Source organism: Quercus suber, unplaced genomic scaffold (genome assembly GCF_002906115.3).
Source record: "Quercus suber isolate HL8 unplaced genomic scaffold, Cork oak 2.0 scaffold_480, whole genome shotgun sequence".
Lineage (NCBI taxonomy): Eukaryota > Viridiplantae > Streptophyta > Magnoliopsida > Fagales > Fagaceae > Quercus > Quercus suber.
This window is the reverse complement of record NW_027069931.1, coordinates 324717-396805: the sequence shown is the minus strand read 5'-3', so window position 1 is coordinate 396805 and position 72089 is coordinate 324717. Positions and strand designations below refer to the sequence as shown.

The following is a 72089-nucleotide window of genomic DNA, read 5'->3' as shown; positions in this document are numbered from 1 at the left end:
TAAGATATGAATCCCACCATCCACGAAGAGTACCAGAAAAACCAGTAGCAAGCAAATCAACAATTTCAGGTTGATCAAGATCATGATTATTTTGATAAGCAATACCAACCATGGACATATGTCCCATTTTGCTAATAATTTCTTGTTCAGAAAAACCATCAATATTCCATTCATAAATTTTATCAGCAGAAACAGAAAATTGAGTTTGAAAAGGTCTTTCTTCAAACTGAATATCAGGAGGAGTAGGTTTTGAATACCAATTTTTTGTAAGAAACATAGGTTTGGAAGAACTTCCAACAAATCTTTTAATTTCTGGGAAATTATTGTCAAAAACCTTTTTGGCAGAAACAGAAGAAATAGTATCAGAATCTGTATTTTCATCAGAAACAATTTCTTTGTCATTTTTTGAAATAGTGCAAGCAGCATGAGTATTTGTAGAAGTACCCTCAGTTTTAACTTTTAAATCAGCAAGCATTTTTTCAACAGTGTCCAGAGTTTTGGATTGAGAAGTTTTAAACTTGAATTTGTTATCAAAAGTAGGTAAGTTAATCTTCTCAGTTTTAATAGAAATAGGTTTTTCAACAGAAGCAGACTTTTCAACAGTTTTTTCAACAATTTTTTCTTCAATACGGTCAAGCTGTTGGCCAATAACATGCAAAGATTCATTAGTAAAATTGTTTTGTTCAATAAGACTAACAATAGGAGTTTTATCATCAGCAATTTTGAAAGGAGTAGCTTTAACATCAGTTTTATCAGTAGTTATCAAAATAGTCTCAAGAGGTGGATGACTAGACCTGACAATGGTTTTGTCACCTTTAACAAAATTTGATTTCTTTATCACATTCAAATAATTTTTTGGAACTTCATCTTTTGAAACATAATAATTTTCAAGGAAATCAAAAAACAAAATATGTTTTTTCAATTGATGCATCTTTTCTAACCATTTTCTTTTAACACGGTCTTTTTCAGACTGAGCAAAATTATTTTGAAAATATTTTCTTTTACTTCTATTTTTAACAAGCATAAATTCATCATATAAGGGAACCAAATCAACATCAAAATTATCATTCAAAGCAATTAAAACTCTTAATTGATTAGCATTATCTTCAACAGTGTGATCTTCCTTATCTTCAACAGTGCGTCCCCTGTAAGGCCCGTTTGAGCCAAGAGAGGGCGTGTAGGACATGTGTGTGGTATAGGGTTGCTTAGGGTATGTGTTACGAAATGCAACGGTTGTGAGAAAAACATGATAACTGAGTGTTAAAACTAGGATAGTATGGATAAGTTGTGGAGATCCAACTCTTCTATCAGCTCGAGGACTGGTTGTCCTCCTGATATTGTAGATAAGGAAGATCACACTGTTGAAGATAATGCTAATCAATTAAGAGTTTTAATTGCTTTGAATGATAATTTTGATGTTGATTTGGTTCCCTTATATGATGAATTTATGCTTGTTAAAAATAGAAGTAAAAGAAAATATTTTCAAAATAATTTTGCTCAGTCTGAAAAAGACCGTGTTAAAAGAAAATGGTTAGAAAAGATGCATCAATTGAAAAAACATATTTTGTTTTTTGATTTCCTTGAAAATTATTATGTTTCAAAAGATTAAGTTTCAAAAAATCATTTGAATGTGATAAAGAAATCAAATTTTGTTAAAGGTGACAAAACCATTGTTAGGTCTAGTCATCCACCTCTTGAGACTATTTTGGTAACTGCTGACAAAACTGATGTTAAAGCTACTCTTTTCAAAATTGCTGATGATAAAACTCCTACTGTTAGTCTTATTGAACAAAACAGTTTTACTAATGAATCTTTGCATGTTATTGACCAACAGCTTGACCGTATTGAAGAAAAAATTGTTGAAAAAACTGTTGAAAAGTTTGCTTCTGTTGAAAAACCTATTTTTATTAAAACTGAGAAGTCTTTGATTAATTTACCCACTTTTGATAACAAATTCAAGTTTAAAACTTCTTTCAAAGGTAAGAAGGAGACACAACAACGGAGCACCAAAGGTTCGGACAAGCACAGACAAGATACAAAGACACAACAACACTACCACCAGCCAGAAAAAAATGGCTCTGATACCATAAAGGGGGAAGGGGATGCACAGCTGAAGGAAAGAGACGGAGGCGGAAGCACAGTAATATATATGTTGAAAGTAATGTAAGCAAAATAAGAGAAAGTAATAATAAGGCGGTAGAACCAGCCAAGCAATATATAACAAGATAATTCAAAGTAAATGAAAGCAATTTAGAACCGTCCGGTATGGCGGTAATTCGTCCAAGGTGACGGTAGCAACAAGTAGTATAATGAACATAAAAATAACTGAAAATACTTCTTTATTGAAAGTAGAGTTAAACACTTACAGTAGTAGTAGTAGTAGTGAATACAAGATCTCAGAACAGATTAACAGTTACAAAACTTGAACTAGTCCTAGTTACAAGGTTTGTGGGAACAAGGTAGTAGTAGGAACAAAGTAATAAACAAGGTAGTAGTAGAAACAAGGAATTTTCTCAAAGAAAGCTTTTAAGGAGGAAAACTCTCTCTAGAAGGGAATTTCTCTCAAGAAAATTCTGATCTTTACTTAAGGGACAGCCCCCCTTATATAGGCAAAATTCGGAGTGAACAGTGTCATGAACAGTAAAAGTGAACAGTAATCTTGTGAACAGTAATTCATGAACAGTAATCTGTGAACAATAATTTTTTCCACTTTATGTCTTGAAATCTTCAGCAAATTTGGCATAGTCAATAAAAGAGCTTTTGACTTGGAGATGACAAAAAGCAAAAAGAACCAATAGTGGTGCATGTAGGAGTAGGAGCTATTAGAATATTAGTACATACATGTTGTCCTTTTGTCCAACCAAAGTGGGAGTCATCAAAATAAAGAACACCAATTTTGTCAGACGCATGACCATGTACAGAAATATCATAGTAGGAGCGTGGGCTTGTCAGGCATTTTTCGAAAACTGTAGTATTTTTAGCCTTTGTGCAGGCTAGACAAATAAAGAAATCAATCATCTTGTGAAGAATCCTCAACATGTTCATGCTCATGGTAGATAATGATGTTATCAATATCAACTCTGCGTTATATGATTGTAGTAATAATGGCAGTAACAAGGATGTTGAAGAGCATATATTATGTTGATGAACCTACTCAATGGGCCTCTTTATAAAAGTTTGAGAATATAGCCACCTCGGCCTCAAAGAGTTGGGTTGACCAACTATTTGGATTAGCATGATACAAGGGCTTTGTTACTAGGTGAAAAATGAAAAAAAAAACTTTTTCTGTTTTTGGGTGAGATAGTAACACAAAAAAGTCTATGATAGCAAACATCTCGTGTATCATCAGCTAATAATTAGCATACAACATTATGATGATAGCCCCCTTTAGCTATGCTATTTCTTTGTCAAAAATCAAAATGTTCAGAGGGTGGCCCCTTTATGATTATGATGATGACTGATGAGCCATACTCAAGTTGGGAAGCTTCGGTATGTTATACAAAACAGTAGGATGACAAACTGAAATATACATTCCATCTTACGGATTGAGATTAGGATCAATGCCAAGGGTATTGCACCTAATGTAATTTCTTTTAATGGTTGAGATTAATAGTTGTAAAAAATAACTTTTAACATCAACTATTAATTAAAAAAAAAGTATAAAAAAAACTTTATGAGAAATAAAAAGTAAAAGTTAAAAAAATAAAAAGTGAAAATTGGATACTAATCCTCATCTCACACGCTACCTCGTCCTTTCCTTTTCCTTCTTTTTTGTTTTTTGTTTTTTTTTTTGGGGGGCCTAGAATTGTGGGTGCATTGGACTTTTCATTTTTTCTTTTTTCTTTTTGGACTCAGCATTGGACCATAGGTGAATGGATTAGGTGATTTCTATCTATATTCTATTGTATGCTTTTTTATTTTTCTTCACAGTGTGAAAGGTTTTACTACTTTAATAACATGGTCTGTCCCATATCGTTCGTGATTAGTGGCATTAAAATGGACCCGAATAATGGGTCATCCACCCTATCAATGTGTAGTTAGTAGGGAATTGAGTGTTTGGGTAAATGACATATTCCACTAGTGGACGTGTCGCATCAAATAGTACAATAATTTTTTATTATTTAAACAATAGTACAATGACTTCTAAAGTATGCCTTTAGGGTCAACTTTTAATATATTCCTAGTTTTCACACTACTTTCCAATAATTAAAAAAATAAATAAATAAATAAAAACAAAAGATTCACAAACTTTTTTTTTATTTTATTTTTTTGATAGGAAGATTCACAATACTTTATAGTCAGGGATCGTCCAATGCGGATCTGAATCCGGGTCTAGTGCAATTACCACTCAATGTGAAATATAAAAGTTGATTGAGTAAATTGTTTTTTTAATCTATTTATTTATTTATTTTTACCTCACCAACTTCTACAACTCACATTAGAGTGGTAGGGGCATGTTCCATAGTACCATGCGAGATCTTTATGTGTGTGTGTGTGGAAATTGATTCACTTATATGGTTTCTACTTTCCGCAACCATACTAAAAATACATCCAATAATTGTTTTCAACAACATAGGTTCCTTGGAAAAGGAAAAAGCAAAAGAAAATAAGATACAGGCCTTTACAATTTTGGATTTAGTTTAAGTCTAGTGCATTTAGTGTATTGGACTTAGTCAGATGGTGACATGTATCTACAAGTGGACACGTGTCACTATCTCAACAGGTCCAGTGTGACTAGACATTTGATCTAAGTCTGACCTTACCATTTTTACTCTCTTGCCTAAATATAAACAATGACATCTTTTTAAATCTTATAATTCTTTCATATATATATATATATATGTCATCTTTAGTTGTTTAATTGAAAAAGAAAAGAAAAAGAAAGAAGAAACGATCACATCGTTTTGCATTCCGACCAGGGAATGTAAAAGTCCTACAAAGGAAAAATAGAATACATTATTCACAAAAATGAACAAAACACTAGAGATGAAAAATTAAACCTGCCCTTGTGGATTCCCGCATCACCCACCCTTAATGGATGAGTTTTACCTGCCCCATGTAGTAAATGAGATAGAGATGAGAGTTAACATTTTCCCTAATACCAGTCCCGTTTATATTTAAACTATTTAAAAATATTTTTTATAGGTTTTTTTTATAAGGTATATATATGTGTGTGTGCGCGCGCGCACTTTTAGCCTTCACGCTTTAAATTTATGATGTTTTTTATATATTGTATTATTAAATTTATATTTTTATGTTTTAAGATTTGAATTGTTTATTTGTTGTCTCATTGTGTTTGTACTGTTTTTGTGTTTTTTAATACTTGAATTGTTGTATTGTTAATTTGTTATGCTTTGAGAAGATTTTGTAATGTTATAATTTTTTTTAATAATGTTTTATGAGTTTTTATTTAATGAATTCAAAATAAACTTTTAATAAATTATATATATAAGAAATTTGAGTGTGGTGGGATGTGCTAGAATGGAGAGGGAAAAACCTCGCAGAGAATAGGAAACTAACTCCATTCTACGTTCGGTTAGCCAAAATGCTAAAAAGACAATGAAACTGTGCTTTCAAATGACCTTACCTAATCGTAACAACAAAAAACGTGGAACACGCAGATGTATTGAGGACAAGTAGCCACCAAGTGCTCAGCCCAACTGCCCAAGCACCCGCTGAGTCAAGCGACTTTGAACTAGAGACTAGAGAAAGAGACAAAAAAGGCTTTAGTGGGCATTGCGCATTGGACCCAAGTTAATACAATAATTAATTGCACAAGGAAAGTTAAGTAAGAAGCACAAAGGTTCTATTTTCCAATAAGCCATCATTTCAACAAAACAATGGAAAATTGAAACTTGCTACACAACCTCATAACTTTGTTGGTATTTGTAATTTGGGTAAAACTTAGATACAGTACATAGATACTATTTTTTTGGTTTCCTTTTTACAATTCAGTCATGCGGTTTTCTTCCTTATGAAGTGAAAGTGTATTTTTAGTTAAGTGTAACCATATGGCTGAATTTTAAGAGAAAAATTTTAAAAACAACATTTAAATACTGTACCTAAATTTTGTGCTTGTAATTTTCTATTGTGGGTAAACTCTCTCAAAATTTGAGAATATTTTCATTAATAAACATTGGAATATCAACAATATAATAAAAGTTAGACAATAACAATTATGACTATGCTATGTGGTTATTTTCTATTTGCAAAAAGTGATTGTAATTTTCTTGCACTAACCTGCTACACATTGCGCATTGGACCCAAGTTAATTATGAAGTGAAAATGTATTTTTAGTTAAGTATAACCATATGGCTGAATTTTAAGAGGAAAATTTAAAAAGAACATCTAAATACTATACCTAAATTTTGTACTTGTAATTTTCTGTTGCGGGTAAAACTCTCTCAAAATTTGGGAATATTTTCATTAATAAACATTGGAATATCAACAATACAATAAAAGTTAGGCAATAACAATTATGACTATGCTATGTGGTTATTTTCTATTTGCAAAAAGTGATTGTAATTTTCTTGCACTAACCTGCTACACATTGCGCATTGGTCCCAAGTTAATACAATAATTAATTGCACAAGGAAAGTTAAGTAAGAAGCACAAATGTTCCATTTTCCAATAAGCCATCATTTCAACAAAACAATGGAAAATTGAAACTTGCTACACAATTACTTAACTTTGTTGGTGTAGGAATGATAGACCAAGAAGTGTATGATGGGCCGTGGGCCCTGTAACACCTCATAATTTTGATACCAATTTAATTATTATGCGTAAATTATAAAGGAGGCCTACAATTAAATAAATTAAATTGATTTAGGCCTAAGATATTAAAAATAAGATAAATACTATGGGATATGAAGCCCAAATGGGGCGGCATAAGTAAATATATAGGCCTTGATAACCCTAACCTTTTATCTTTTAAGTTACACGTGTATGTACATAAGAAGTTCCTTTTTGATTTCAACTGCAACACACGAGTGACCTGTTTCTGTTCTTCTCTATGGCTATGCACAAGTATTTCAGGTATGGTTGTCTTGTTGAAATTTTGAAAAGTTGAAAGATTTAGAGAGTGGGAATTATTCTATGGCTAATAATTGTCCCCACATGGGTCCGTGCATTTGTTCTTTTGGTACCAAGTAAAACAATTGGCTTTGGGTTCATAAAATCTAAACCTATCACTATATTGATAGGAAGTCCACCTATGATTTACTACAATATTAAAATAGGAATTGTTTATATATATAGCCGTATGGTCCTCCATAGGCTTTAAAATGGATTTGACATAACTTTAATATGTAGTTTCTACTTTTGATTTATAGATACATATATATATATATATATATTAGGTTGATCAGATAGGTTTATATATCATGTGGCTTAAAGGAAAAAATGTAGGCAATCGGATTGATAAATTAAGAATACTATCACGTGGCTTACCATGTTAGATTGAATATATATATATATATATATATATAAATATTAGAGTCAATAAATATCCAGCAGCATCAAGTGGGAATGCTAAGCAACTAGATTGATAAATTAAGGCTATACGTGGCTTCCAATATTAAATTGGATAGATGTAATGTTAGAGTGAATGGATATGAATAAATAATATGGCTGTTACATTTAGGTTGGTCAGATATTTATTATTCGGCCCTATTGAAGTTTCATGAATACCTATGATTACATTAATGGAAAAATCTGATTAGGCAACAATATTTTTTTAAGTCCAAAAATCTTATCAAAGCTGAAAGTGAATTGGATAGTTAAGTGAATAAATGGAGGATTTTGGATATATCAATATTGTCTAAGATAAAACCGTTGAAGTGTGAAAATAGATTTTTAAGTGGGAAATTGTGTATTGATGAACCTATTTTTGGTGTTGCTAGGTTCTAATTCTACCGAATTGTTGTGATTCAAGGGAGGTTGATTTCCTTTATTTTTGCAAATAAGAGGTAAGTGATGTTTACTAATTTTTGGGGTTTTCCCAAAACAATGTCGATTATTAAACTATTTTATATCAAAGAAATATGTTGATATTATATATATAAATTGATATTTTATAAATGGTCGATGTGCACATTTACTATTCGTTTTATGAGAAACTGGTGGGACAACCTAAATTTAGTTAAACTTGTATGTGTGCATATATCTTTATATTTTTGAGAATTATGAATGGATTATTTTTGTGAGCATATTGAATATGTTTTGAAAACCTATGGCAAGTCGTGATTAAAATCTCAGTATTGTATTTAGTCCTTAGCAAGGGACAATCATATTGTAGTTAGTTCTTAGCAAGGGATGGTCCTAGAATAGGGGACAGTGCACATTTGATAGCTCCTTAGCAAGGGAGTATACTATTGAGGATCCAAAAAGGAAGCTCCTTTCAAGGGAGTGCACCCTTAGGTTCCAAAGGAGCCATCCTTAAGAAAATGGATGAAAAGGAGGTTCTAGTCCTTAAAGGGGACAATACAACCCTGTCAACGAGGCGTAAACGTTGACCACGAGAAAAGCCTAGGAAATTATTTATATGATGGTATTGGTATATGTATTTTGATGGCTCACAATATAAAGATATTTTTTTTATATGAAATATTTGATGATAAAATAATGATAAGTTACAAGTTATGAATTTGTTGTAAGAATTATTGAAAGGTTTGTTCCCATTCCCCAATGTTAGTGAATTCCACTTATTGAGTTATCTCACCCCCCTTTATTTCCCCTTATAGATACTTTAGATGAATTATTGGAGTAAAAACTCTTGGAAGACAACAGTTGCAAATTATTTTGTGGAACTGAGGACTTTATTATGATTTTTTTATGGTATTAAACATTGTACTGGAGAATTGTTTTGATGATGTTTTGTCTTTGGTTGATTAGAGCTCTAACATTTATGATTAGATTTTGGATTGCTGGTTTTGTTTATTCAATATTTTTTTTATGGATTATTCAGATTAAATAGACTTTTATTGCTTACGATGTTTTGGGCATTACAGGCCCTGTTCGAGAACACTTGGTAGTCCGAGGACAAGTAAACATTGATGTAGAAGTGCGGGCTAGTGAATGGAGGAAGGTGACTGGTCATGAGAGTTCAGGAAGGTGGTCCGAGGACAAATGCCTCCTCGGCTTTGATGGTGTAGAGGTCAAAAGGGTTGACCTGCCATCAAGAGCAACATTCCGAGCAGTTCCACTGTTAAGGATAAGTATCAGGAAGGAATGAGACCAGGGGAAGGTAAGAAATATCTAAGGAAAATCTGCAACCACCGCATTAAATGTTCTGTAACTAACTTTCTGTCCACATTAATGTGGAAGTGATACCTGAACAGTGATGTTCAACCTTACAGCTACCTCTAAAAGTTTCAGGAAGGTGCTGATGGGACAAGAACAAGAGCCAGCCATTTGATCTTCGCGTGGAGGGTTGAGATAGAGCAAAGGGGTGGTTATAAAGGAGAAAAATCCCATTACAGGAGGATCATCTGATAATTGCAACAAGAAAAAACACTGTAGTACTAAGAACATTGTAACCAGGTCTAAGAGAAATATATATCCAAGAACTACTCTCCTCGGACACTACCGAGGAAGAATTTCTTTGCACAAACTTGTTTTTTCATTGTTTTTCCCTACTTTCTCACCATCTTTAGTCCATTGTGAGCGTTGTTCAATTCATTGAAGCCTAATTTTTAGCCCACACTCTACAAATTCATTGTATTGGGCTCTTTGGGCCTTAATCCATCTACATTTTCGATTTAGGATCCAAAACCCACCCCTACAATTTGCGCCATCTACGGGAAGACTAGAGTTTTAGTGAGTTCAACATCCAATTATGGTCGGTTCAGGGCAGAACTGGGAGGAGTCTGCTGGTACCGAATGACAAGATCAGTTCCTTAACCTTGAGTGAAGGGGGGACCGGGAGGTTAGTGTGCATACTACGCATACTAGTAGGAGTCAGTGTTATGAATAGAATACTAGAAGCAAGCAGCTGGAAATTGACCGCTTGCGAAGAAGGTTGCGCTGCGAGCAACGGAGAAGGACTCCCTTAAATTTTGACCCTTCTTCTAATGATAATGAAGATGATAGCTACAGACCCAAGTCTAGGACTCCTCCTAGTGAGTCTTTTTCGCACAGTGAGGATCGTCATTATAAGCGGAGGAGTAAGAGTCCATCTTGCAAAGGTCTGGGCAATGATGTTATGAGCAGGGCTCTTAACCAGTTTTCTAAATCACTGTTTACGTGTAGAATTGAAGGAGGAAAACTTCCTCAGCAGTTCACTGAGCCAACATTTACCATGTATAACAGTAGAACGGACCTTGTAGAGCATGTTAGCCACTTCAACCAAAGAGTGGCTATTCACTCCAAGAATGAGGCTTTGATGTGCAAAGTGTTCCTATCCAGTTTGGGGTTTGTGGCAATGTGATGGTTCGACGGTCTGAGAGAAGGTTCTATTAGCTCCTTTAAGGAGCTCACTAGGGCATTTCGGGCCCGTTTTGTGACTTGTAGTAGGGTTCCTCAGCCCTTGGATTCTTTGCTGTCTATGACCATGCGAGAAGGGGAGATCCTAAAAACATTTTTTGATAGATATTGGGAGATGTTTAATGAGATAGATGGGAACTTTGATGATGCGGCTATAAGGACTTTCAAGGTCGGTTTGCCTGCCAAGCATGATCTAAGAAAGTCTTTGACCAGGAAACCAGTTAGGAGTGTGCATTAGCTCATGGACTGTATTGACGAGTATAAGCGCAAGTCGAGGAGGACCAATAATAGGGAAAAGGGCAAGCTAAAGTGGTCCCTCATGATAAAAGAGATTTCAGGTCGGATAGGTACAATAACAATCGACCTCGAAGAGATTTTACTAGGCACTCTGGATCTACTAATGCTCAAGTAGTCAATACTATGTTTTGAGAACCAATACACCAAATCCTGGAAAAAGTTAAGAATGAGTCATACTTTAAATGGCCAAACAAGATGGGAGGAGACCCTGCGAAGCGTAACCAAAGCCTTCATTGCCAATGCTACCAAGAGCAAGGGCACACTACATAAGATTGTAGGACATTGTGGAGTCATTTGGAGCAATTGGTTAAGATTGGGAAGTTGAACCAATTCCTGTATCAGCCCAATGGACAGGGTAGTCAGGCAAGGTCGGTAGCTCAGAGGGATACTCCTACAAGACCACCTTTATGTACGATTAATGTCATTTTTGCTGCTCCAAGGAGGATTGGTTCTCGATCATCTAGGGTGATGTCTGTAGCTCGGCCATTTACAAAATACTTGCCCCTTAATTTGAAGAGGAGTAGAATGGAGGTCCGACTTGCTTTGCACTCTTCTGATGAGGAAAAAATTGGAATCTCATCGCCACATGATGATGCCCTAGTAGTTACTCTTAAGATAGAAGGGTATGATGTGAAGAGGGTGCTGGTAGATTAGGGCAGTGGTGCAAAGATCATGTACCCTGACCTATTTAGGAGGTTGAAGCTATGGTCCAAGAACCTAATCTACTATAACTCTCCTTTGATAGGGTTTAATGGGAAGATTGTCTTTCCGAATGGCCAAATTAGACTGCCTGTGTAGGCAGAGTCAGAAGTTGTGAAAGTGAACTTCATCGTGGTAGATGTTTATTCCCCATATACTGCCATTGTGGTAAGACCTTGACTTCACGCTATGGGAGCTATGTCTTCCACCTTGCACTTGAAGGTGAAATATCCATCAGTGGATCAAGTCGAGGAGCTTGTTAGGAGCCAGTCTATGACTAGGTAGTGCTTAGTGGCCGCAATTAGACATCAGGTTGGAGGTGAGTCCTCGGCTTCTACCGAGTAGGGCTTATAGCAATCAAGGATGCCAGTGCGGTCTACGGGCGTGGTGGTAGAAGAAGCAAGGTGTGAGAAGTTAGAAAATGTTATTATCAATGATGATGAGGGTAAGTTCTTCCAGGTTGGAGTTCAGTTGCCCACTCAAGAGAAGGAAGTGCTAATTGGATTTCTTAGAAGAAACATTGATGTGTTTGTCTGGAGTGCTTATAAGGCTCCTAGGATGGACCCAAATTTCGTTTATCATCATCTAAACGTCAATCTATTTACTGTCCCTAAAATGCAACCACTTCTGTGCTCATTTAAGGAGCATTCTGATATTGTCAAGAAAGAGGTGGTCAGGCTTAAGCAGGTTAGGGACATTAAAGAGGTGTTTTATCCTAAGTGGTTGGCCAATACAGTGGTCGTGAAGAAGAAGAGTAGAAAGTGGCGAGTATGTGTGGAGTTCATAGATTTGAATAAGGCTTGTCCAAAAGACCCTTACCAATGCCTCAGATAGATCAATTAGTGGATGCAACTCTAGGCCATCCTCGAATGAGCTTTTTAGATGCCTTTCAAGGGTATCATCAGATAACATTAGCTCTGGACGATCAAGAGAAGATTGCTTTTGTTACACCCACTGGGAATTACCACTACAAAGTGATGCCTTTGGATTAAAAAATACATGGGCTACTTATCAGAGGATGATGACCAGGATGTTTGAATCTCAATTGGAAAAAAATATTGAGATCTACATAGACGATATGGTGGTGAAGAGCAAAGTAGAGTCTGAACACGTGAATGACCTCGGGAATATTTTTGAAGTACTGAGGAAACACAAATTGTGCCTTAATGCTTCTAAGTGCACTTTAGACGTTGGCTCGAGTAATTTTTTGGGTTATATGGTCACTAATCACGGAATTGAGATTGACCCTAATCAAATTAGAGCAATTAACAATCTACAGCCTCCTCGGAATCCCAAAGAAATTTAGAAGTTGACAGGAATGACTGCTGCTTTGAATCAATTCATTTCTCGGTCAACAGACATGTGTAGGCCCTTCTTCCAGTTATTGCACAAGTGGAAGGGATTTAAATGGACCGAGAAATGTGCCTCAACCTTCCAGCAATTAAAGGAATATCTTTCTCGTCCATCTATTATGTCCCGACCAGAGGAGGACAAGGTGCTATTTGCTTACATCGTTGTAGTTCCTCATGCGGTGAGCTTGGTATTGATACAGGATGATAGGGTACAAAAACCAGTTTACTATGTAAGCAAATCATTACACGAGGCAGAGGTGCGTTATCTACCATTGTAGAAGGCCATCTTGGCCATGGTACATGCTACCTAAAAGCTCCCTCATTACTTTCAAGCTCACACCATCGTGGTCCCAACCTAACTACCACTTCAATCGTTGCTTCGGAAAAGTGATTATACAGGGAGGATTGCAAAATGGAGAATGATCCTAGGAGCCTTTGATATTAAGTATATGTCTTGCACGTCCATTAAGGATCAAATTCTTGCAGATTTGGTGGCTGAGTTCCCAATGGAAGAGGATAAGGAAAAGCAGTGCATGGATGGGAAATCAGTTGGTGTGGTCTTCCTGCAAGAGCCTTTACCCTGGAAGGTATACGTTGATGGTGCAACAAATCAAAGAGGATTTGGAGCGAGGTTGGTTATAGTGTCTTCTGAAAAGATCATTATTGAGAAATCCCTCAAGTTGGGTTTCTCGGCCACAAACAACAAGGTTGAATATGAGGCTTTATTAGTAGGGATGGCTCTAGTTTAGAGAATGGGAGGAAAAACGGTGGAGGTATTTTCAGATTTGAGGCTGGTTGTAGGCCAGGTAGTAGGGGTATTGGAGGCTTGGGATTTGAGAATGCAAGAGTACCTGAACTAGGCTAGGCACTTGCAATCAGGATTTGATTTTTTTTCCTTACAACAAATCCCTATAAGCAGAAATATGCATGTTGATTCCCTTGCCACTCTTGCAACTTCCCTGACACAGAGTTTACCTTGGTTTATCCTGGTCGAAGATCTATGTAAGCCCATCGAGATGAAAAGGGAGAAGGTTTAGACTCATCAAATTAGGGTAGGACCTACTTGGACGGATCCTATTGTTCAATTCCTTAAAGATGACATCTTGCCCGAGGAGAATGGGGAGGTTGACAAAGTGTGAAGAAAGGCTCCTCGATTTTGGCTGTCTGAGGACCAAAAGTTATATAAATGCTCTTTTTCTGGACCATATTTGCTATGCATCCACCTTGAAGTAGTGGAGCTACTCTTAGGAGAACAACCCGAAGGGATTTGTGGAAGCCATACAGAAGGCAGATCCTTGTCTCACGGGGCCCTTACTTTGGGATATTGGTGGCCCAATATGCTGTGACTAATGTCAGAGATTTGCTCCAAATATTCATAAGCTAGGGGCATTCTTAATCCTCTGTCTAGCCCCTGGCCTTTTGCTTAGTGGAGCTTGGACATTGTAGGACATTTCCCCAATGTAGTAGGAAATATAAGACGACTTCTGGTCGGCACTGATTACTTTACCAAGTGGGTTGAAGCTAAGCCACTGGCAAACATTAGGGACGTGGATGCTAAGAGGTTTATGTGGAAGAACATTGTCACTCGGTTCGAGATTCCTCATACCCTCATCTCAAATAACGGACTTTAATTTGATAGCAAGGCTTTCAGAAGATACAATTGTGAATTGGGTAACAAGAATAGGTACTTCACTTCGGCTTTTCCACGAGGGAATGGACAAACCGAGGCTGTTAATAAAGTTATAGTGAATGGACTCAAGAAGAGGTTGGATGATGCAAAGGCAAATGGGTGGAAGAGCTTCCACATGTTCTCTGGACATATCGGACTACCCCTTGTAGGTCAACTGGGGAGACGCCCTTTTTAATGACTTATGGAGTCGATGTTGTGATTCCATTGGAAACTAGATTCCCAACACTAAGGACAAGCTTGTTTACTCCAAACAGTAAAGACAACTTACTACGAAGAAACTTGGATTTGTTGAAGAGCGGAGAGAAAATTCCATGGTTCAGCTAACCTACTATCAGCAGAAGCTTAAACAGGGATATGACTCAAGCGTAAGGCTAAGACCCTTAGCCCCTGGGGACTTGGTATTAAGAAAATTTGTAAGTACTGCAAAAAATCCAGCATAGGGAAAGTTAGGGCCTAATTGGGAAGGGCTGTACCGTATTACCTCGGTGGCTGGCATAGGTGCATATTTCCTAGAAGATCTAGATGAGAATGTTATATCATGCCCCTGGAATGTAAATAACCTGGGAAGGTACTATTATTAATGAAAAGCAATTATGCCATGTTTTTACTTGTGACATTATGTGTTATGTCGATTATTTGTTTAAGTAGTAAACAGAACCTTGGTCATGCTGGCTCTTCGAACCACATACCTTAGGTAAATTAATATTTTCTAAGCAAGCATTTATGTGTTAAACGGAACCTAGGTCAACTTTGGTACCTCGGACCATATGTCTTGGGTAAGTTAGCACTATTTTGCGCCTCTTTAGGTGTTGAACTGAACCTTAGTCATATTTGGTTCCTCAGTCCACCTACTATGGGTAAAATAACACCTATCTTTGTTTTGGTGTGCTGTCAAGTGGATGATCAGATAAAGTTGTAAGTAAATACATGGTTCACCATTATTTAATGTTAAAAGGAAGAGCCTAAAGCATGCCTGGTAATGTAAGCAGCTTGTTTCAAGCATGTCTGGTATGTTTTTAAAGTTGAAATTACTTTTTATGATAGATTATAGACCTAGAAGATTTAGTTTGTCCTGTTATTGATGGTGCAAAGTGTAGTAACTTTACCACCACTTGTACGGATAATTGTTGAAATCAAGGGTGTGGCTATATCTCAAGTTGAATGAAGCCATGTCTTATTTCTATATCAATTAAATGCAAGGTAAAGCAAATGTTATATCAGAATTTACACGAGTACAAGGAATATAAAATAAAGCTCATAATTGTCATTAAGTTGAGCCTCAGAAAAGGCAAAATGAATACAACTTTGAAAATTTAAACAGTCATTACCAAAAAAAAAAAAAAAAACAACAACAACAACAAAAATGTGTCTAAGCACTACTTGATCTTTAATGGGGGTTCTCCTTCCTTGTGGCCTTGGTGGAATTGGCAGTTTCAGTAGTAGTAGAGGTTGGACCTTTACCCTTAAGGTCCTCCTTGGCAGGCATAGGAAGGGTAACAAGAACAATATCTAGGTGCTGAGGAATTTCTCTGCTCTTAGAGGTCCTTAGGCGCAGCTGGAGGCTTGGTGGTATCAGGAACCACTCCCTTGGATGTGTCTTTTTCTTTTTAAGTGGCCTTGACTCGTTCTGCTTCCTTAGGAGGACTGGTGGAGGAAGGAGGGATCTTAGTCGGGCTACTCTTGTCTTCATCTGCCTTTTTGGAGATAGTGGCGGCCTAGGGCTTGAAGAGCTTGCAGGGCCAGATGCATGAATTGCTGGGGGATGGTAGACATTCTTGCTCTCCTAAAGGTAGATGAGACCTCAACCATAGCCTAGTTGAGGGCATCATTCCACACTTGGAGGCAGTATGTCCTACACACCCCGAGACCTCAGCCCTGAGAGCCTCTTCGGTTTTTACTACCCCCACATTGTAGCCATCCTGCTCGGCTTGGTCCTTGGTCTTCTTGGCCTCTTCAAGCTTCTTCTTCAGGCTTGCGATCTGCTCTTTGGCTGCAGATAGTTGGTCCTCAGCTTGGCAGAGTTGCTTACGTTGGCTCTTTACTGCCTCTCAGCTCAGCTCCTTGTAGAGCAGCCTCGGCGTTTTTCTTGTCCATGTTAGCCTTATTTAGCTTTGTGGTCAGCTCTTGGATCTTTTTCTCTACCACGTTGAAAGCATCCACAATTGTGATGCGCGTCCTTTCCTCTTCTTCATCTGCCTATGGGAGAAGTTTACCATCTCCTCGGCCTTGTCTATGGCTTGAATAGCCTGCCAAGGAAAGAAGTGTAATAGTAAAAAAAAAAAAAAAAGGAAGGAAGGAGAAAAAAGGTTGTAATTTTAAACGTAAGAAAACTGGTTGAAGGACTTACTATGGCAAGTCCCTTTTCAAGCTGAGGAACACTTCGTGCTTCCTTATTGACCTAAGGTCAGCCATATCAGTAGGCAACAGTAGAGCTTGCTCCACGACTTTGGCCACGTATCCAGCCTTGCCTACTGGAAGTCCCTGATAGAGGCATTACTAGGAAGAAGAGCTCCGTTTAGCACTATGGAGGTGGTCTAGGCTGGGACTTCAGTTTAGTGGTCACCCCTCCTATCTGTGATAGCACTCTCACTGGAAGACCTTGTTTGCATGACCCTGGCATGTTTGCCCCCTCTCTAGGGCTCGGCTTTCTTGGATGGAATGTTTCTTCTCTCCTCTACCACCTCCTTTCCTTTTTGGTCTTGTTTTCTCTTTTGTCAGTAGGGCCAGGCTGGGAAACTTGAGTAGGAGGAAGAGTAGGGAGTTTGGCTTGGACTACCTTCTCGGGCACATTGCCTCTAGCATAGGACTCCAGTAGGTCAAGAAGGCTTTTTCTCGTCTTGCGTTGCAACACCATGGCTTCTGGAATAGAAAGAGCCTCCTATGTGTGGCTTGCTTTGGCTGGAGAAGATCACCGAAGTCACCGATAGGAGCCGCTGGGGATTGAAGAAACTTTAACCGCTTCTTCTTTTTCTTCTTCTTCTTTAATGGTTAGCTGGGAAGGAGTTGCCTTGTCCCCGGCCATGTACGGGAGGAGTGGCTCCACTTGTTGCACACCCTTTGGAGTAGGGTTTGGGTTAAGAAAACCAAACACAGCTACGTTGATTAAGTGCAGGCGGGATCTTTTGCCTTGATCACGTACTTAGGCTCCTGGAAGCTAGAGAACAGGGGGTCGTAGCCGAGGACGAGATGAGCCACCCTCAGTTGCCCATCTTTGTGGATGAATATTTCAGCCTTGGGTATTTTCGTGAGGCCTGGTTCATTGACTAGGTTGAAGTTTGGAATGGCAAAGTGCTTATCTGTGAAGCTATCGGACACAAAATTATTGTCGGAAGTTAGCACAACAAAATTACGAGTACCATTAGAAAGATTGAGTGAAGGGAATGTTAACAAAAAAATAATATATATATATATATTATAATAATAATAATAATAATAATAAAAGCAAAAACTATTTTTAGAATCATAGACTTAGACCTAAAGTACCGCACCTAGTGTCCCTTCTTTGATCAGATAGTGGAGCCCATCATGCCACTCCCCTGAGACGATTAGAAAGTCCTTATTCATGCCTTTGTTAGACTCAAGGAGACACGATATGAGCCTAACTGCAGGGACTCTGGTTTTCAGGTGATACCCCTACCCCGTTAGTTTATGATGGTTGTAGACCCAATTAACGTCATGATGGGTAAGGTTCACACCCATCTTTTCGTTAAGTGAGTCTACTCTACTTAAAATCCTAAACATATTGAGAGCACACTGTGTGGGAGTGAGTCTATGAGCAATCAAATAGTCCCTAGTTACTCTACCCATGGGGATTCTCATCCCTTTCTCTATAAAGACGATTATAGGGATCACAACTTCTCCCTCCTACCTCAGGGCATGCCACTTTCCTTGTTTACAATACCTAATTGAAACTTTGATATTGAGCTTTGAAGCTCTCTATACTCTCCAGAGTATATACTAAGTATGTGAATCTACCCATTTAAAAGAAATGATGAAAGGAGTAAGAGGACAAGATGGGGGTTAGAAAGGCCGAGGAAGGAAGGACTAGATAAAAAGAGACAGAAGAGAAAAAGAGAAGATATAAAGAAGAGAACGCTAAATATGACTTATGGAAATGAAGAAGGGCTCCTTGGACTAGCTCTTGATATTTGAGAGTGCAAAAAGTGAAGTCGTCAAGTCTTCAAGCAATATATATATATATATATATATATGAAAAGGAAAAGCAAGTGTGAAAACTCCCGCTCTAGTTCCCGAAAAATCTCCAATCGTTGGATCTGCATTGCATTGTAGAACATGGGGGACATAGGGCCGTAGAAATTAAATAAAGGCGTGTCTTGGATGCTGAGGTGTCAAGAGCATGCGTTGGGCAGTTGAAAAGATACCTATTTAGACAGAGGTGACGTGTAATGGGCGTAGGGTAATTGTGGTAAATATCAAAATCTTCCTTTTTTTCGAGGAGAAAAAGAGGAGAATTTCGAGGGGCTATTATAGGGATGACAAGTTTAGAAGTATATGTTGGGCCGTGGGTCTTGTCTGAGAACACTTGGTAGTCTTAGGACAAGTAAACATTGATGTAGAAGTGCGGGCTAGTGAATGGAGAAAGGTGACTGGTCATGAGAGTTCAAGCAATATATATATATATATATATGAAAAGGAAAAGCAAGCGTGAAAACTCCCACTCTAGTTCCCGTAAAATCTCCAACCGTTGGATCTGCATTGCATTGTAGAACGTGGGGGACATAGGGTCGTAGAAATTAAATAAAGGTGCGTCTTGGATGCCGAGGTGTCAAGAGCATGCATTGGGCAGTTGAAAAGATACTTGTTTAGACAGACGTGATGTGTAGTGGGAGTAGGGTAATTGTGGTAAATATCGAAATCTTCCTTTTTTTCGAGGAGCAAAAGAGGAGAATTTCGAGGGGCTATTATAGGGATGATAGGTTTAGAAGTGTATGTTGGGCCGTGAGCCTTGTCCAAGAACACTTGGTAGTATGAGGACAAGTAAACATTGATGTAGAAGTGCGAGCTAGTGAATGGAGAAAGGTGACTGGTCATGAGAGTTCAGGAAGGTGGTTTGAGGATAAATGCCTCCTCAGCTTTGACGGTGCAAAGGTTAGAAGGGTTGACCTACCATCAAGAGCAACGTTTCGGGCAGTTCCACTGTTAAGGATAAGCATTAGGAAGGAATGAGATCAGGGGAAGGTAAGAAATATCTAAGGGAAAGTTGCTACTACTGCATTAAATGCTCTGTAGCTAACTCTCTAGCTGCATTAATGTGGAAGTGATACCCGAACAATGATGTTTGGCCTTACAACTACCCCTAAAAGCTTTAGAAAGGTGTCGATGGGACAAGGACAAGAGCCAGCCATTTGATCTACACGTGGAGGGCTGAGATAGAGTAAAGTGGGGTAATATAAAGGAGAAGAATCCCATTACAGGGGAATCATCTGATAATTGCAACAACAAAAAAAATACTATAGCACTAAGAATTGTAATTGTAACCAAGTCTAAGAGAAATATATATCTAAGAACTACTCTCCTCGGACACTGCCAATAAAGAATTTCTTTACACAAACTTCTTTTTCCATTATTTTTCCTTGCTTTCTCACCATCTTTAGTCTATTGTGAGCGTTGTCCAATTCATTGATGTCTAGTTTTTAGCCCACTCTCTAAAATTCATTGTATTGGGCTCTTTGAGCTTTAATCCATCTACCTTTTGGGTGTAGGATCCAAAACCCGCCCCTATAGTCTGTATTTTGTAATTTGGGTAAAACTTAGGTACAGTACATAGGTACTATTCTTTTGGTTCCTTTCTTAAAATTCAGTCATGCGGCTTTTTGTCCTCATGAAGTGAAAGTATATTTTTAGTTAAGTATAACCATATGACTGAATTCTAAGAGGAAAATTTAAAGAAGAACATCTAAATACTGTACCTAAATTTTATACTTGTATTTTTCTGTTGTGGGTAACACTCTCTCAAAATTTGGGAATATTTGCATTAATAAACATTGGAATATCAACAATATAATAAAAAGTTAGGCAATAACAATTATGACTGTGCTATGTGGTTATTTTCTATTTGCAAAAAGTGATTGTAATTTTCTTGCACTAACCTGCTACACATTATTAAAACCATGATGATTATTATCATTATTATTATGTTTAATCGTTGGGGGCATACAGGTCATGTTTACAATGTAGGGCTCAACTTAAGTATTAAACATTGTGCTTTGATCACTTGAGGGGGTATAAGTCCTTAAAATTTCTAACATCCTTCACAATTTTTTTTAAGAAACAAATAAACACACACACAAGAGAGAGGGAAAGGGATTCTAACTTCTTTCACTATAGATAAAAGCAAAACTCCCTTACCAAAGTTTCAAATAATTTATAATACTAATTCAATTGAAGTTTTTTTTTTTTTTTTTAGAAATTTAATAGGAGTTTCATTCTTTATTTTTATATAGTAACAGATTATAATTAACTTTTGATTGTACGATGTACTTTTGGCCAAGTAAGTAGAATTTAAGGGGAGGTTTCAATTAGACCCTAAAGTTAAAAAGTTTCAATTAAAACCATAGATTTTTTCAAATTGTTAGGTCATACACGTTATGCTTACTCGGTATGATTCAATGTTAGTATTGCATATTGTAACTTGCTTTCGATCATTACTTGAAGCACTATAAGTTCTAACATATTTTGCCCTTAGTAAAACTCTATTACCAAAGTTTCAAAAATTTAGAATCCTACTCCAATTAAAACAAAATACCAAAATTTTAAAGAAATTTCAAGGGAATTTCATTTTTTAATAATAATAACATATCGTAACTTTTGGTTTTAATAAAAAAAATGGTCTTATTCGATTTGATTTTAGTGCCTGTTAATTTCAGCTTTTACAAGTTGAAACGTGCTTTTTGAAACCAAAAAAAAATAAAACATGCATTTGGTAAGTTTTTAAAAGTTGCTTTTTCTAAAAAGCTGCATTTTCATTTGTGAAGGAAAAGCCTAGAATGCGAAAGCAGCAAGGAGGTCCATTGCAAAAAAGCGCTAAAGCGCATTTCATGTTACCGTTGGAAGTTGTGCAAATTTCCCAAATTTCCCACTAGTTTTTCTTAAAAAATCAATTTAATCCATTTGTTTATAACACAATTTTACAAAGGAACCCAATAAGGAAATCAGAACCAAAAAAGAAAAAAAAGGGGATTGGACCCATTTCTACCGCATGTCGTTGGCAGTGGGGAAGAGATCAAGCGGCAGTGGGAAGAGATCAAGCAGCAGTGGGGAGGAAGACAGGCAGCGCTGAAGGCAGAGCAGATCAGCAGACAACAGAGGCGATTTTCCTCCCTTGGCGATATCCCCCCCTCTCTATCTTCGTTTGATGAGAATCAAATGGTGTGGTTGTGTGTGACCTTTAAGTTTGTGTGTTTTGATGGGATACAGGGAAAGAAACTTGCAGACGAAGTGCTAAGAGAGAAGGGAGAAAGAAAGAAAGAAAATAAAAAAAGAAAAAGGAAGAAAGAGAGCTCTCAAGAATATTCTAGAGTTTGAAGGAAGTGGTAGGGAAAAAAGAGGAAAGAAGGAAAAAAGAAAAGAGTAAGGGTACATGTGTGGAGGAGAAAAAAAGAGGAGGAAAAAGAAGAAGGAAATATGGTACGTGTGGAGGGGAAAAAAAGAGGGAAAAAAAAGAAGGAAAAAAGAAGAAGGAAATGTTATCACAATACTTTCATAATAAATTTTAAGTTGTAGGTTATTATTAGTTAATATTGGTGAAAAAAGATAATTTTTTTAGAAAGATAAAAAAATAATTTTAGTAGTACGTTCAAGTTAAAATCAGTATCAATTTATCACAAATGATTTTTTGTGAAAGTATTGTAAAAATATTATGAATGTAGTTTTTAGAAATGAATGAAGAAAAATTGATTTAAGTATTATGAAGTAGTTGGTTTAAGTATGAAATAAACTCATTTATATATACTTTGTCATTTTTGGTAATTTACTACTCAAACCACCACTTTATAAGTACTAGCAAAACATTCAACTTTTTCAAAAAGTACTTTTTAAAACTTCTACTTTTTCAAAAAGCCCAGTTTCATACTGCACTTTTTAAAACCCCTACTTTTTCAAAATGCACAATATCAAAAAGTTAAACCAAACTCGCCCTTATTCATATTACTTGAAGTAATTTTTGTACTTTTTTCTTTATTATCTAATTTTTTTTCATCTTCAGTTGTATTATTAAAATTTAGAAATGACTACGAGTGGAGCAGAGTTAGATCATAGGTGTCTTCATTCTTGTCCCTTTCCTTTTTCAAGAGGAAAAACTGGTGCATGATGGGGTAGCTTAAGGCGAAAACAGTTGCCATCTATAATGAGATAGCGTTGATGATGATAGGAATAAGAGAGAGAAAAGGGGAGTGGTGATAAGAGTATTGAGAGAGAAATAAATAAGTGTTCTAACTTCCAAGGCAAGAAAATCTTGTACAAGACCATATGGATGGGTCAAGTTGGGGTGGCGCAGAGGTAATTTTACAAACCCTAAATGTTTTCTTAGTTTACTTCAGATTTTATTACTAATTTGTGCATGCATTGCAATAACATAAGACTAATATTTAATACATTTCAGTTATATATTTGTTTTATGAAAATAAGAACAGGATATGAAATAATCTAAGAATTTTGTCAAAATGATTCAAAATATGATGTATAGCAAAACATCAATGCCATGCTAACATTAATCCGTTGCGTATGTTAGAGAATTTTCTTGTTCCTCTCTAATATAGAATACGGGTTAATATAAATAATTATCTTTTATCAACTTTTTTTTTTCTTTAAAGGAAATCCAACTTTAATAAAGCTCAAATCTACTTTTTTTAAACCCTTTCTCCCCCGGATATTGCAAGAAATAGTTTTTTAGTTAACTTGGAAAGTGAATATGCTATAGGTTAAAAGATTTTGAATGCAAGGGACTTGAAGGAAGAAGTCAATTTGTTTGGGGCTCTAGACTTGGATACAGTTTGGATGTTGAGGAACCAGCCATTGACGAAGGATTCATTCCAACACCGTAGGATCTATCAAAATCTTTACGCAAGTTGGCTCATAAGCGGCTCAAACCAAATGTAAACTGCTGTGAAGAAAATTGTGAGAGATCATACTTAAGGAGACTCCAAGATTGAATATATATATATATATATCTATTTATTGGTTTATTTATATTATGTTAATCACCCACTCTTGTTATTATTATTTATCGTGAAATTTCACTCATGCTACATGGTCCAATATCCAATCTAAGATGGACGGACACTTCATTTAGAGTGTCGCACTAGGTCATACCGACGATTTGATGTTATAATTTTTTTAAAATTGCTTGCATTACTATGTCTTACCTGTATTCGTGTCCGTGTCAATGTGTGTGCTTCTTAGCATCCAACAGTAGCTTTTATCTGGGTTTCTACTTTCTAGTGAAGCTTCTCACGTGCTGGCGGGATGGCTTTTGAGTCAGCCTCTTGATTTTTTATGATGTAATGTGTGCTGAGTCTGCTGACCCCCCCTGTTTAGGGATGGTGATCGATATCGTGGATGCTGATTTGTAATCTTCCTTTCGGTTTTATTAATAAAGTGATATCATAGTTCATAGAATCAAAGTGGGAAATGGAAACTGTAATGTAGTTCAACTTCTGCTGCATAGGACAGACAAGGTTAACATCAACAAACAAAATGTGAAAAGATAAAGGTTTCTTTCTTTTCTTTTCTTCTTTCTTTCTTTTTTTATATTATTATTATTATTATTATTTATTTATTTTTATTTTTTTTTGGGTGGCTGAAAGTATAAAGGTGAAGGTTGAGATGATAGATAAAATAGACAAACAGTTGCTTGAGTATGAGAAAAATATCAACAAAGTAGGATGATTTAAAAAAAGGGAGAATCCCTGAACTCCCATACTCAAATTTTTTTTTTTTTGCTGAATTCCCATACTCAAATTTAATTTAATAAATAATTAAAAATGAATACTTATTCACATCCTTAAGTTATGTCAATGTTTATTTGATATATTAAACTTACGAAAATGAACTCTCACAGTCCGGCTAAATCCAAATCGTTTTCTCAAAAAAAAAAAAAAAAAAAAAAAAAACCCAAAGCGGAAAGGGTTTTGGTCTTGTCATTGGGAACTCCTTGCTTAATTATAAAGGTTCTCAAGAGACAGGTACACCATGTTTTGTCTGATAGGTCATACCGTAGGACAAGAAATAAATTAAAGTAGGTTCTCAAGAGACAGGTACACCATGATTTGTCTGATAGGTCATGGTAGGACAAGAAATAAATTAAAGTAAGCGGTTTATTGAACAATGCAGTCACATAATTGAAAGAAGTCACGTAATTGAATTCATTTGTCTGATAGGTCATGGTAGGACAAGAAATAAATTAAAGTAAGCGTTTATTGAACAATGCAGTCACATAATTGAATGAAGTCACGTAATTGAATTCATTAGATAGAGCATTCACATCAGCATGTCTATTTTACACATCTATTTTATACTAAAAACTACTTTTTCTATTTTACACATTCACTTTTACAAAATACCCACATCAATTCATTTATTTTACAAAATATTTTAATAAAATATTAATTATACTCTATTTTTTTATTATTTCTTTCTAACCAACCCCACTTAAATACGCGCTCCCACTCTATTTCCTCTCATTTCTGATTCTTGCTCTCTCTCTCTCTACCCATCTCTCTGCCTTCCTCTTCCAAATCACAAAGCCCATTCACTGAAACCGATCGATCCAGCTCTACCCATCTCTCTGCTCTCTGTCGATCCAGCTCGCCGCGAGTCCTCCACCGATTCGGCCTCCCTCTGGCGATCCAGCTCGCCATCGATCAGCTCGCCGCCGAGTCCTCCACCATTCAGCCTCCCTCTGGAGATCCAGCTCTCCGTCCCTCTTTCCTTCGCCCCTCCTCTCTTCCTCCACCACCGATCCTTCGCCTCCCACCCCCAACCTTCGCCTCCCACCCCAACCGACGACAGCAATGGAAGATCTGGCGGATCGGGCGGCAGCACTGGTAGCAAATCCGGCTCCGGTGGGGTTGTACTGTTTTTGGGTTGGGTTTACCGGTGAGTTTTGTTTAATTTTCTGTTATTTTTGGTTTAATTTTCTGTTGATTTTGGTCTAATTCTCTGTGCGGTGGTTGGTGGTGGGCTGGGTTTGGTGGTTGGTGGTTATTCTGGCGCGCTGGGAAGTTGATTCGGCTATTATTTTAACGGATACACGAGCTACAGTACCCGTGTAAATATAACGGGTACTGTAGCTTGTGAAATATATACACAGATTTGCATATTTTTACACCCACTGATGTGGGTGTTTTTTTGCTCAAAATATGTAAATTTTGTATGTACATCTATTTTAGAAGATTATAACTGAGCTGGTGCGAATGCTCTTAAGGAATCTAAGGTACAAGTCTTGTTTTTTGCCTCATCCAAAAAAAAAAAAAAAAGTCTTGTTTTTTGCGAGTCAAAAAAGAAGGGCCAAAATAGGAAATTAAACATAATTTTTAAATAATATAATTAGTAAACAATATTTTCAAACAATATTTTTTATTAGCATCTTAAGTTTAAAGGACTCAATTTAGAGCCAATAAATCGAGTTTTTAAGGGTTGGTTTTCATATTTTGATCGGGTCTGCGTTGACATTTTTTCACGTGGCATCTACACGAAAGTCGAGTATCTAAAACTTGATTTACAAAGCAAAAAAAAAAAAAAAAAAATTTAAGTCTCAAAGCCATTTCCAAAAATACCAAAAAATAAATAAATAAATAAATAAACGCAACAATCTCAGCACAAGATCAGATTAGAGAGGGAAAGATCTAGAAACTCAGCACAAGATCAGATCAGAGAGGGAAAGATCTAGAAACCCAGATCAGAGGCCGCACGACCTGGCCTAGGCTACGCGACCTGGGTCGCGCGCGCGCGTGGCCTGGGTCGGCTGGCCTGGATCGGCGCGTCGCGGCCTGGGTCAGCGTGACAGCTCCATTTCTTCTTCTTCTCCCTCTCTCTCTCTCTCTCTCTCTCTCTCTCTCTCTCTCTGCGTTTTTTGCTTTTTCTGCGTGTGGTAAAATTATAAATGGGTTATAAATCGAGTCTTAGATACTCGATTTCTATGTAAACACCACGTGAAAAAAGTGTCAATTCAAACCCAATCAAAACATGAAAATCGACTCACAAAAACTCGATTTATAGACCCTAAATCAAGTCCCTTAAACTCGAGATGCTAGTAAAAAATATAGTTTGAAAATATTGTTTGAAAATTGTGTTTAATTTCCTATTTTAGCCAAAAAGAAGTCTTGTTTTTTGAAATGGCTCAAATTTGTATCAATCTCGAACTATTTCGAGTATTAGGAGCAGTTTAGAAACAACTTATTTGTTGAAATTAATTTTTTAAAAAAAAGATATTGTAGATAAAACTAAAAGATAACTAAAATAGTACAGTAAGACCCATAAATAGTACAAAAAAATACAATAAAATCTATAAATAGTAACAAAAATAAGCTAAATAGTTTTTAAAAAAAAAAAAAAACTACATTTTTAGTGCCTGATTTGTTGCACTTTCCAGAGACAAAAGTGCTTTTTGAAACCAAATAAATAAATCATGTGTTTGGTGAGACTATTAAAAACTATTTTTTTGTAAAACGCAACTTTTACAAATGTGAAAAAATTGACCTTTAACACAACACACTGAAGCGGAGCTTTTGCAAATGCCATTCCACATTCATAAATATTACCGTTGAGAGTTTGTCTTCAATTACCAAATTGCCGAAACATTTTATTACAAAGGAACCCAATAATGAAATCAGAACAAAACAAAAAAAAACAAAAATCGATCTGACTCATTTCTATCGCATGTCATTGGTAGTGGGGAAGAGATCAAGCAGCAGTGGGGAGGAAGATAGGTGGTGGCGAAGGCAGAGATCAAGCACCGATCTAACCCACTCCTCCCTCAGCGATTTCCCCCTTTATCTTTGTTTGATGAGAATCAAATGGTGTGGTATGTGTGACCTTTAAGTTTGTGTGTTTTGATGGGATAGAGGGAAAGAAACTTGCAGACGAAGTGATAAGAGAAAAGAGAGAAAGGAACAAGAAAAATAAAAAAAATAAAGAGAGCTTTGTGGAATTGGAATGTTCTATGGTAGGGAAAAAAGGGGAAAGAAGGAAAAAAGAAAAGAAAAGAGAAGGGTACGTGTGTGGAGGAGAAAAAAAGAGGGGGGAAAAGAAGAAGAAGAAGGAAATATGGATAAAAAAAAAGTAAATAAATAAGGAAAAAATAAAATAAAGAATGAGAAATTAAAATTGAGAAATGCTATCACAATATTTTCACAATAAATCTTAAGTGGTAGGTTATTATTAGTTAATATTCGTAAAAAAAAATTTAGAAACTTTGAAAGTACTTTTTAGAATAATTTTTTAAAAAGTATTTTTATAATACTTTATGTATACATGAGAAATGATATGTCTACAACATTTTTACAACAAATCCTAAATGACAGGTTGTTACTGGTTGTTATTGTTGGGGCAAACAAGTAATCTTAGTGTTAGTTTTAAATTTGAACCAATAACAACTAACTACTTGTGATTTGTTGTAAAAATATTGTAAAATTGTTGTAGATGTAACATCTCTCTATATACATTGTCCTTTTTGATAATTTACCACTCAAACTGCCACTTTTATAAGTGCTAACCAAATACTCAGCTTTTTCAAAAAACACTTTTTAACAGTTTTTACCAAACACTCAGCTTTTTTAAAAAACACTTTTTTATACCGTACTTTTTGGAAACCCCATTTTTTCAAAAAACACAGTTTTAAAAAGCTAAACTAAACTCACCCTTAAGCTTTTCCTGAACACAACCTTAGTGGCTAAGGCCATGTTGGGATTTTTTTTTTATCACTCCTCACTCAATTTTTATTACTCATCACTCATCACTCATCACTTAAAATACTAAGGTTGTTTGGCACCATCACTCAATATTTTTCATACTATTTGTGGGCCCCATACCTGTCACCTGGTGCATCTTTTTTTTTTTTTTTTCTTTTTTCAGTACCCAGAAACCCAAACCAGAAAGGAAAAAAAAAAAAAAGAAAAAGAAAAAAGAAACCCAGATCTATTAACTTTTTTGCATGGGGAAAATATATATAGATTGAATGAAAGAAAGAATATTAATTTTTATAGTAAATAAAAATGGGAAAAGAATAGTCAAAATTAAAGGAAAATGAAGGGATGAAGAAATTGTAAAGTTAATGTATAAAATAATGGATAAATAAAAAAGTAAAAGTTAGAAAAAGTGTAATTTTAAGGTGATAAATTAATAAAGAGAAAAATAGTTAAAAAGATGGGCGAAAGTATTAGAAATATGTGGATGATGTGGCTGCTGATGTGACTTAATAAAAGCGTAGTAATAATAAATACGTAGTAATAATAAATACTACTCTTTAATATATATATATATATATATAGGGTTAAGGTCAAGTTACACCTGGTGTAACTCTAAGGAATATTACATTATCCAATAACTTGTTATAGAATTCATATTTTGAAAATCTTATCGTTGAATTACATCTTCTATATATTTTTAAAACCCATGCCAGTTTTCATATCAATTGGATATTATTTACCATTCAATCTATAAACTTATCTTTTATGCATTACTTTAAATTACAAATTTTTGAATTTAAATAATTGATTGATAACATGGCTATTAATCTTTGATCACCTTGAAATTTTCCAAGTATAAAGAATATATAAATATAATGTAATCTAACGGTGAATTTGTCAAAATACACATCGAATATATATAGGGTAGCATAGCAATAATAAATACTACTCTTTAATATATATATATATATATAGGGTTAGGTTCAAGTTACACTTGGTATAACTCTAAACAATATTACATTATCCAATAACTTGTTATAAAATTCATATTTTGAAAATCTCACCGTTAAATTATATCTTCTATATATTTTTAAAACTTATGCTAGTTTTCATGTCAATTGAATGTTATTTACCATTCGATCTATAAATTTATCTTTTATGCATTATTTTAAATTACAAAATTTTGAATTTAAATAATTAATTGATGACATGGCTATTAATCTTTGATCACCTTGAAATTTTGAAAGTATGAAGAATATATGAATATAATGTAATCTGACGGTAAATTTATCAAAATTCGTATCGAATTAAAAAATATTAAGTGGTGTAATATTACTTAAAGTTACACCAAGTGTAACTTGAACCTAACTCATATATGTGTGTGTGTATATATATATATATTCATTTTTTTTTCTTAGGCAATGAAACTATGAAAGGAAATTCATTAGGGGGTGTTTGAATTTATGATTTCCATAACTTAATTCTCTGTTTCTATAACTCATAACTCAAAAATGGTGGGACTCATAGCAAAAAGATTGTTTGGCAAACGATAACTCTGTTTCCATCACTCAATTCTCTGATTTTTGAGTTATGAGTTATGGAAACTGAAAACACATTTTGGCTATTTTCAGTTTTCATAACTCATAACTCAATAACTCAATGGCATTTTTGTAATTAAACACACATGAAGGACCCACTATCATAACTCAGCCACCTTTTTGACCAATCTACCTTTTTTTTTTCTTTTCTTTTCTTTCTTCTCCGTTCGGTCTCAGGTGTCTTCCTTCTTCTTCTTCTTCTTTTTTTCCTTTCTTCTTCTGGGTTCGGTCTGGGGCGTTCTTCCTTTTTTTTTCCCCCCTTTCTTCTTTCACTGGGTTCGGGTNGAGAGAGAGAGAGAGAGAGAGAGAGAGTATTCACTTTTTTGCATGGGGAAAATATATATAGATTGAATGAAAGAAAGAATATTAAATTTTTATAGTAAATAAAAATGGGAAAAGAATAGTCAAAATTAAAGGAAAATGAAGGGATGAAGAAATTGTAAAGTTAATGTATAAAATAATGGATAAATAAAAAAGTAAAAGTTAGAAAAAGTGTAATTTTAAGGTGATAAATTAATAAAGAGAAAAATAGTTAAAAAGATGGGCGAAAGTATTAGAAATATGTGGATGATGTGGCTGCTGATGTGACTTAATAAAAGCGTAGTAATAATAAATACGTAGTAATAATAAATACTACTCTTTAATATATATATATATATATATAGGGTTAAGGTCAAGTTACACCTGGTGTAACTCTAAGGAATATTACATTATCCAATAACTTGTTATAGAATTCATATTTTGAAAATCTTATCGTTGAATTACATCTTCTATATATTTTTAAAACCCATGCCAGTTTTCATATCAATTGGATATTATTTACCATTCAATCTATAAACTTATCTTTTATGCATTACTTTAAATTACAAATTTTTGAATTTAAATAATTGATTGATAACATGGCTATTAATCTTTGATCACCTTGAAATTTTCCAAGTATAAAGAATATATAAATATAATGTAATCTAACGGTGAATTTGTCAAAATACACATCGAATATATATAGGGTAGCATAGCAATAATAAATACTACTCTTTATATATATATATATATATATAGGGTTAGGTTCAAGTTACACTTGGTATAACTCTAAACAATATTACATTATCCAATAACTTGTTATAAAATTCATATTTTGAAAATCTCACCGTTAAATTATATCTTCTATATATTTTTAAAACTTATGCTAGTTTTCATGTCAATTGAATGTTATTTACCATTCGATCTATAAATTTATCTTTTATGCATTATTTTAAATTACAAAATTTTGAATTTAAATAATTAATTGATGACATGGCTATTAATCTTTGATCACCTTGAAATTTTGAAAGTATGAAGAATATATGAATATAATGTAATCTGACGGTAAATTTATCAAAATTCGTATCGAATTAAAAAATATTAAGTGGTGTAATATTACTTAAAGTTACACCAAGTGTAACTTGAACCTAACTCATATATGTGTGTGTGTATATATATATTCATTTTTTTTTCTTAGGCAATGAAACTATGAAAGAAATTCATTAGGGGGTGTTTGAATTTATGATTTCCATAACTTAATTCTCTGTTTCTATAACTCATAACTCAAAAATGGTGGGACTCATAGCAAAAAGATTGTTTGGCAAACGATAACTCTGTTTCCATCACTCAATTCTCTGATTTTTGAGTTATGAGTTATCTCTCTCTCTCTCTCTCTCTCTCTCTCTCTCTCTCTCTCTATGTGTGTGTGTTTATATATATATATATATATATATCCTTTATCTTTTATTTCTTTTGATGGATTTATAATTCTTTATTGCATCTTTACTTTAGGTTAATGAATTTTGTGTTAAACTCTACTTTGGTTTGATGTGATTTGGTTGTATTTTAATTTTTTATCTTTTTCTTTTCTTTTCTTTGATTGATAGATGTTATCCTATGATGTTATATAATCATGATTTAATTTGTTATTTTTTTTTCTTTTATTTCATTATATATTAATATATAATGATATTGTAGGGTCACAATTTGTAGCCCAAGTCCAAAAGATATGGGATGTGAGCCCAATAAATCCAATACAATAAATTTGTAGAGAATTTGTGAAAGAGCCAGGTTGTTTGTAAATTAAACAACGGTTAGTAAGGATTTAAAAAATGAACAAGCACAAAAATACATGTAAAACTCGATGAAATTAGTGTCTGAGGAGATAAACTATCGCTTGAACCACTATTCCTGAAAGCTAATATAAACCTCAATGCTACAGTAATTCTTTTTCTCTCATCTTTTTCTCTCTTTTCCAATCCCCCCCTATGGGAAGTCTTTTAAATTATATATTTTCCTTTCAGATCATCTTGATCGTACACTTGTTAATCATCTAAGTCTTCACTCGAGTATATGTTCCATCAGACATCTTCTTTGACTCTCTGTGAATGGTGGTAGTTGAGACTGCACTGTTTAGGGGTCTTCTCCACATAAATGCGGCTAGAAAAGTTGCTGCAGTGTATTTAATGCGGTAGTAGCAAGTTTTCTTTTAGAATTTTCTGTATTCTTATCACCTTTGTACGTGCCTAAAATTCATCCTTATCGTTGGAACTTCTTGGAAGGTCACCTAAATTACCCAAGTACTTGCCTGATTGATATTCATCGTATCCGAGAAGGGAATACTCCTCGGACTATATGCTTCCATTCTTTTCTTCCGTGATTCTCAACTTTGAGGCATCATCTGATCATTTGCTCCTCCTTGGATATATCCACATCCTTGAATAAGGCCCAAGGCCCAATACCCAAATTTGGGCTCTCATCCCCACATATATAATGTTATTTTATACGTAGTATGACTTGGATAATTTGGTGTTTACAACTATACATTTTCTTTTGAGTATTATCCTTTTCATTTTATTTTATATAAATTTACTATTTCTCTCATGTTCTCTCCCAAAAAAGGTGACTACTCTCTCTCTCTCTCTCTCTCTCTCTCTCAATTTTTTATTCTTTCTTGCAATTTAAATTTTGATCGATGAATTTTTGTTTTTTTTTTTAAACTCTAGTTTGGGTTTATATATTTTGGTGGTTTGTTTTTAAGTTCCCCATCACATGTACTCTTTTCACCTCTTATAGTTTTCGTTTGAGTTAATTTTTAGATATTTTAAAAGTAAGAATTTGAATTTATATCAAAATACAATCTACATGACTATTTATTTAAATGTACCTATAAATTATTTGAGTAATATTAATTGTAAATTTGTGATGAGTTTGATTATCATGATAATTTACTTAAGAGAATGAGAAATTTAAATCATTAATTTGAAACTTAAAATAGTATTGTTGTATCAAAAAAGAAGAAGAAGAAGAAGAAGAAGAAGAAGAAAAGCATAACAAACTATAACAAAAGTTTGAAGAATATAAACCACTTCAAAAAAGAATAATCTCAATCAAACATACTCAATTGTTTAAAAAAAAAACATCTAAAATAATAGAATAATATATTTGTAATAATATTCTTATACCACGCTACAAAAAAAATTATATATATTCTCACACAACTAAAAATAAATAAAAGCAGAGCAGCAGCAATAAGCCAGATATAAATTTCTCCATTTCCTTTCATTTAAAAAAACCGGATATTATCTCTCGGACTTCCATTACTATTTTTTTTTTTTAAAAAAAAAAATGAAAAAAGAACTTCCATTAAAAGTGGTAGTTCAGATTTGACAAGATCATATATTGTCAAACAGGTGATTAGAAATAAGGCGTGTGGAGTGGAGAACAATATCTTTCCCAATGATGATGATTGATACAGCATATCGTTTGAATAAAATGGTGGGGGACAACCCTTTTAATTTCCGGGTCAGCAAGGGAAATGAATTATTTATTTATTTATTTTTGATAACAGGGAAATGAATTATTGTTTCCTCACCATTAAGAATGATATCTCGGTCAAAAAAAATAAAAGATAGTCATTACCACGTCATCAAGAATGATGTCACAAGACGCCATTATAGCCCAATGCACAAACTGTTGGGTTGTAAATTGACGTTAGTTTAATTAACCGGTTACCCAAATTGATCTAAATAATAAAGGTACACCGCAACAGATTGATTGCAATATATAACTTTACATTAAACACCGATAAGATCTTTAATAATTGGTGTTAGCGATTTAAGAGACTTGCTTGGTACAAAATCACTGGTGCACAAAAATCACAACAATATATTATTCTTCTCTTTTCTGTACTCTAGTCTTTGGTGTAGTGGTCACTCCACATATATAAATGCTTATGAAGTGTGAGGGCAAAAACTGAGGTTTAAGTTTCTAGGAGGAAACTTTGCACACATATATAATTAAATTAGAAAAGAATAGTAATTTTATCTTGTAAAAAAAAAATGGTTCAATAGGTGGAGGCTGAGTTTTCACCCTGAAAGCCTTTCAGTCTCTACAATCTTTGAATACGTAGTGCATAATGGGTCTTTAAATAAACTCTCTATTAGGGTTACAAAAGACCACAATTAAAGCTGAATTAAATTAAAACGTTTCAGCCAATCCCGAATTAAGCTAGATCGATTGCCTAGTGTCAAACTGGTGTCAAGATTTATTAAGTCTCAATTGATTGGTTGGAGTCGAGCCTACAGTCGAGGCAATAGATTCGGTACTTCTTGAGTAGTCTTTGGGTTTGTTCAGATTATGACTTCAATTGATGTCACTTGAACATTTTCTAGAAACACTAGGCTAAGACTTGAAATACAATTAAACAAAGTTTTGGATATGGATTGCCAATAATTAATAATTTTGTAACTAACGCAACCAGCAAGAATACAAAACCAGACACAACAAGAAAATATAACTATCTAGACTTTAGAGTCATGGTTTAGTGGATTTAAATATATACATATCAGCACCACGTTAGGAAAACTTAGCACTTGATCTCAAAAGCTTAAGTTATCAAGTAACAGTGAATTTAATTATTATTTTAATACCTCTCCTCACGTGTTGGTTCATACTCCTCTTAATAAGTGAGGTCTAAAGAATTTTTAAGTTTTTTTTTTTTAAAATAAAATTTTAATTTTAAATAAGAGGAAGAGTAGAGACAAAGTTCAAACTCAAAATACTAGCTCTATACCTTATTAAATTACTATTTGATCTATTACTTGTTGTTTAGGCTGACTTTACTGGCCTACCTTAATAATATTCAGTGACTTTTTTCTCAAAAAAAAAAAAAAACTAACTCTATACCTTATTAAATTACTACTTGACCCCAAAGTCTAAACTATTAAAAAATTTAAGTATTTAATCATTATTCTAACGTGTTAAATTTATGAAGACTTTGAGGTTGCTTTCAAACAAAATAAAAAATAAAAAGATCTGGACACCGGTCTCCATCAATAGGCAGCTGACCATAACGCAGGTAAGAAAGATTTAAAATCCTCCAAGGAGTTAGTTGTCCATTTCTGCAAATATACAATCCCAACATTAAGGCCAAATTTGCAAAATGTCATAATTTTAGCAAAATTTTTGGGGTAAGGCATTTTGACAAGTTATTTAGTTATACAACACATCTTTAGAGCTGAGTTATTTTTGGAACTCGAGTTTGATATCCTTAAGTTCCATGTAGCTCACATCGCATACTAAACAGTGGAGACCATACTTCTTAAAACTCAGAATTCCAAAAATTTGTTGCATAGTTAAATAATTTTGTCAAGGTTCTTTTTTCCTAAAATTTTGCTAAAATTATGGTCTTTGGAAAATTTGGCCCAACATCTAATAGTTTACATTATATTCCCAAGCAACTTGGGATCAATAAATATCTGGGAAATTGCTAGTTAAATTAAAAAAGTAGTGTCTTTTCTGTTCTTGGGTTATTAGAAATACCAGAAGTTGTCTACAATACTCATAATAGACAACCTCACCGAAGGGTGAAGGCCAAGAAAAAAAACAAATATATCAGTTCAAAAAATGGAGCTAACAACAATTGGAAAAAGCACCCAATCATCATTTCAACACCATGCTGCAACTCTCGATGCTAGTGGAGATTCTATCATAGAGGAAGATGAGGAGCTTGAGCTGCAATGGGCAGCAATTGAGAGACTACCAACATTCAAACGGCTCAGAACCTCAGTATTTGATATTGATCATGACAATGGAAGTGGAAAAGAATTTAAAGGTAAGAGAGTGACTGATGTTACCAAGCTTGGAGCAGTTGAAAGACATCTGTTTATTGAGAAGCTCATAAAGCACATTGAGAATGATAATCTCCGGTTGCTGCAGAAACTAAGAGATAGGATAGACAGGTATCTCAAATTTTAGTTCATATATAGTGAAATGCTTATGAGCTTATCTCGTTCCAAATACTTCGTTTACATATATTTTCTTACAAGTCAGAATAGCACTCCAAAGGCATCTAAATTACAGATGACTGAAGCTATGTTTTTTTTTCTATTCTGACCTCTAACTTCAGCCTGTCACAGCACAGAATTTTCTGCAACTTATAAGTGATCAGAGTAACAATACATATAGCTGAACTTGACTAGTTTGTTGAGAATCTATAGCTGAGCCTAAAAGTTTGGGAGCAAGGCTTAGTTGTTGTTATTATAAGTGATCAGAGCGGTAAAGTTTTTTTGGATCTTATATTAGTTAAGTACTTCGTGGTCAAAGTAAACTGGTTTTATAAAAAAAATTCCTTTGATGATACATCCAATCCACAAAATCAAACTACCATACATATCCTTGGTTGTCCTGCCCTTAGGCTTTGACAGAATTGAAAAAAGAAGCCTTTTAATTAGTTGTAGGAATTGTTAGGTGGATAAAATCTGTGCTCAAGGGTTAGATATTTTCTTAATTTATTTAAAACTTTCTTTGATTTGTCATTAATTTTATTGTGGTGCAGGTAGAAAATGCTGGATCCTTTTTTTTTCTGCCTCTATCTATCTTTGTTTATCTTTTTTGTCATATGAGTTTTATGCATGTGTATATCAATGTATATGGAACTCTTCCTGACTGACACTAGTCAGATATGTATCATTTTGATGAATTAAAAAGTGAATTTTCCTGTTAGAGTGAACGTAAAGTTACCTACTGTGGAGGTGAGATATAAGAATCTCTTTGTGGATGCAAAGTGCGAGGTAGTTCAAGGAAAGCCTCTTCCAACACTATGGAATTCCATCATGAATCCCTTATCAGTAAGTAGGCATTTCTACCTTCATTAACATCTTTATAGGTCCGATTGAAGGACAAGATGGAGATTTAGGACTGTCGAAGAAATAATACATAAAAAAAAAAAAAAAAAAAAAAAAATCCACTGTCGTCAACAGCAAAAAGAGCTACAACTTTCGATTGACAATTCTACTGAATTTATCTCTTGGACAGGTTTTTACAAAGGTAATCCAGTGCAATTCTCAAGAAGCCAAGATGAACATTTTAAAAGATGTCAGTGGCATCATCAAACCATCAAGGTAAGCCATATATATGTTCGTTGCATAGCAACAAAGCATAAAATTTATATGGTTAGAAATTTACATTAAATCAATGTTAACAGAACCAACTCGCCAAGTCAGCCAAGTTATGTAAGTAGAACAGTATGCTAAGATTTGGGAAGGGGGCCAAAATTGTTCACTTGTGGAATTTCTCTATGAATGCAGGCTTACACTTCTTCTTGGTCCGCCAGGCTGTGGGAAAACGACCTTATTATTGGCTCTTGCAGGAAAGCTCGATCAATCTCTCGATGTTAGTATTTCAAAAAACTATAGTAGACAAGCTTAAAAGCAATACAATGCTAGGAAATAAATTTTCATTCTTAAAAAAATTCAAGATTCTATATACTTTAATTTAAAATCACAAAGATATTACACCCAAACATGGGTAGTTTCAAAAAACATGATCAGCCATCGCATTTATGCCTTTTCATGCACATAAGGATTTCAATTACTATGAACTTATAGGAAACTTAGTTCATATACATGTTTACAAACTAATCATATCTGGATGTCACAATCTTTACAATAATCTTCAGCTTTTCCTTATTACAGATGGCAGGGGAAATCTCTTATAATGGCTACAGGCTGGATGAGTTTATTCCACAGAAAACATCAGCTTACATAAGCCAACATGACCTGCACCTAGCTGAGATGACTGTGAGGGAAACAGTCGACTTTGCAGCACGCTGCCAGGGTGTTGGAAGCAGAGCAGGTAAGGTTCCTTGTTTCCTTCATGTAGTTATTAGCAGGGTAGTTGTGCACTCATAACAATTTATTTAATTTGAAGTTATTTCTTGTTGAAGATATCTGTTTATGAAATTTTAGTGAAAAAAAAAAAAAAAGAGAATCAACATAAAGATCTACATGATTCAGCAGTGTGCCTATATCCACAGGAGCGAGTGGCTAATCGTTCCTCTATATGAATAACTAGGTTTACATGTTTATACTGCCAGTCTGCCCCTATTAAAAAACCCTAACTCAGTACATTGAATTTCCTAACATACCTTACTGTACCTTGAGACATTTAAACTAGATACCTGTGTTACTTTCTCATTCAGAATATGAGCCACTACCAATAACTTTTTTTTTTTTTTTCACTCTGAAGATATCATGATGGAAATAAGCAGAAGAGAGAAGGAAGAAGGGATTGTCCCTGACCCTGACATTGACACCTATATGAAGGTATTCATAAGTTGGCAAATTTTTTTTTAAATAATTACTAAAAGTCTTTTGAGAGTATATTAGGCGGTAACAAAATACCTGCAGGCAATATCAGTAGAAGGACAAAAAAGAAATCTCCAAACAGACTATGTTTTAAAGGTAGCTTTTCTTTAAGCAGAGCTTGATTAAAGTAGGCAATGGAGTATTTCAAACAAGAAGTTTTTATCAAATTTGATGTGTAAAGTACAATATTTTGGCCTTTTAGGTCCTTGGACTTGATATTTGCAGTGACACAATGGTTGGAGATGCATTGAAAAGAGGCATTTCCGGTGGCCAGAAGAAAAGGTTAACCACAGGTTGTTAAAAACGATAAACATGCTGTTAATTTCGTTTTGCTAATGATTCTGCCACTACTAACACATCTCTATTTATAAATTCTACAAGAGGTTCCCTTGAACAAGAAAAAAAATCAATACAAGCTTGATATCTTTCTAAAACCTTTTGTTGGACAAACTTTTTTCTGCTTCCTCCCACTTTCTATTGTGGGGCAATTAAAATGGTTAGAATAATAGTAAAATGATAAAGTTCATAATTTCTTAACAGCTTAATCCTTAGGGACAAGTGATAATTTATCATGGTATTAGAGCATGTAGTCCTGAATTTGAACCTTGTGTCCACTCTAACTACCATTCAAAAAGTTAAAAATCTCACATGAAGTGGTAGATTATAAAAAATGGTCTTACATTTGTAAAACCTGTTCCCTAGTGTTGTGAGAAAAGGAAAGAAAATATTTTCCATGCAGGAATATTTTTCTCAACTCAGGATTTTCATGGCTACTTTGCCTGGCAGGGGAGATGATTGTTGGTCCCACAAAAGCTCTTTTTATGGATGAAATATCGACTGGACTAGACAGTTCCACAACCTTTCAGATAGTTACCTGTCTTCAGCAATTGGTGCACATCACAGATACAACTGCATTAGTTTCACTTCTTCAGCCAGCTCCTGAAACATTTGATCTATTTGATGAAGTGATATTAATGGCAGAAGGGAAAATAGTATACCATGGTCCTCGAACTCATGTACTTCAATTTTTTGAGGATTGTGGTTTCAAGTGCCCAGAAAGAAAAGGTGCTGCAGACTTCCTTCAGGAGGTGAGAGAACATGATTCCTGTTTACAGTTGACGTTAATCCTAATTGTCTCATATGCTCAAATTTCAAACATTTGCAGGTTATCTCCAGGAAGGATCAAGAACAATACTGGTACCATGCTGACCTTCCATACAATTATGTTTCAGTGGATCAGTTCTCTCAAAGGTTCAAAGCTAGTTCTTTAGGACAGAAGTTAAATGATGAGCTCTCAAAACCATATGATAAATCTAAGAGCCACAAAAGTGCCTTGTCATTTGATATTTACTCTTTGGGCAAATGGGAGATGTTAAAAGCTTGCATGGCCAGAGAGCTACTTCTCATGAAACGGAATTCATTTGTCTATATTTTCAAAACGATGCAGGTGATAATTTACTTATATGACTACTTAGGCTGGTGCATCTACAATAGCATTCCCAATCACATTAAATTAACACATTTCCCCTTCCTTTATCCTGCAGCTCATCATCACTGCATTTATTACTATGACAGTATTTATGCGCACTCAGACAACTGTGGACTTGATCGGTGCCAATTATTTTTTGGGCTGTCTATTTTATACAATTGTAAGACTCATGACTAATGGAGTTGCAGAGTTGTCCTTGACAATCACTAGACTTCCGGTGGTTTACAAGCAAAGATCATTCTATCTGTATCCGGCATGGGCATATTCTATTCCAGCATCTCTCCTAAAGATTCCACTTTCTTTGGTTGATTCAATACTTTGGACAGTAATGACTTACTATATTATTGGGTATAGCCCTGAGGTAGAAAGGTAAGTACTTTCAAAATCCAATTGAACAAAAATATTAGAAGGATAATCTCTCTCTCTCTCTCTCTCTCTCTCTCTTTAAGCTTTAATGTACATTTTCTACATATGGCTTAGGTTCTTCTTCCAGTTCCTTTTGCTGTTTGCTCTACATCTGGAATCAACGTCCATGTGTCGTTTCATTGCCTCAGTTTTCCGGACTATGGTTACTGCATCAACTTGTGGTGCTTTGATCTTAGTATTAATCTTCTTGTTTGGAGGCTTCATTATTCCTCGACGTGAGTATAAATTATGCTTTGATTCTCAGGGATAACAACTAGACTACTTACAGCGTTTCTTCTTTGTAGCCTCTTTACCACCTTGGTTGAGATGGGGTTTCTGGCTTTCTCCCATGAGTTATGCGGAAATAGGTATAGCACTGAATGAATTTCTTGCTCCGCGATGGCAAAAGGTACTTTGAAGAAGACCTAATATTTTTTTGCCATGCTAATTTACAAGAGCAACTAAATAGCTTTAGTTCATTCTCATTTTGTAGGTTTCGAAAGGAAACATGACCTTAGGAATGGAGGTTCTAACTACTCATGGTTTGAACTTTGATGGCTATTTCTATTGGATATCATTGGGAGCTTTGTTCGGGTTCACAATACTTTTCGATATTGGATTTATCTTAGCCTTAACTTACATAAAACGTAAGTTCATTTCAATTAATAAACAAGCATAAAGATTGAATTTTTAAATTCCATCCATTCACCTGTAAGCCTATCATGAATACAGCTCCAAAGATTTCTCGAGCGATTATTTCGAAAAAAAATTTCTCTCAGCTACGAGAAACAGATGATTGTAATGGAATCGCAGAGCTGGATAACCAATCAACTCTAGCTACTTCTCTGCAAACTACTGCAGATACAAGAAATTTTGGTAAGATAAAACTGTTAACCAATAAGTTAGTTAACAAAAAAATTAATTCTCAATACAGTAAATAAATTTTTGGTTCTAAGATGATACAAGAGAATGTGGTTGGTTGTACAGGGAGGCTGGTCCTGCCATTTGAGCCCTTGACAATATCATTTAAAGATGTGCAATACTTTGTTGATACCCCTCCGGTAATCAAGTGCAAATGATGATTCACATATGATTATTTTGAATATGTATACAAGGTAGAACTTACTTGTTACTACATTCCTTCTGCACAGGAAATGAGAGAGATGGGTTTCAGTCAGAAAAAGCTTCAGTTGCTTCGTGATATTACAGGAGCATTTAGGCCTGGAATTCTTACAGCACTTATGGGCGTAAGTGGAGCTGGAAAAACAACTCTCATGGACGTCCTCTCTGGGAGGAAAACTGGAGGTACTGTTGCAGGAGATATAAGAATAGGAGGGTATCCCAAGGTCCAGAAGACATTTGCAAGAATATCGGGTTACTGTGAGCAGAATGATATACATTCTCCACGGATTACTGTAAAAGAATCAGTGACATACTCAGCTTGGTTGCGATTGCCACCTGAGATTGATTCAGAAACAAAAGCTGTATGATACCCTCCAGTTCCTCTCCATACTTATCAATAGTACTATCGTATAGAATTTCAAACAATTTCTGAAGGGACTCAAAATTGAAAGATTGTCTGCCTTACTAAATTAAGCGTTATACCAACTATATGGACCGGCTACAAGAGTCTTTAGCAATCTAAGTAAAATTCAATACTTATTGTAAAGATAAACAAATAGATAAGGCATTGGTGGGTCTAATGGAGTGAATATTCGAGTTTTTGATTTGTCATGGGGATTGTGACTGTTTTTCCCACACATTTTAAGCAAATTACAGTGGTTGTTTGAGTGTTAAAAATGTTACACATTAGTGGACACCAGTCTCAAGTCATTAACTTTATGTCATGCCAATATTTTTTTGGGACAATGTCATGGGGATTGTGACTGTTGACTTTTGATTAAGATCAATACATGACATTATCCCAAAAAAATATTGGCATGACATAAAGTTAATGACTTGAGACTGGTGTCCACTAATGTGTAACATTTTTAACACTCAAACAACCACTGTAATTTGCTTAAAATGTGTGGGAAAAACAAGAGAATGATAAGGAAATTTCAAATCATGTTTAGATAAATGCATAAAACCCTGAATATTGGTGCAAATGGCACAAACAAACAATAACTGATATTAGTACGTAAAATTTCTATTGGAGTAAGTATACTGCTATAGATACTCTATGAATTACATGGTCTAAAACATTATAATGCATTCATAACAGTCTCTACAATATGTCATGCAGAGATTTGTAGAAGAAGTCATTGAAACAATTGAACTTGATGGTATCAAAGATTCGTTAGTTGGAATTCCAGGCCAAAGTGGCCTATCTACTGAACAACGTAAAAGGCTGACAATTGCAGTGGAGCTTGTTTCAAATCCATCAATAATATTTATGGATGAACCTACATCGGGTTTAGATGCGAGAGCAGCTGCAATTGTCATGCGTGCAGTGAAGAATGTAGTATCCACAGGAAGGACAACGGTTTGCACCATCCACCAACCAAGCATTGACATATTCGAGGCTTTCGATGAGGTAGAAGAAATAATGCCTTATTTTAGAAAATTACGACATACTCCAGCTTTTAATATTGAGATTATAAGATTTATCTACTAACAAATTTGGCTAAATTATCCTGGCCATAAAATTAGAAGTCATCTCATTCTTTTTGGGCTAATTATACTACAGGGTCTTTGTAGGGAGCATGTTGTTGGTATCTTGTCATCTGAGGAACATTGACCTGTCAAATGATTACAGTAGATGTGCTTTTCCAGTGCTAAAATCTACCTAAAAATCATATTTCTATCTTCTGGGTAGCTTTTATAGGCTTTAGTCTATGGATACAACTCAATTCAACTCAAAGGTCCTTAATCTGAACTAAATGTGGGTCGTAATATGGATTGTTATGTTATCCTATCCACAGCCATATAATTAGTTACCTGAAAAGTTTATGATATTTTTTTACCTGAATCCGCATCATTTTTGGTATTGCTTTTGCTTTCTTATCTAGAACAGTTAGAACTTGAGCCTAGTATTACAAATAACTCAAGAATGTACAAAAATACTAAGTTTTTTTTATGAGAAAGCAGATTTGAGCCTATTGCTTGTTCCAAGAGTGCTCTTGAAGAGTTGAACCCATTCTTGTGCTTCTAAGCAACTTAGCCTTTAATTTTGTTAGACTTATGGTTAAGTGATTAAATTCACCATTTCCTAACAACTTAAGCTTTTGGGACAATCAGTAATTTAACAAATTTCATTTCAAATCCTACCTGCCTATTGTTTTGTATGCACCAGTCATTCCAAAGCAACATGCTCTGCAAATTTTCCTTCCTCATAGTTGTGGATGAGCAAACTATACTAACATTATCCACCACTCTTTAGCATCTTTCTGACTATGATTTTGATGTTCTGTTATCACAATGCATAGTACAAAATTAAAATATATCACAATTTTGAGCATTTCATCAAAGTTTTATCTTTACTTAGATTTATATGGTATCTCAAACCATGTGGACAAATTGCTAAATTTATTAAGATAACATGAGGCACATATGGTCGACTGTAAAAGATTTTCTGTAATCTTCTTAGTATTGCTATTAAATGATATTTTGTACAACTCAGTAATCTTTTTGTTGCAGTTGATTCTAATGAAAACTGGAGGACAGATCATTTATTCTGGAATTCTAGGTCATCATTCAAGTAAACTTATTGAATATTTTGAGGTATGCCAGACTGCCAGCAATGTATGTTGTAACAAGCAAGCAAATTTCTAGTCATAACGTTGAACATTCTTTTATAGCATGTTGTTTCCTTGTGTGGATAGACAACTGACGGATACTAAAACCATCTGTATATGTAATAAATAGACGCATGAGAAGGATAAATTTTTGGCTGAATAACATACATAACTTTACTTGCATACGACATGGCAATTAACATTGAATCATACAAGTTAAAGAGAGAATCTCTAGTGCATGTAAAAGTTGAGTTCCACCAAAAGCTTAACCAAAAATTGGGTCTTGAATCCCAAGAAAATTCTAGTTAAAGTTTCCAAAGTGTTCTGAAATCATTACATAGGTTTCTAAATGTGCTATTATCTTCTGCATATTGATTAATCCAAGAATGTACATATCAATTTCCAGAGTGCTTGAACTATGTCTACATACGCTAGTAACCTCCTCCACCTGTCCAGTCCCTGCAGGAAGTGTTAACGTCTTACCTTATTTTGGTGGAATTAGTGATTATTATTTGCCCATAAAACATCACAATCATTAAAGGGAATATATAATACTCCTAACAAAAAACTTGAAAAGTTAAAAATGCTCACCATTGACTGTCTTTCACTTCTTTAAATTTGACAATATTAAATAAATCCAAGCATGTAGGTTGCTATAAATCACTGATTTCAATTTATTTTTCTATTCAACAGGGTATTGCTGGTGTTCCAAAGATCAAAAATAATTATAATCCAGCAACATGGATGTTAGAAGTTACTTCTGCTTCAGTAGAAGTAGATCTTGATATAGATTTTTCCAGAATTTATAAGGATTCACCTCTGCATCGGTTAGTATATATTTACTAACATTGATAGGAAAGCTTTGTTGCAAATTGTGTCGGATTAATTTCCTAAAAAGGCATGCATCACTCTATCTAGCAAATTTAAACTTTTCCCAATCATTTACACATGGTTATGACTTATGATAATTCTATTTGGTTTCTAATTAATTATAATCTTTTTATTGTTCTTGTATTCTAGTGACACCATCGAGTTGGTTAGACAGTTGAGTGAGCCACAGCCAGGTTCAAGAGACTTGCACTTTCCCACTCCTTATGCACAAAGTGGTTGGGTGCAGTTTATGGCATGCCTATGGAAACAACACTTATCTTATTGGAGAAGTCCTGAATACAACTTGGCACGTTTCCTATTTATAATTGCTGCAGCACTGTTGTTTGGGGCAGTCTTTTGGCAGAAAGGAAAGGAGATGTAAGCATCTAGATATACATGCATACATTTAGATAACAATTTTTTTAGAAAATTTTAAAATACATGCATCTAGACATACATATGCATTGAGATAACGAGATCTCTGAAAAAAAAACTTTGGGATATATTTTTCTATTTCATTGTTCTTTTAACTCTTATTTTAAAATTGTTCTTTTAACTCTGAAAGAGGGGGGGGGGGGGGGAAGGTTGTATCCAGTGCACAAAGCTTAAAAACTTTGGGATATATTTTTCTATTTCATTGTTCTTTTAACTCTTATTTTAAAATTGTTCTTTTAACTCTGAAAGAGGGGGGGGGGGGGTGAAGGTTGTATCCAGTGCACAAAGCTCCCACTTATGGGGGGTTTGGCAAATGTCATGATTGGTAGTCTTACCCCAATATATTGAAAAGATTGATTTCCGGACTTAAATCCGCTACTTGTTGCTTTTGGTGGAAGACATTTGCCATCACACATAGGCCCAACCTCTTAGTTTGGAGGAAAATAGAATAGAAAATTTTTTGTGTTTATTCTTAATAATAAATTTTTTTCAAAAGACAAAACATTGAAAACCACTATGATGCAGTCTTTTTCATTTCCTTCATTACTTTAATAAAAAAATTAAAAAAAAAAAGAAACATGTCAAACACTCTGTCATTACCATCCTTATAAATCCATGGTAATAAACAAAAATTGCAAGCTTGATTGAACTTTTGTTTATTAATTGTGGATATTATAAAGCTTCCTGCAGCTAATATTTGTAGTAGACTGGCATGTGAAGGTTTTAAATTCCTTCTTTTTCTTCTTTCTTTCCAAAGAAACACTGAGCAGGATTTGTTCAACATCCTTGGATCAATGTTTATGGCTGTAATATTCTTGGGCTTAAACAACTGTTCAACAGTTCTTCCATATGTGGCAACTGAGCGCACTGTTCTGTACCGGGAAAAATTTGCAGGAATGTACTCCCCAAATGCCTACTCATTTGCACAGGTTTGATAGTGCTTTTATCAAAGAACAACAATTTTTTTCTTTTACAAAATCAATTGTATTGTCTTGATATTTGATGGATAACAAGGGTAATAACTTCATTTTTTTTTTTTTTTTATAATGTTGAAGGTGATCATGGAAATACCTTATGTAATTTTGCAAACAATTTTGTATGTAGCCATTACATATCCGGCAATAGGATTCTACTGGTCAGCTTACAAGGTCTTTTGGTACTTCTATGCCACATTCTGTACTCTTCTCTACTTTGTATATTTAGGGATGCTGCTAGTTTCAGTGAGCAAAAGTATCGATGTAGCTTCCATACTGGCAGCTGCAATCTACACCATATTGAACATTTTCTCAGGCTTCCTTATGCCAGGACCGGTAAACCCTTTCAACTCTGCTATAAGTAGTCACTTAGAATGCTGGTTTAATCTTATAAACAGGAAAAATATGTTAAATGGATAGAAGCATTTATAAACACACAAGGGATATCTTCCTCTGTACCAAGAACATTCTCATTCTTAGAATATTCATTACCTTGTCTATCTGATGTTTAAAATGATGAAAATGAGAATGCAAAAATAATGTAGTGAGTTACCACTTCTTACTGAAGTTTCCCAGAAAGGTGGAAGAGCATTAGAGAAAAATTTTCTGCATGTGCCCCCAAAACTTTTTGCTATTTCCATAGAGTGATGTTATATATGGCTACTGCATAAGCCTTACAAACTGCATGTCAACTTCTAAAGACCAAAAAAAAAAAAAAGAAGAAGAAGAAGGAGAACAAAGAAGTAATTCAGAAATTTATTTATTATGTTGTTGATGTAGCACCAATCACATTGATTTTCACCTCAGTTTTTGGTAGTATCTTTAGCATTTTCCTTTCACAGAAGATAGTAACGCCACTTTCAGTTTCTTTCCTTACACGTCTGCATGGGTACTAGGGATTTGCAAATAGTCTCTAAAATGTTATCATACCTGAATGGATCATAAAGAAAGTTGTTCCATGGTGTAGTACTTCTTATACCATTAAGCATTGGGTACAGTCAAGCTAAACATAATAACTGTGTTACTTAATATGCAGAAAATTCCTAAATGGTGGGTCTGGTGCTATTGGATCTGCCCTACATCTTGGTCCCTAAATGGCCTGCTGACTTCACAATATGGAGATATAAAGAAGGAGATACTAATCTTTGGGGAGCTCAAGACAGTTGATTCCTTTCTTGAAGATTATTATGGCTTTCAACATGATCAATTGGGCCTTGTGGCCTTTGTGCTCATTGCTTATCCAATTATTTACGCTTCCCTGTTTGCCTATTGCATAGGGAAACTAAATTTCCAACGGAGGTAGAAATGAGCTAAAAATTGCTTGAAATACACTCCACGCAATTGTATGGCATAATATTATGTATAGATATTTACAGCTCTATTGCATGACAAGAAAATTAGTTTTTGGCAGTATATAAATTCTGTGACATGCCAAATAGAACCAGAGATTGTAGAATCAATATCTTCCCCTCCATCAGAAAGACAATGTGATGAAGGGTGGTATTTGACAACTCAATTGTATGCCAAGAAAATATATTTCTTGTAGCATGGATTCTTTTGGTTTGCTTGTAAATCACAGAAGGCCCAAGTGGTGTGACAGAAAATGCTAAAGCTACTAATATTTTACTACAAAATGCTTACAAACTAATATACCCTCTATATAAGGGCTTTGTGAAATCCCATCCTTCTTGAGTTTACCAATCCAAAAATGAAAATCTCCTTCATTCACATGCTCCCCTGACTCTTTCCTTATTTTTATAACACTAACAAAGCTGTATTGTTACATAATATGGGTGAATCTGTTGATTGATAATATCTGATGTGTTAAAAACCCTAAATTCGGCCCAAAATTGGCATAAGTAGGTCTAGTTGCAAGTGAAGGCTACCTTATAAGAGATGATGTTGGTTGAAGTGATAGTCGATTTCAATATGCTTAGTGTGCTAATGAAAGACATAATTGTGGAAAATGTGAGTACCTTGCCATTTTGTAATCTAATCTCTGATCTTAGATAAATTATTCTAGACTACGCTTTTTTGATGTAATTTTTACATTTTTAGAATGTAACTTAGAACCAAGACCATGTAATTTTTTAGAGTCTAAGGCCTTGTAATTTCTATCTTTCATTTCATTATGTAATCTGACACGAATGTTGACATTACTACTGGCCTGGCACATGGTGAAAGCGTGGAGTGGTCGATCTAGGTGGTGTGTGGGGTGCGTTGGACTTGGACGACATGTAGAGAGCTTTGGTGGCGCATTGAGGCATCTGGGTGCTCGAAATAGAGTCCAGTGTTTGGATTGATTAACCAATCCACTGACGAGGGGACTGATTCATGGAATCAGTTTTGTGAAAAGTGGATCAGTGACAATGAGATAAGGATAGATAGAGCTTGATCTCTGAGCATGGTGGGCTTCAAGTTCTGAGAGAAACACCAAAGAGTGCTCAAGTGTGGAGACTCAACACAACGGTAGACACAGAGAACATGACTCTGGTACCATGTTGAAATATATAAACAAGAGAAACTATGTTGCCACAACTTGATAAAGTGGTTGACTGTGACTGATAAAAGAAAATGGTGGATTCTTGTGAGAGTTATTGTCCACTGCTTGCAATCGACCATTTCCATGAGTTATAAAAAAAAGTTGTAACAAAAGTTGTGTCCCTATTAAAACTGGGCAAAATTTCAAGCTTGTGTAATTTTTACTAAGAGTTTTAAAACTCTATCTGATAGATTAGTATTTAGTGCTATCTGATGGTGCGTAATTGTGGAATTACCAAACGCACTTGCAATTAATCGATCTCTTTCAAGAAAATTAACCCAAGCACCAAGAAATTCTATTAGACCAATTCAAGGTGCATCACAATTTCAATGACCCCATCAGAAGAACGAGAAACACAAAGGATGATAATGACAAAGAAAGACAGCCAAAAACTTTTGACTAGTGATTACCAAGTACCGAGTGCATCACCTTTTGTTTGAGATTTCTGATTGATCTATGAAACAAGATATAAGGTTTTTAGAGAATTTTGTCTATTCAGGGGAAAAAAATAGAGAATTTTGTCACTGGTTCGAAATGAGATGTATAGCTAATTATGAATGCCATGCTAACTTTAGTCCTTTGTAAGCACATTACTAGATGGTAGATACTCTGCGATCGGAATTTTTCGTGTATCTCTGTAACATAGAAATAGAATATGGGTAAATATAAATAATGATAATTTGCATTTTCCGACTCTCAAATTTGGGACATACACGATTTTGGTCAAGCAGTACAAAATGACATAAAGCAGATAGGAAGACAGAAAATTCTCCAAGAAGTTTTTTGATAAGCAATTCTCCAAGAAGTTAGTTGCCCATCATTGCAACTGTACAATCCCAACATCTACTGGTTTACATTACATTCCCAGGCAACTTGGGATCAAGAAATATCTGGAAATTTGCTATTCAAATTTAAAAAGCAGTATCTTTTCTGTTCTTGGGTTATTAGAAATACAAGAAGTTGTCTACAATACTCATTATAGACAACCTCAGTGAAGACCAAGAAAAAAACAAATATATCAGTTCAAAAAATGGAGCTAACAACCATTGGAAGAAGCTTGCAACCATCTTTTCAACACCATGCTTCAACTTTCGATGCTGGTGGAGATTCTATAATAGAGGAGGATGAGGAGCTTGAGCTGCAATGGGCCGCAATTGAGAGACTGCCAACATTTAAACGGCTTAGAACCTCAGTGTTTGATATTGATCATGACAGTGGAAGTGGAAAAGAATTTAAAGGGAAGAGAGTGACTGATGTTACCAAGCTTGGAGCAGTAGAAAGACATCTTTTTATCGAGAAGCTCATAAAGCACACTGAGAATGATAATCTCCGGTTGCTGTAGAAACTAAGAGACAGGATAGACAGGATAGACAGGTATCTCAAATTTTAGTTCATGGTGCATGCCTGAAATGCTTATTTAGTTCCAGAAAAGCTGAATGAACATTTTTATAGTTCTTACAAGAATAAATGGTCAGAAATAGCATTCTATTCTGACCCTGAATTTCAGTCTGTCACGGCAAACAATTTTCTGCTACTTCTAAGTGATCAAATGAGAGTAAACCACTGTTGGGATCTTATAGTCATCAAGTGCTTCATGGTCAAAGTGAACTGGTTATATCAAAAATTTTCTTTGATGACACATTATACATCCAATCCAATAATCAAAATACCACATGTCCTTGGCTGTCCTGCCCTTACGCATCTGACCCCAAAAAAATAAAAAAGTCTTTTATCTGTTAGACATTTTTTGACTTTCTTTAAAATTTTCTATGTTTGGCTTGTTTATTTGAGGTTTCATTGAATTTATTGTGGCGCAGTTAGAAAAATGCTGGATCCTTTTTCTCTGCTTCTAACTATGTTTGTTTATCTATCTTGTCATATGAGTTTATTGCATGCACATCTATGTATATGCAACAACTTACTGACTGACACTAGGCATATATGTCATTTTGATGTATTAAAAAGTGGATTTTCCTGTTAGAGTGAATGTAAAATTACCAACTGTGGAGGTGAGATACAAGAATCTGTTTGTGGACGCAAAGTGTGAGGTAGTTCACGGAAAGCCTCTTCCTACACTATGGAACTCTCTCATGAGTTTGTTATCAGTAAGTAGGCCTTTCTCCCACCTAATAGTAGAAATGTCCAGTCCACTTTCCTGCTCAACCTTTAAATCCTGAATGAAAGAAATCAAATGTTGTCATCAACAAAAAGAGCTGCAACTTATGCCTAAAAATTTTATTGAAAATGTATTTATTGGACAGGTTTTTATGAAGGTAAACTGGTGCAATTCTCAAGAAGCCAAGATAAGCATTTTAAAGGATGTGAATGGCATCATCAAACCTTCAAGGTATGCCAAATATATGCTTTGTTGGATAGCACAAAGCATAAAATTGATATGGTTAGAGTTTGATGCCCCAATATAAGGTATGTAAGAATACATAAAATGAAGTCGGAAGCTGCTATTCAAATTGGGTTTCTGACAATACTAGGGTTATATGGTAGATTTTGGCAATAAGGACAGTAAATTGGGTGGATGAAAAGTATCACATTTAACACAATTTCTAATTGCTGTTGTCACTGGAATAGGGCACACATTGGTAAGAGGGCCAAAATTCTTCACTCATGGAATATCTATTTGAGTGCAGGCTTACACTTCTTCTTGGTCCCCCAGGCTGTGGGAAAACGACCTTGTTATTGGCTCTCGCAGGAAAGCTAGACCAATCTCTTGATGCGAGTATTACAAAATACTATGGTAGACAAGCTTAAAGCAGTACAATACTAAGAAAAAAAATTCATTCTTGAACAGTTTAAGATCTTTCATCTTTAGTTCAAAATCATGAAAAACTACGACTGGACATACCTGAGAATTCCAATTACTAAGAAAATTCATTCAAATGATCAGCAGTCTAATCAATGCATCCTTGTCCACTGCAGAATTCCAAATAACTATGAATTTTATATGAAGTCCATATGCATTATTATAAACTAATCATATGAGGTCACAAATGTACAATCTTTGCAGTAATCTTCCTCATTTTCTTACTTCAGGCTGCCGGGGAAATCTCTTATAATGGTTACAAGATTGATGAGTTTGTTCCACAGAAAACATCTGCTTACATAAGCCAATATGACCGGCACTTACCTGAGATGACTGTGAGGGAAACAATTGACTTTTCAGCATGCTGCCAGGGTGTTGGAAGCAGAGCTGGTAAGATTCCTTGTTTCCTCCAGGTGGTCATTAACAGGGTAATTGTGCACTCATATACATATGTTTTTCCCATCTTTCACTATACAGATATAATGATGGAAGTAAGCAGAAGAGAGAAAGAAGCAGGAATTGTCCCTGACCCAGACATTGACACCTATATGAAGGTACTCATAAATATTTTTAAAACGTTTTATAAATTTTTTTCCTTAAAATCTGTTGAAAGCATATTAGACAGTAACAAAATACTTGCAAGCAATATCAGTAGAAGGACAAAAAGGAAATCTCCAAACAGAATATGTTTTAAGGTAACTTTTCTTCAAGCAGAGCTTGATTAAAGTAAGTAATGGAGCATTTCAAACAAAATTTGTCTTTTCAAAAAAATATAATTTGATGTGTAAAGTACAATATTTTGGCCTTTTAGATACTTGGACTGGATACCTGCAGTGACACAATGGTTAGGGATGCATTGAAAAGAGGCATTTCAGGTGGCCAGAAGAAAAGGTTAACTACAGGTTGTTAAAAATGATAAACATGATGCTACTCAATATTGTTTTGATTATGATTTTGCCACTCCTGGCACATCTCTATTCATGAATTCTGCAAGAGGTTCCCTTAAACCTGGGGAAAAAAATACAAGCTTCATCTCTTTCTATAACCTTTAGTGGGGACAACTAAATTGGTTAGATTTGTAAAACCTGTTCTCTAGTGAGGAAAGGAGAGAAAATATTTCTCTTGCAGCAATATTCTTCTCAACCCCATTTTCGTCTCTACTTATTCTGGCAGGGGAGATGATTGTTGGTCCCACAAAAGCTCTATTTATGGACGAAATATCGACCGGGCTAGACAGCTCCACAACCTATCAGATAGTTAGCTGTCTTCAGCAGTTGGTGCACATCACAGATTCAACTGCATTGGTTTCACTTCTTCATCCAGCTCCCGAAACATTTGATTTATTTGATGAAATGATATTAATGGCAGAAGGGAAAATAGTATACCATGGTCCTCGTACTCATGTACTTCAATTTTTTTAGGATTGTGGTTTCGGGTGCCCAAAAAGAAAAGGTGCTGCAGACTTCCTTCAGGAGGTAAGAGAACACATTTCCTTTTCTCAAATTGAAATTGTTTGGTTTTTAGTGTTGGCCAATTCCATTTGAATTGTGTCAAATGTTTTTGTAATGACCCAAAGAAAAGTGCCCACCACATTTGCGCTATACCCAAAAGGATTAGTCTAATCACAATTAAGGCTGCTTGTATTTATTGATAAACCCAAGATCAACTCAATAAATGGCCTATGTGGGACTCAGAACACACCCACACAACATGAGGAAAGCACTAGCCAATCTGATCTGCACTTATACCCCAAACTCAATGTGAGACTCAACACACACACTCACACTACACACTCAAATAATCCAATCTAGTCTAATCTTGGGTATCACAATCTCCCATACTTAAATTCCAAATGCCCTCATCAAAGCCCACAGGAAAGTGCTAGCCACGTCCATACTTATTCCTAAAAGGAATAGTCAAGTTACAATTCGGGTTTTTCACAATTACTTATAAATCCAAAATCTACCTAGTAAACACTCGATATAGGACTCAGCACATGCCCGACATTCAAACAATCCAATCCAATCCAATCTAATCTTGGGGTATCCCAGTTTTAAATTGATTGTACTTTGGTTTAGCTTAAAATTTTGTCAAGTGCTGCTCTTGAAAAAATTGAAGATCGTATTTTTCACTAAAGACTGGTTATGTTCTGAATTTTTATTGTCTCTAGTGATAGGCTGTAAGTCTAATATTTGTATGTGATTTTTTTAACTTACATGTATAACTCGAGTATGTAATGAGAATCATGGAATTGCCAGGGGGGATTGTTGGTCATAATGGTGTGTATGGTAATCCCGTTAGGGTGGAAATCATGACCTGAAGGAGTATAAATTCAGGGATTCCTCATTCATTTAGTATGTTAGATTTTTCTCTCTATGGTTACGTTGGTGATTCCCACCTTAATGGGATTACCATCCACACCATTATGACCAACAAGAGTTTTTTAGGTTTTTAGTGTTGGCTAATTCTATGACAAAACTTGTGTCAAATGTTTGGATTAAATTGTACTTTTGGTTTTGTTTAAAAGTCTTTCAAGTGCTGCTGTTGAAAAAAATGGAAGAACAGATTTTTTGATTAAACGAAATCAAGTTTTGCTTGAGCAAAATGAATCTTGCTAAAGTGAAACTGAGATTCGCTCGAGAGAAACAATAATCTAGACAGAAATTCCACCAGTAGTTCACTCGACAGACACTCAGGCTTTGCAATCTGAGTTCCGTTAGAAGAAGGATTCTTGCTAAACTTTTGAACCTATCTTTTGCACTTGTATAAAGCATATTATGCACAGCATTTTGGAGAGAAAAAGTTTGCCATACAGAGATGAATAGAGAGAAAACCTTGTGCCTTTATTTCTTGGAGCCAAACTGAAAAATACTTAGATGCTACCCACTCATCTTGGGATCCCAATGATAGTGTTTATGAGATCAATTTGAAACCACAAATATCTTTCCCAGTGAGTTCACTGCATTAAATCTTCGAGGTGTTCCTTGCCAGAGGTTCTGCTTTATGTGACCTGGTGTTTTTGGAGAAGATCACTATAGACTGATTCCAGAAGTTTTGGGGCTATCACAATAAGAAGGCAAGCGGTGCATTTATAGAAGTTACATAGAGAGTCTAGGACTACAAAGGTTTTATAAGTATAGACTATTTTTAATTATTCCTTTATAGTCAAACAGACTATTGCAACTATTCCCTTATAGTCAATTTCTAACAGAATTGGATCCCTGGATTGGTTTTTCCATTGAAGAGGTTCTTCAATTGGTTTGCCAAATCTTTGTGTGCTTTTTTTCTACTTCAAATATTTATTGTTATAGATTTGGTATGCTATAACTGTGGTTAATTTATCTCCTTGTGCTATAATCCATTATATACTTGTGCAATCCATCAATAAATCTATTGTTTAATTAACTGGGGGTCTAAACTAGATTTTTCAGACATAAATCTAAATTTCCTCATATCTTCCTATTTCGAATATTTATAGTTAATCTCCAGAAAGGATCAAGCACAATATTGGTACCATGCTGACCTTCCCTACAATTATGTTTCAGTGGACCAGTTCTCTCAAACTTTCAAAGCAAGTTTCTTAAGAAAGAATTTAAACGATGAGCTCTTAAAAACATATAATAAATCTAAGTGCCACAATAATGCCTTGTCATTTGATATTTACTCTTTGAGCAAATGGGAACTGATCAAAGCTTGCATGGCCAGAGAGCTACTTCTCATGAGACGGAACTCATTTGTCTATGTATTCAAAACAGTGCAGGTCATAATTTACTCACATGGCTACTTAGGGTGGTGGTTCTACAGTTATATTGCCAATCACAGAAACTAACATTTAGTACAATTCCTTAATCTACAGATTTTCATCACTGCATTCATTATAATGACAGTTTTTATACGTACCCAGACAACTGTGGACTTGATTGGTGCCAGATATTTTATGAGCTCTTTGTATTATACACTTGTCAGACTCATGACTAATGGAGTTGCGGAGCTGTCTTTGACAATCATTAGACTTCCAGTGGTTTACAAGCAAAGATATCTGTATCCGGCATGGGCATACGCCATTCCAGCCGTTATCCTCAAAATTCCATTTTCTTTGTTTGATTCAATAATTTGGACTGCAATGACTTACTATGTTATTGGGTACAGCGCAGAAGTTGAAAGTAAGTACTTCTCAAAAATTAAATTGAAAACATAATTGTTATAAGGATAATCTCTCTCTTTCTTTTGTAAGCTTTAAAATGCATTTTCTACATATGGATTTAGGTTCTTCTCCCAGTTTCTTATGCTGTTTGCTCTGCATCAAACATCGACGTCCACGTGTCGTTTCATGGCCTCAGTTTTCCAGACAATGGTTGCTGCACAAACTTGTGGTGCCTTGATCTTATTACTATTTTTCTTGTTTGGAGGCTTCATTCTTCCTCAATGTCAGTGAAAACATAATTTATTTGCTCTGATTTTGTGGGATAACAACTGGACTACTCACAGAGATCTCTTTTTTGCAGCCTCTCTTCTCTACCACCTTGGTTGAAGTGGGGTTTCTGGCTTTCTCCCATAACTTATGAGGAAATAGGTTTAGCACTAAATGAATTCGTTGCTCCACGATGGCAAAAGGTACTCTGAAGAATAGACAATATGTTCATTTTTTTTAAGACAAAACATAAGTTCATTTTAATCAATAAGCAAGCATGAAGATTAATTTTGAATTCTGTCAATTCACCTGTATGCCTGTCAATGAGTACAGCCCCAAAGATGTCTAGTGCTGTTATTTCTAAAAAAAAGGTTCTCTCAGCTACAAAAAAAGTGATGATTGCAATAGTTGTCCGCAGCCTGATAAGCAATCTACTCTAGCTACTCTTCCCCAAGCTGCTGCAGGAACAGGAAATTCTGGTAAGATAAAACTGTTAGCCAATGAAACGATATCTAATTCTTGATACAATGAATATTCTTTGGTTATAAAATGATATAAGAGAATGTGGTGTCATACAGGGAGGCTGGTCCTACCATTTGAATCTCTGACAATAGCATTTAAGAATTTGCAGTACTTTGTTGACACCCCTCCGGTAATCAAGTACAACTAATATTCACATAGGATTATTGAATTTGTAAACGAGGAAGAAATTACTTGTTGACTTCATTTCTTCAGCGCAGGAAATGAGAGAAATGGGTTTCAGTCAGAAAAAGCTTCAGCTGCTTTGTGATATTAGTATATTACTGGAGGTATTATTGAAGGAGATATAAGAATAGAAGGGTATCCCAAGGTCCAGTGGACATTTGCAAGAATATCAGGATACTGTGAGCAGAATGATGTACATTCTCCACACATTACTGTAAAAGAATCAGTGACATACTCAGCTTGGTTGCGATTGCCACCTGAGATTGATCCAGAAACAAAAGTAGTATGACATCCTCCATTTCCTCCCCATAAATATCAATAATACTATCGTACAGAATTTCAAACAATTTCTGAAGGGACTCAAAAAACTTGGTAGATTGTCACCATAACTAAACTAAGCCTTCTACCAACTATATGGATTGGCTACACCAGTCTATAGCAATCTATTTATCTATATCTATATCTATATATTACTAAAAGCTGAAGCGTAGCGTTTAATGCTGCTGCTCTCACGTTGCGCCACATCAGCTGCCACGTCTTTTTTTTTTCTTTTCTTTTTTAAAATATAATTTTCCTACAATTTTAAAATAATTTTTACAATTTTCAGCCCTATAAATGCAGCCCACTATTTATTTATTTACTTCTACTACTTATTTACACTTCTTCAACCTTTCTCTCTCCCTTACCATTTCATCTCCCCACTACTTCTTCAATCTTTCTCCCTCATTTACCTTTTCATCTCCCCACTACCCTCTACATTAATATCATTCTTCCTCTCTCCCTTCATCTTCCTTTATTTTTGTCTCTTCTTATTCACACATTCTTACTATAAATTTGTCACTATCTCTTTTATTCTATGCATAGTTTTCCCTCACAAAAAAAAGGTTCCCTCTCCCTCTCTCTCTCTCTCTCTCTCAATTTTTTGGTGAATTTTTTTATTTTTCTTGTATCTCTACTTTAGGTTGATAATTTTTTATATTCTTTAAAACTCTATTTTGGGTTAATGCAATTTAGTTTAGTTTTTTAAATTGTGATTTAGTTTAGTTTTTTAAATTGTTGTTGTTGTTGTTTTTTTTTTTTTTTTTAATTTTTTTATTTTTTTTTTATTCTCTTTGAATGTTAAATGTTATCCTATTGCGTTCTAAAGAATTAAATATAGCATATAAAAATATAATATTATTCTATTATATAGCATGATTTGGATAATTTGGTATTTATTCTGTTACATAACATGATTTTTTATAGTGCTCAATTTAGATGTTAAACTATGAGACTTTACTAATTTTTGTTTATTTTCTAATCATTTGTGGTGGACAAAGTACTCTTAATAGTTGTACTAGAAGTACTTTATAATGTCATTTATTTAAAGAAAAGTAAAGGTTAGCTAAACGAAAGAAAAGCAAAAGTTAGCCAAACAAAAATAATCGGATAGGTGACAAATTTTAACTTTTGCAATTTTATTTTAATTATTATTATTTTATTACAATGCATGTATAGAAATTTAATTCTTAGATTTTGCTAATAATTGTTTATTTGATAATATGTTTTGAGCGGCCGAAATTATAATTTCTACAAAGAAAATAACCTTAATAGATTATCAAAAACAAAATTTTATCCTAATATTGGTTGAATTAATCATTGTTAAGTTTTATTAATTTTTTTTAGTTTATGTTTTTTTGGTGTATTGGATTGATCATATATTACATTTATGATTGTTCTTATAATAAATAAAAATATAATTACGAAATACATTACTCATTATTAGATTAGTTTAAATTGTAAATTTTTTTTAATAAAATCACCATAAAAATAATTATCATGCGCAACGCGCGGGTTCGTGGCTAGTATATATCTAAAAACTGAAATGTAGCATTTATTATTACTACACTCCAGTTAAGCTACATCAGTCCATGTCATTATCTTCTTTTCTTTCCAATTTTTCTACAATTTTTTTTTTAATATTCACTTATTTTTTTAATATTTACACTTACTATAATCTTTCACCCTCCCTTACCTTTTCATCTCCCCACTAACCTTTACTTTAATATCGTTATTCATCTTTCTCTTCATTTTCTTTTATTTTGTATCTTTTTATTCACACATTTTTAATATAAATTTGTCATCTTCTCTTCCATTCTTTACATAGATTTCCCTCACAAAAAGGTTATCTCTCTCTCTCTCAAATTTTTGATAGATTTTTTATTTTTCTTGCATCTCTACTTTATGTTGATAAATTTTTGTGTTTTTTAGAACTCTAATTTGGGTTGATGAGATTTACTTTTGTGTTTTAAGTTTTTTTTTTTCTTTGATTGTTAAATGTTATCCTATTGCATTATGAAGAATTAAAGATAATATATAAAAAAATATTATTATTCTATTACGTAGCATGATTTGCATAATTTAGTGTTTATTGTTATATCTTTTATTTTTACTTTTTTTTTTCCTTCTCATCTTATTTTATTCAACATTGAAATAAGATGAGATGTTCCATATTATTAAATTATTTATATTTTCTCATTTTTTTATTTAAAAAAATTAAAAATATAATATTTTACACTTTCTCCAATTTTTCTCATTCTCTTTACCTTTTCATCTCCCCAATCCCTCTACCTTAATATCACTATTCCTCTTTCCCTTTATCTTCCTTTATTTAGTTCTTCTTATTGTCATCCTCTTAGCATAAATTTGTCATTCACTCTTCCATTTTATCCATAATTTTCCCTCACAAAAAAATGTTATTTCTCTATTTTAGGTTGATAAATTCTTGTGATCTTTAGAACTTTATTTTAGATTGATGCGATTTAGTTTTGTGTTTTAAGTTTTTTTTTTTTTTAATTGTTAAATGTTATCATATTGCATTATAAATAACTAGCTTGTAACCCCATGCATAAACATGAATACACTTAAAAATCTACAATAAAATGCATAATATAATTCATGTATATATATATATGATTTAAAATCTATTAATAGTCATTTTTATATTTTTTTAACTCTTTAAAAAATTTTGTAAGGATATTATTAGGTATAAAATGTAAATTGTCCATATATATATATATATATTTTTTTTTTTAAATTATTGTGAAGCTATTCTTTCAGTGAGCCTGGAAAGTCAACAGTACCAGAAAGCGCGCACAACACACACACACAATAATCTGGTCTGGCAAGAGGGATAGGGATTGCATAGCACCTACTCTCCAAATATATGGGTAATGAACACTGATAGAAAGTATCATGTAAATTTTCCAAATCGAGAATACAGACGAGCATAAGTATTGATTCTTTTTGGAAGCATGATATACAGTAAGTCTTACACTGCTAAAAGGCTAGCTGGACCCTCCAACACTGCAGTTAGTCCTTCAACAGCAACAACTCCTGCATCCCTTGCTGCGTATCTCGAATCACCTTTGCTGTATTCTTTCCCTGTGGGTTTCAATTAATGATTATTGACAATTGGAGAACTATAAACAGTTGGGGGTGAGGCTATTTTAATTGCAAGGAGAAACTTACAAACTTCAGCCAGGTAACAAGCAGTTTTATCCTTATAAAATTCTGGAGAAAAACAAAATAACCCTCAAGAATCATATGGGTGAGGCCTGTGAAAGCCCACCAGCACATGAGCCATCTTTCAGTCTTGGATCTTTTGGGTGATCTCCCTGGTTAAAGTAAAAAGGCATACTAATTCAATTAGGCTCCTAAAAGACAATACAAGTTGTCAATATACAAGAGATTTAAATCTTAATTAAAAAAAAAAAATTGAAACTAATACATGCACCACAAAGAAATTAAATTATCAAGAACATCAACATTCAAGACAATTCTTAAAAAATCAAAACACAGCCATAGCTCCTTCTTCCTCTACCAGATTAAATCGTTAAGAAACAGAATCCAACTGATGATGGTCAACTAGACAGTGTTCAGAGGCCGGACCAGAGACATTCCTACATAATGTATTCTAAAAGAGCCTCAAAATATCAATCTCTTTTACATATATAAATGGTTGTATTCATTCAAGGGTGTAATAGTCTAATGGCTTGCCACCCTTGTCTTAGTCCATTAAAAAGCAAATGAAGTTCAACTGTTGTTACTCTACTCCAAGTATAATGAGGGCCAAAGCATGTAGAACCACTTGATAGTTCACAAAAATGTGGATTAACACGCATCACATGTGAGATTTCCACCAAGACGTAGCATGGTGGTAATATAATTCAAACTTTTTAAGAAAATATTATTTATTATCTTGTCTGCCTTATAAAAATGTATAAGTTTACAAAACTACCATTAAATAAATTTATCAGTTTTTTTTTAAAAAGAGTTATTCTTAATGAGGCAACTAAAAAGGTGTGCCAATTAGATTGATTTTTAAAATATTTGTTAGTTTTCTTCTCAAATAGTTTTGAAAATAAAGTAGGAGTATAATAGGAATATTAGTAAATTAATGAATTTTATTTTTAGAAATAGAACATATTTTGGGACATCCCAAATGAAATAGAGGACAAAAAAACTAGGACGGAGGGAATATGTCATTAAAAACGAGTTTGGCTTACCTCAATAATTTTTTAACTAGAATCCCATTTTGTTTTAATGAGAAACTGCCACATCATCTATTAACTAAATAAAAGGTAGAGATTAAAACTCACTATCACTTGTCATTGCAAACATGTCCAGTAAAAAAAATATTAGAGGTAAGCCAAATCCATTAAGAACATTATCCTAAAAACACCTCTTTAGCCAAACAATAAATTCAAGTGTAGAACCACCATTTTATGGATTGGAAAACAAAAAACTATATTTAAATACTCCTACCAAACATGCCCTTAAATTATTCTGTCACTTTAAAGTTGAGAATCCGATAACCCGAAAATTTATACTCCATCCAACATTTCCCACCTACTTTTTTCTTTGCAAGCATTACATATGCATCGCTCATTGTTAGTTTGTTACTCAGTTCAAACATCAAACTGAGGACTCTTATAATTGAAAAAGTACCAACTTATTTCGAAATTGGAACAATAATTTCAGTATTCAGGTAGGAAAAAACATACATCACAATGCTAAAAAAATTAGAAATCAGGATCTGTTTAAACCCTTCCAATTCTCTAATTTATCAAGATAGCAGAAAGTGGCTCTAAACATTATAGTAATCAGTGACACAAATCGATTCGGTATAAGTAAAAATTGAAATGAATTTTAAGTAAATGTAAGAGTAAAAGGAAGCAAACCGGAGAGGACGAAAATGGTGGAAACGACGAGCAAGGCAGAGACGGCATAGAAACCAATAATGGTGGACTGTGAGAGGACACCTGGCACGAAACCTGGCAACTTTAGATCTCTAGGTATGTATGGATGTTCCTCATGGCTCTGAGATCCCTCCATTTTGCTTTCCTTTCAAAAATTTAAATATACACTAAAAATCATCAAGCCCAAGTGAAGTTTGAAGTGGCTGAAGCAAAACAATGGACAGGCTCATAGGAACCACATTATTTTTGTCTAAATCTCCAAAATCCAAATTAACCATGACCCAACACAATAAAAAAAAAATAAATAAATAAATAAAAGCAACAGATATCAAATTCCAACGAAAATCACAACCTCTCCAACATTCCAAATCCAACCCACAATATATACNATTTTTTTTTTTAAATTATTGTGAAGCACTTTTTTTTTTTTTACGATTAATTTATTCTAGACTCTTTGGTTTTTGTACTTAATAACTCACTTGAATGAATATTTATGATGTGATCCCACATTTGATTCTAAAATTAAGAAATAAAAATCTTTAAAAATAAATAATTTAAGACACATGGCGCAAAATTGGAACTCTAATTTGGAATTCTAATTTGAATTTCTCTCAACTTCACATATTATTATATATATAGATTAAAGATAGTTTATAAAAAATATTATTATTATATTACATAGCATGCTTTTGATAATTTGATGTTTATTGTTATATCTTTTATTTTTACTTTTTTTCCTTCTCATATTATTTTATTCAACATTTAAATTTAGCTACATCCTCCATATCATTAAGTTATTTATATTTCCTCTACTTTTTTATATCAAAAAATTAAATATATAATATTTTACTTAAATTCAATAAATAAAATTGTCCTCATAAAGTGGAGTCATGCTAGGGAAACACTCATTCTCACACCCAAATGCATTAAAAGAAAAATGGAATACAAAACAAATGTCAATTTAGAAACACTTAATTAAAAATAATAATAATGAGGATATTAAACCAAATATAACATAAAGAAACTAATAATGCATATTTAATGCCATAGAATCATCAAATTTTGGAAAATGATAGGTTGCCAATGGAGAGAGAGAGAGAGAGAGAGAGAGAGAGAGAGAGAGAGAGAGAGAGAGATGGTAAAGAAAAAAAAACAATACAAAGTAATAAAGAGTAGATAAAGAAAAAAAAATCAAACGTCATTAGTAGACGTTAATTGGAAAACAAAGAGGCTATAAGAAGTAAAACATAAAATAGAGATGTCCATACAGAGAGTATTAAAAACTTTACAGTGCAGTAAAATAAACCGTTACATTTACTTAAAAAATTAAATCAATAATCAACAATTAAATAAAATCAAAGTACTAAATTTAAGCTTAAAATTAACTAAACTTTAATCATGGAAACCATATTTCCAATCATAACTAAAAAAGTGATGTTCTCCAGCAATAATAGAAATTGCATAATAAATAAAATTAGAAAATTTTAAAATCCTTTTTTTTTTGACATTCCATTTAACCTTTTATATATATATATATATATATATATTTTTCATACACTGTTACTTTTTGAAAATCTAATGAACGATGCTACCTCTCATTTAACGTCTTTGTTATGCAATTTTTCAGTTAGTAAATATATGATAATGGCAAGAAGCGTTACAAATAAGATCATTAAAAAAATTATAATATTAATTAGCAATTATCATTATGAAGTAATAGTCTATGGTGTTACACGCCTAAAGAAGTGGAATATATAGAGTTTACTTAAAGATATATGTAAAGATTCACATTATATATACATACACACACATATAAATATGTGTGTGTGTGTGTGTAGGGCTTTTTCAAAAAATTTATATGTAAGGTTCTAAAAAATATATTTAATGAGATCACTCAAAAAAAACTATTAGGCGCAACACACGGATTTGCTACTAGTTTAAGCTAAATTCAAAATTCGTAGTGAAGATAAGGATGGAGAGAATTCAATGTCATTCTTTGGTTCTACTGGAGTGAATCATCAAATATTTGGTCAGTCATGACAGGAACTTGATGAATTGAGACATGTTTCCAATAAACGTATTAATGCATATGCACACATGTATGGCAGAAATATAGATATTTGACACTTATAATATAGTACTTGCAATATAGATACCATGGCAAGTCATAGAGAACGATTACTTTTAGAACTACTGCATCCCCCAACCTCAAAAACAATGTGAATCAGAATATTTCATTTCAAACAATGTCATTCCACACTACATTCTCACTGAAAAAATCTATCGACCAATTTCTATCATTATATCTAACCACTTAGTCAAACACCAAAATTGGAAGAATCTTGAATTGAATCACTGCATGTGGCTCGCCTGTGATAACTTATTCGGATTTGCATGAACTAGCAGACCAATCACGAAGGGGGATGCTCCCTCCAGCATGAGCAAACCTTTCGGAACGGAACTGATTAGGAATGGGAGCCACTACCCCAGCCCCAATCCAGCCAGGTTCTATGCACCTTCTTATTTGACTAAATCATCTATAATCTCTTTTGGTGCAAACTTTCTATGATTCAGCACTTTATGATCTTGTACAAGTACAGAAATAACCTTTCTTGGGCCATGTAAAGGCATCATTTGCTTCATATATGTTAGGACATATGTGATTCATGTTAGGAACATATGTCAACATTTTATGTAATTGACTAATCCTTTGACATAACCCACTTTACTTGTAATTGGGTAGATCTAGGATGTGTTTAATGCTTCAAGAAACGAGGTTTCAAGTTCAAGTGTTAAAGCCATGCAAGTCTGTCCAAGAATCAAGTGAGAAAGTGCAGAATTTTAAAACTCGACAGCTAGCATTTATTGAGGTTTAAAGCTGCTAAAGCCCGTGACTCGATAGATGGCTATCTATCGAGGTTTATGAAACTTAGTTTTTCAGAACTGTTTTTCATCCAATCCGTGAGTGTATATTTGGGTTTTCTTTTCTCACAACCCTAAACATATATAAGGATTATTTTCGGGAAAAAAAAAAAAAAAAAAAAAAAAAAGCAAAGGAATGCAGAAGCAGAAAAAAAACAAACACTTTGACAAATCCACACAGATCTGAACATGACCGACTCTTAAAAGCAGAGCACCAAAGATTAGACCCCACAAAATTTCCCAGACATATCCAAATTTCAAAATGACAAAATAAAATGTAAAGGCTTGGAAAGAGACATACCTGAGAGAACTCGAAGCCCTGCAAGGAGCAGAAAGAGGAGAGCTTACAGACCAAAGGACGTGAGAGCTTGTTTTCTACATCTATAGATAAAAAGAGTCAACCCGAAGAGCAACAATAATTTTGGTTTATGCAATACGCGTGTACGTTTGTGATAGCTTGTTTTTATTGAAGTTTTTGAGAAGGTATTTTTATTAGGAAAAAGTTTCTCTGCAATCTGGTTGGAGGATGTCTCTCCAATATGTGATGTGTCTCTCTCTAATAATGATATATGTTCCATCCCACTAAGACCCAAATTCAACAGATAACTCCCGTTAACTGAAACGTTAGCCACTTTTTTAATTATTTCTCACCACCATCACCTATGTCTCTTTAGAGGGAATTTGCAGAGTAGACTGGTGAGGGGTTTCAATGTAGTAAGTTAGGCAACATTTCAAAGATTTAAGAAAACTAACATTTCGAGTTTTAAAAATTGAGATCGAATTGAGATCCTATTTAAAAATCGAGTTTTACAAACTCGTTTTGCGCTTGCTTTGAATTTCTGAGTTGGCTTACAATGGTCTACGTAGATCTTGAGTCTTAAAAGACTTGATTTTTACATAGAAAAAACCAAGTTTTTAACACTCGAGATTTAAAAAGGTTTTTTAATTAAAATTTGAATAGAACTCGAGTCTTATAGACTCGAGTTTCACTGAGAAAAATTTTATAAACACGGTCTACAAAATTTTATAAACACAGACATAGCATTATAAACACAGACACAGCCTCTCATCCAAAAATAGAGCATCCTCACTAACTCTCAGCCTCACCCATACACTCAGCCTCACTAAGTGAGTGAGTTTGAGAGGGCGGAGTGAAAGGGACTATGGAGTGAGTGAGTGTTTGAACTTTGAGGACTTTGTAATGAGCCGTTCGAAAGTTGGATTTGTTTATATTCTGCAGATTTCGAGTCTTATAAACTTGAAATTTTGTCCAGCTAAGGGTAGCACAAAAGCATTGAACTCGAGCTTTAGAAATCAAGTTCTAATTAAATCTCGAGTTTTAGAAACTCAAGATGCTATTTTCACACATTCTTTCAAAACCGGGCAACTAACGAAATTGTTAAAATATAATTGTTATTTGGAAAGGGTGTTCTATCTCTTCACGGCAAACTTCAAGCAGGTTCAGGTAGCCACTAGAGATATGGTTTTGAATCTCACCACCATCACCTAAACGATCAGTCATTTCTCCCTCTCCTTCAACGCAAATTGGTTCCCCATCTCTCTGTTTTGTTCCAAACCCTTTCTCCCTTTATTCGATCATTTTCAGCCCCAACCAATGCTACCTCCGCCGGTCCCCCTGATTTGTCTCTTGTCTCCAACGATCCCACCCATCCACCACTCTCCACCATTCCACCCATTAAATCCCTCATTCTGCCATTACCATCCCTCACCCACACTGTCACCGCTGAAACCCACCCCTCTAAACCCTTCTTTTTGTGGCAATCCTTGTGTGATGAAGATGATTATTTTTGCGGTTATATTAGTGACGAAGACAAAGGCGATTCTTTTTGCAGTTATCTCTATGACAAAGACAGATGATTTCGTTTGCGATAATCTCTATGACAAAGAGAAAGACGACTGCTTAACCTTTTTCGAGGTTTGTTTTCCCTTAACAAATTTGAGATTTTTATGTGTGGTTTTGTTATTTCTATTGTTGTTCATTGTTTATGATTGATTTTTGAAGTTTGAATATTGGAGTTTTCCTAATTTTAGTTGAGTTTTGTAGCCCCTAGTACGGGTGGAATTGTGTCTAAAACTAATGTTGTACTATCTATTTAATTTTCCTATTAGTTTTTGTTGGTAATGATTATCATTGGTAGTTGGGTTTGTTGTGGCTAAACTTTGATTACCGGTGGTAATTGGGTAGGGATGCTAGAAGTTGTGAAGGAGGGTGGTAGGATTCTTGGAGGAGGATTTGATGGTGGAGTTTGGGTTGTCAGCCAACTGTTGTACAAGGGAGTTTCTTGCTTGCTAGGTGGGGTTTTAGGAAGGATTACAAAGAACATAATGAGAATGAAAATAAAAAATTGACAAGCCATTACAGACTTTTGTTAATGAGAATGAAAATAAAAAATTGACAGGCCATTACAATTAGCCAATACTCCCTGTTACTGCATAATTCAAAGCAAACTTAGGGGAATGGTTTCAAAGTTCAAACTCATGCTTAAGTAATATGTGGATTTCCATAGTTTGTGGGTAGGCATTAAAATTGTGATGTGTTAATTAGTAGTTTGATAATATATATATATATATATATTATATGTAAATGCATTACGCATGTTCTATGCAATGATTGAATGGGGAACCAAAATGCAATAGGATGCTATGTTTGGATGGCTTAGTTGAACCAAAATGCTAAGTCATGTTATTTTGTCTAATCTATTGTCGTAATTGAGATTTTGAAAATTGTTGATGCTAGATGTCTATAAAGGCTTGAAGGTGGTATAAAGTTCAAACTTTCTTTTTTGCTTCGTAAATGTTAAAATAAGTTTCTTTGAATAGATTAAAGTCTAAATCAAACCAAAGAAAAACACTAATCAAGAACCATAATGTATAAAATGGCATTGTTGGATTTTCCTTTGTGAAATTTTGCACTAAACTTTGTAATGGACTTCACAATGTTACAAATTTGAGTGCTACTAGTTCATTTATATATAATTCCCATTATCCAAAAAAAAAAAAACCATGGGCTATTTGACATGTACATGTGGTTTGAGTACTGTATTTTTGTAAAAAAGGACTAGCTAATACAAGCTTCTATTCTATGGTTTAGAAGCTCTCATATTGCTTTTATCCCTCAATAAGTTATGTTTGAAAACTGTATTCACCTTTGGCCTTGTTATATTTGTTCTTTTTTATCATATATGTCATATCATGTACTGTTTGCATCTATAAGATGTTTAATTTTTTTTTTATCATGATTATTTCAACATATAGGGAATGGGAGGATGGATGTAAGCAAGGGCAAGCAGGAAAATGAAAAGAAAACCAAGAACTAAAAATGAAGGAGAAGACAAAAATTATTTCAACTTTGCTGTGTGGAGTATATGGAAGAGCAGAAATTCATACGTCTTCAACAGGAAAAATCCAAATCCAAATCTGCCTATGGAGATCCACAACCAAACATTGGAGTTTATGGGAGAAACCTCCATCAGGGTGGAAGAAGTTGAGCACTAATGGATCGTCTATAGGCAGTATGGAGCAGGCTGGATGTGGAGGTGTAATTAGGGATGAGCATGGAAATTGGGTTGCGGGATTCACAAGACACGTTGGAGCAACTAACAGCTTTGCTGCTGAACTTTGGAGGCTTATGGATGGTCTTATGTTGTGTTGTAGCTTTAATATACCCTGCCTTATTGTTGAGTTAGAATAGGCGCTGATCTGATGGCTAGAATAGGTGTTGACCAAGAACTAGATTTTACTTTGTTTACAAGTCCACACGTGGACTTAGCTAAGGCTTTGGAGGATGACTGTAATGGTTTTCTATTTTTGGTGATTTTACTTGTACTAAGGGATGTTTGCATGCAGCTTTGTTCATCAAATAGTTTGACATTAGTGTGACACTGTTTTAAGTGCAAGTTGGTTGTATCTAAAATTGTGATGGTATAATAATTTGTGCCTGGATAGCTGAATGAATTGATTGATAAGTTATAAAATCTAGTTAATGAATCTACTTTTTCTAAATATATATTGTTTAGGGTTGTTTCTAAAAGATTTTGAAATCTTGGAATATTAGTTTAATGATCTAGGGGCATATGGTGGAAACATTTGGTGTCCTTCTGTCTGCTGGGTGTTGTTTGACATCTATTGCAGCAGTGCTTCCTTCATTGCTAAGCATGTTTTTTTTTTTTTTTTGAGCTATGATTGTAAGTGAAATATGTTGTTGTAGAATATATGTTGGAATTATACACAACCCATTTACAAAGCAGCTATCTATACAAAATTTTCTGTTAAAAAAAAAAAATTATATGAAATTTTGTCCGTATAAATAGTTATCATCTTTCTATTTTTTTAATTAAGTCTGTTGGATTGCTATAATTGACAACATAAAATCTCTTTGTTATCAAATTTTTTTTGCATATTACCAACAGTGAATTATGCTAGAAGTGGGAGATATTGCCTCAACTTCATTACATAATATGCAGTTATGCACATATGGATCTTAACATATAGAAATGTACATTTCCATTGCATTTAAAAATATTTGTCATTTCACATATGTCATTAGTGCTTAACTAGAAGCTACTCAAACATGCAAATATAGAACCTAACATGTTTGAGTAGCTTCATTAGTTACAAAAATTGTTAGATATTATATCCAACAAATTGTCCAATATGTTGTTGTCTACTAGCTGTCATTTGTATGTGCCATATATTGTCCATTAGCTGTGCAAAAAATTGTCCAAAAATATTGACTAGCTTGCCAAGTAAGACATGCTCTGCAAAAATATAATTCAAAAAGTCTCCAATATGGTACTTTTCAAGGATTATAAATATCATTAGGAGCTACTGAAACCTGCAAATATGCCACAAAATATAAATATATGTACGAAAATATATATATATATATATAGGCTCAAGTTGTAGCAAAAATCACGAGGAATATGCGTACCTGATTTGTCTCAACAATTTGTCCAACAACATAGTCTCGTCCAACCAAATGACTACAAAAGACAGATTCCTACATTTTACATTTTAACAAATTTACGTCAATGACATGTTTATCTTATTATTTCCTATGAAAAAGAAAACCAAACCTTACTGAAATTGTGGAACTTCTTAAATTATTATCTATCAAATGGCTAAGTTCTTCAAGAGAATTAATGTGAAACTTGTTTGAGACCAATGGACTTAAATTCCTCAATCTTTTCTGTTTGGAAAGGAAAAATGAACCATCAAAAGATGAGTTCCCTAGCAACCTCAGGGAAGTGTGCTTTTGTAAATGGGAGAAGTTGTTGGATTATCGTTTTGAAAATTGGCATTGGAAATATGAGTTTTGATTTTGTTACCATTAGCATGCATTCCATAAAAGCTATCAAGATAATCAAACCATTCTTGTGGTGATCAAAAGAATTGCCCCATCTACTGCTATTTACTAATTTGTGGCCCATCACATATTCCAACCACTCAGCCAAACAAAAAAAATGCAACAAGCAAAAAATTATAGGTGGGCAGTGGACTTTTCATAAGTCGGCATTTTGACAGCACTTCATTAAAAGGAAAATGTAGACGCGAACTAGGATTTAAGTAGTGTTACAAGTTGAAAAAAACAAGACACAATCCAAAACACAAGCGACTCCCAAACAATTTCAAAATTCAAATAAATCTAATTCCATTTACTTTGAAACTTGAAAACTCAAACCCAAAGATTCATACTTGAGTGAAATTATCCACCAACTATGAAACTTGTTCAACATTACTATGTTCTTCAAGAAAATTAATGTCAACTGAGGAATTAGCCTATAACATTTGCAAAGAATAATTGTCACAAAAACTTAAAATAAATTTATAGACATATAGATTCATATATTATAATGCAGTGTAGCATATCTTACTTTATTTAGGCATCCAAGTGATTGAACTTGTCTTGACTTACATGCCTTTTTTCTTTGAGATTTAGGATTTCTTTGCCGTTCTAACACACCTTTCAACCTTGATTTTGGACGTCCAACAGTAGGTTTTGTTTTAATCCCACGTATATCTTGAAAAGTTATTCCCTCATGGGATTGGCATCCATTATCACCTTGTAAAACACCTCAAGAACAACTTCATCATGGACCTCTGTCTGATCCTTCATGCTAAGAGAATAAGATTTTTTCCTCATTTCTTGCAAATCCTTCAATAATGTGTCAGAACATCTTTTGGCATAGTCATACATTATCTCAGACTCTGCTGCAAGTATGGAAACTTCATGAAAATTGTGACATAAATGAGAGTAACGCTTTCCCAATGACTCTTGAGCATTACCTTTAATATCAACACCATGATAGTTCTTGATAGAACCAACCTTTTCATCTTGTGTCCATCTTTTCAATATATAATGAGTTGGAAGTATCTTAATGTTTTTTTTGTCAAGAACCTTCAAAGCATGGACACAAAGAATTCCTACAAAGCTGAACTTCATGCAATTGCACTGAACATTAGTTGTTGAGATTTCATATTTAACCAGGTGCTCGAGTTTTTTGTCAATATTTAACTTTGTATTCAATGATAGTATTAGATTTACTGACTTTGAAAATTGTACAATCCCCCATCTTCATATATTCATCTTGAAAAATTTTGAACATTTTTGGGGTGTACAACTTTACAGCATGTCTCAATATCTCTACATCAAGTTGTAAAACTGGTGTTGTCTGCCTCATTTTGAACTCAGCTTGTAGTTCTTGACATCTCCTATCAGCCAAAACTCTAGAGTAATGTTCCAAAAAAGGCAAAAGATTATATTTCGATTTCAAGTATTTCTTCAACATATTGTTCATTGACTCACTAC

The 72089-nt window shown here is 34.2% G+C and overlaps 2 protein-coding genes, 1 long non-coding RNA gene and 1 pseudogene across 3 annotated transcripts; 3 read left to right on the top strand and 1 right to left on the bottom strand.

Annotated features, from left to right (window-relative positions):
* The first annotated feature begins 35545 nt into the window (after positions 1-35545).
* On the top strand, positions 35546-48195 carry LOC111997722 (pleiotropic drug resistance protein 3). Its single transcript, XM_024029851.2, has 24 exons — positions 35546-36306; positions 37071-37194; positions 37382-37467; positions 37654-37738; positions 38041-38200; positions 38594-38670; positions 38755-38808; positions 38915-39005; positions 39499-39800; positions 39878-40159; positions 40257-40570; positions 40682-40842; positions 40912-41015; positions 41100-41253; positions 41339-41482; positions 41594-41667; positions 41758-42090; positions 42852-43142; positions 44246-44329; positions 45037-45170; positions 45364-45591; positions 46406-46577; positions 46704-46958; positions 47659-48195. Exons 1-24 carry the CDS (start codon positions 35972-35974, stop codon positions 47923-47925), a joined length of 4311 nt encoding a protein of 1436 aa, XP_023885619.1. The 5' UTR covers positions 35546-35971; the 3' UTR covers positions 47926-48195.
* Positions 48196-49861: 1666 nt separating this feature from the next.
* On the top strand, positions 49862-57445 carry LOC111997794 (pleiotropic drug resistance protein 3-like; annotated as a pseudogene).
* A 2805-nt stretch (positions 57446-60250) lies between these two features.
* Positions 60251-65799, bottom strand: LOC136063040 (probable 3-beta-hydroxysteroid-Delta(8),Delta(7)-isomerase). The gene is given in 5 exon segments (XM_065762918.1): positions 60251-60521; positions 60609-60662; positions 60665-60754; positions 62321-62505; positions 65562-65799. Coding segments are annotated over 4 exon segments (411 nt in total). The 5' UTR covers positions 62475-62505; positions 65562-65799; the 3' UTR covers positions 60251-60408.
* Positions 65800-67034: 1235 nt separating this feature from the next.
* Positions 67035-69231, top strand: LOC136063041 (uncharacterized). Its single transcript, XR_010624741.1, has 2 exons — positions 67035-67196; positions 68537-69231. It is a non-coding gene; the product is annotated as an uncharacterized LOC136063041 (long non-coding RNA).
* Positions 69232-72089: the final 2858 nt, after the last annotated feature.

What these genes read in the sequence shown, in the direction of transcription:
- LOC111997722 (XM_024029851.2), top strand. Translation starts at nt 35,972, where the DNA reads ATGGAGCTAACAACAATTGGAAAAAGCACCCAATCATCATTTCAACAC. An exon ending in GAAGAAAAGGTTAACCACAG is followed by an intron (nt 39,006 to 39,498) that starts GTTGTTAAAAAC and finishes TTTGCCTGGCAG; the next exon opens with GGGAGATGATTGTTGGTCCC. An exon ending in TATTCGAGGCTTTCGATGAG is followed by an intron (nt 43,143 to 44,245) that starts GTAGAAGAAATA and finishes TTTTTGTTGCAG; the next exon opens with TTGATTCTAATGAAAACTGG.